This window comes from Mesoplodon bidens, assembly GCF_964165515.1.
Source record: "Mesoplodon bidens genome assembly, chromosome: 4".
Classification (NCBI taxonomy): Eukaryota; Metazoa; Chordata; class Mammalia; order Artiodactyla; family Ziphiidae; genus Mesoplodon; species Mesoplodon bidens.
Window position 1 is genome coordinate 145,420,112 of NC_138160.1, and position 72,089 is coordinate 145,492,200.

The following is a 72,089-nucleotide window of genomic DNA, read 5'->3' on the forward strand; positions in this document are numbered from 1 at the left end:
AGCCATGGCCGCTGAGCCTACGCATCCGGAACCTGTATTCCGCAACGGGAGAGGCCACAGCAGTGAGAGGCTCACGTACCACCAAAAAAAAAAAAAAAAAAGAGAAACAGAACAAGCCATTTTGGATAAAGATGTGGTACATATGTACAACAGCATATTACTCAGCTGTAAAAAAGAATGAAATAATGTCATTTGCAGTTACATGGATGAACCCAGAGATTATCATATTAAGTGAAGTAAGTCAGACAGAGAAAGACAAATATCATATGATAACACTCATATGTAGAATCTGATTTAAAAAAACAATACAAATGAACTCAGTTACAAAACAGAAACAGACTTAAAGATATCAAAAACAAACTTATGTTTACCAAAGGGGAAATGTGGGAGGGTGGGATAAATAAGGAGCTTGGGATTAACATACACACATTACTATATATAAGATAGATAACAACGAACTAATGTATAGCACAGGGAACTCTACTAAGTACTCTGTAATAACCTATATGAGAAAAGAATCTGAAAAAAATATATATATATATAAAACTGAATCAGTTTGCTATACACCTGAAACTAACATAACATTGTAAATCAACTGTACTTCAATAAAATTATATTAAAAAAAGAAAGAACAAGCCATTTTGTGAGCTCATAAGAAACTGTGAGTAAATGTGAAGTACGTAAGTATGACAACTTGAATATATCCTGAAACATCAGAGACCAGTGGCCTCAGCCTTCTGTGAGAAAGCACATCTTTACAAGTTTCCTCATTATTATTCCAAAGACACTGAAATTTTCATTGATCAGGAATCACTCACCTTGGGGGACTCCTCTTCTTTCCACTGTCCTCAAATCATCTTCTTGTTCTGACCAAGAGATCAGAGTGGGTTTCAATGATTGATACCCTGTTTATGAGGAAAGATTAATGAAAGAAGCTCCAGAAAAACAGAAGAAACTGTCCAGTGAATCAGCTCCTATACGTCTAAAACTGTGGTAAAACTATTTCAGAAGAGATAAAACAGGAAATTCACCTCCTTCTGTTCTCCACAAAGACTGTTTCTCTCTGGCCCCTGAAGCCCACATTCAGATTGATATAAACAATTACAAAGCTTAAGACTTTTTTTGATACGGGAAACAAAGTAAGTGCAAAAAAAGATGTTCATTCACATGGAGAAACCAATATACCAATGAGTGTCAAACTTTGGTGTCCATGAGAACCAAGCCCAGGGTCTGTCACAACACAGATGACTGGGTCCCAATGCCGCAGTTTCATTCAGTAGGTGAAAGATGGAGTCTGAGAATGCACATTTCTAACAGCAATGGTGATAATGCTAGTCCTAGAAGCACATTTTCAGATGACAACCGAATTAAAACTTATTCATGTGAAGACCAGTGTCTGTTAGTTTCCATTATATTCATATGTAACATCACCCATGCTGCAACACAGTAAGTGCATCACATATATCTGTTCCCTAAGACACTACAGGAATGCTGGCAGCCTTACCTGCTGTGGTCAGGTTCTTGTAGTTCTCCAGCATCACATCTCTGTATAGCTTTCTCTGAATGGGGTCCAGTAAAGTCCATTCTTCCTGGGTGAAGTCCACAGCTACATCAGCGAAGGTCACTGAGTCCTAAACCATCACACACATACTAGCTTCAGCAAAGTAAGCCCTCCACCAATGGTAGGGACTGGAGACGGGTGACCTATGATTCAAGGTCTCTCATCATCTCTCCCAGGACACAATGGTCCTAGGTTCTCTTCTATCTACACTCACTCATGATTGATATCCTTCAGCTACAGCTCTAATGGAACATGTAATACATGAACTTATCTCAATAGAATGAGCCTTAAAGTGTTTTGTTTCTCTCCTGTGGCATAGTCCTAAGCCAACTGGAAGCACTTGTAAACGCTGATGAATGAATACATTCTTTGAGAAATGCACAGTCATCTTCCTTACTGTGTAAGAGCACCAAGCAAAACAAAAAATATGCAGTCACCATCACGAGAGGCAAGATTAGGAGGTCATTACTGAAATACTGAGATTATTCAGGGTAATGTGTCACCAGTATGAGCTTCCACTTAGGGAGGGAATTCATCAGGGACTGAGTCCTGCAGTGGCTTTATTTCTTTAAGAAGCTCTGGACACAGGTCTACCAAAACAGAATGTGTCCATCTGGTGGATACAGTAGCTCATTTTTTAGAAGGATAGACTTGCTTCTTACCTCAGAACAACTTCTCAAACACTCAGCCATTATCCTTTCTGCCTCTATCTTTTCCTCAGGAAGGCAAAAGGGTCCTTAGAACACCTAGGAGAAAAGAAAGAAGGCATGAGTACCCAGAGATGATCATAATTCCCACAGTCACCTACTGGAAGTCATTCAACTCTAGCTCAAAATTCCCAATTATCCTTGCACACTCAAGAAATCTCACATATATACACACCACTGCTGTGAAATGCCAGAGTAGTCCTATCTCACCTGGAGCCAGAAAAGGGGATGGTGAGCCATGTTGCCCATCAGGAAAAGAGTAATGGGTTCATTTTACAGGGAAGGAACCTTAGGACCTGAGTAATGTGACTCTTCATTTGTCAAGGCAATAAAATACATGAATAAGGTTTGCAGCAACTCTACCTAAATGCGTACACCAGAAAGCCGAGTTAGAGAACAGCATTATCTGGCTCCCTTCAGCAATTCCTAGATGAACCAGATGCATGACTGCTCAGGCCTAGACCAAAAGACTGGCAGATCCTAAAGTAGAGTCTCTGAAAAAGGACATTAACAAGGACTTCTTATGGGACATATAGCTGTCATGTTGCAATGATGGTGAAATTTGCCTTAAAATTCCTTTCTCTGATGTCAAGATCATGTCAGATAGCTTATGAATACAAGTGGACAGGGACATCTCCATGCCCCTGGAGATCGGGTTATCTGGAGTCCTGCTTCATATCAATCATTAATCAACAAATATTAGTTATCTCACACACATCATAAATTAGCTGTTTCTATGTAGATAACATAGTTACTAAAAGAGTATGCTCTACAACAAGAATATCAGTAACATCAATTATTATTCATTGAGGACATTATGTACCAGATATCTCATTAGGAGCTTACAGCTTACCTATATGTTTGGAACAACTTGAATACTGAAATCTACTCTTTCAACTGTAAATTATGTATGCTCTAAGCAGAAATTAAGTATATATGATAAAAATTTAGTGTCCAGTAAATTTAAAACCCTTCAAATGAAAAAAATGTAAAATATCTCAAATTTTAAATTGACTAAGTGTTTAAGTAATATTTTAATATATATGGGATAAAATAAAATATATTCATATAAATAATCTTCATTTTTGTTTATTGTGGGTACTGAAAACATTTTCATTATATACGTGATCTATACATTATATTTATATTGGAAAAGCACTGGTGTAGGCTGCTGCTGGGCTTATGAAGGGAAAAAATAAAACATTCTATTCGGTCAACATCCTTGAGCTTCTCTTCATGGATGTTGGAGAAGTTTGAAGCCCTAGGCCTCCTTTAGTTCTTATCACTGGATTATTCCTTTCTTTCAATGACCTTGTGCTAGGCAATCAGTTGAGAGCAGTAACATATACAGAAAATATTCTAGGCATTAAATATCCACCATTCTTATTAGGGAAGATAGACAATAAACTAATAATTGATATATCAATTCATTAGTAACATGGGAAAACAATCAAGCAGGTAAAAAATATAAAGGATATCCTACACACGCACGCACCCCCCCCCCCACATATATTGTTAGTTCCTGGGCCAGATAAAGAAAGAAAGGGGAAATCATTAGGTCTTCCACACTTGGTCCAAAAAGATTAGAAAAAAATTTATCAAACTTTTTACAAAAGAATTCAGAATACATGAAAGTACTGGGAAGCTTCCATGGGTCTCCATTTGGAAACACTCAAATCAAACAGGTCTGTACTCTCTCCTTGCCTTGGACAAGGAGCAAGGCCCTGTCACACTTAGCCCAACATTTGTCTATTTTGTGAATCTTTTCAGATAATCACCTTTTCATATTATTTTTCAGTTCCTTTTTTATGGAACTGAAAAATCTGCTTTTATGTTTATTTACTTCTTCCACAGACTTTCTTCATGCTTCTTGTCTTTTAACGTTCTGTATTTAAAAGTTAACTTCTTTTTGTTAAATATCAATAACCTTTAATATATCAAACACAGACCACCAGGCCAAATGCTGGTCTACAAAATGGTATATGAATGATGACAATGAAAGTTCCACAGTTCATTACCTATGAACCATATTCATCCTCACTGTCCCCACATTCCTTACTCTTCAGTAGAGAAGACTAAAACCCATACATACATGAGGTCAAAAAAAATCATGTGTCTAAACTCCCTTATAACTGTACTTACTACTAGGGGTCTCAAACCAGGAGTCCTGAGGCTGAGTAAGTTTAGTGAGGCGGTACCTGCTAAAATGTTTTATTTTTCTGTTATTTTGTAGTTGGATATAATTAATGTCTAATGAAATACACAGATCTTAAGTATTTAGTGGATGAATTTTGATAATTGCATGTACTTGTATAATCACCAGCCTAAACAAGAAACAGAACACATTTATTTCCCTGGAAAACCTTCTTGTCCCTTTCCATCCATTCCTTACTTCTTGCGCTCAGACAAGCACTTTCTGATTTCACTGTTACTAGATACATTATGCTATATATGTATATTAGGCAATTAATACAGCATTTTCAAATGTGGGTCCTGATTTTTCGTGTACTGTTTAGTGAAACTATGGGCAAAATACATTAAAATCTCCCACTAGAATTTTGCAATTGTTTATTTCTTCTTCCACTTCTTTCAAGTAATGCTTTATATATTTGCAACAATATTATTGAGTGGATACACATTTGATTTTTTATATTTTTGGAGAAACAGATTTGTTTATCATGACCTCTGTATCTGTAGTAATGCTTCTTGACAACGTTGTCTGACATAAGGATCAGCTTTTTTGGGGAGAGTTTCTTTTTTTGGCATATCATTAGTAGCACTGTATCTGTTTTGGATGCCAGTGTCTGCCAGTGCAAAGAGTGGCACGGTGTCTGGCACACCAGAGGCAGCCCCTGACTGGTGACTGACAGAGTGGAGCTCCTTCACATCACTCTTCAAGTACACCTAGATTATACCTAAATAACTGTTCATAATACAACATATATCTGTTTTCATAAATGTATTTGATTACTCTAAGAATGTAAGGGTGGGAGGAACACCATCTTCTTTCAAGCACTCACACCAGCGTCGGCTTATCTGCACACCCGTCACTTGTTTCCCACAGCCTCCTTATATGGACACTTAGTGCTCTAGGTCCTGCACTGGCAGTGGCACCCCAATTCCTTCTCCACATCTACATACCGGTCATGGCTTGCCTGCATACCAGAGGGGAGCTTCACCCTTGCCCAGTGACTGTTAACTAGTTCTGGCCCTGGCAACCTAGCAAATTTCCTCACATTCAATGGTACCTTCTCTATCAAGGTCTGAAATCAATCTTGGGGAGAGGGCCCCACTGTAAGTTTGGCCTTCCTTAGGTACTCTCCATGAACTCTAGGATATATGACAGAATTCTCTTTACAATTTTATACTATACTTCTCCTGTTGAAATCAAAGTATGATTTCTGTCTCTTCATTTCATGCAGACTTATACATGATAGTGAAGATAGGTGATCCCTGGAGACAAAGTAGTAAAGATGACATTTTGGGATATGTTTGGTCAAACCTTTGGACTCAAGCATAGAGCTAAAAGCCTTGCCAATGGGAAAGACATTCACAGAATTACAACTGTCAAGCAATCACCTATGATGATTATGGTACAGCTCTTGCCTTGGGAGACCAGGTGAATGCTACACTTAACGGTACAACAATAATAGTGATTATAATGGTTATGGTGAGAGATGGGATTCTTTTGAGTGTAGTTGCCCAGACACTGACAAGCTCAGATCTACTATCTCAAGTCAAAGTCTGAAACCAGAGAGATTCCATGACAGGTTAAAAACTCATTTCATGTGGTCACATGGGGAAGATATTGCTAAAAATCAAATGCAGAGTTCAAGTATTCAACCATACTTAAAGTCAGTCTCACATGCTTTTTCATGTGAAAATGAGGCACTGATCAGGGAAGAATGAGACAGGAAACTTGAAATGGGGACATCTACGGGGACCCTGATGACACTCACAATACTGAACCCCCCAAGACACTCTGAGCCTCCCTTATCAGGGAAGTAGCTTGCTCTTAGGTTTCTGAAGATACTAGCCTTCCTCTGCTTGACAAATGTGTGATAATCTCACTTAGAGCAGATGCCTTGGAAGGCATGCTCATTCTCGAGACCCACCACAATTACCTGCCCTTGCCTCTGGACACACAACTAGTGCAAAATCCAAGGGGACAGGACAGTATGCAACATAAAGTAGGAGAAAACAGCTTACATACAAAATAAGCCCAACTCTGCAAATGTGTATCTAAAGAGTTTGGTGAACATGTAAACTCCTAGGAGCTCCTAAGGAATTAAGCTCAGGCAGTTCCAGTGAGTGCAAGTAAATTGTATGATAGGCTGCCAAGGCTCTTTCAACACCTAAGTACAGTTGCACTACCTCCTCTTCCTCAGTCCATGTCTATGGCTTCCTGTGGTATTCCTTACACCCAGCTGGCTGAGACAAAACCTGGTTTATAGATGGGTCTGCATAGTAAGCTAGTTACACCTGGAAGTTTAGAGCTGAAGCTCTATATCCTTACTGAAGGGATGACCCTGAAAGGCAGCAGTAATTAAAAATCTTCCCAGTGGCAGAAATTCAAGCAGTATATTTGGCTGTCGCTAGGTCTGGAGTGAAAAACAGCCATATGTATGGATACACATCGCTTCACAAACAGTTGTCAATCATTTGACTGGAGAGTCAAAGATGTGAATGGAACAAGATTGGAAGGTTGATGACAAGAAAAGTAGTCTGGGAAAAGGTATGTGAAAGGATGTCTCTGAATGCACATAAACTGTAAAGTTATTTGTGCCCTATATGAATGTCCACCAAGAGCAATCCACTACAAATAAGACTATTAATAATCAGGTGGACAAAATGATGCAGTCCATAGATGTCAATTACTTTTCCCAGACAAAACAGTGTTTCCTCAATGGGCCCATGAACCAAATGGCCATGCTAAAGGGGATAAAGCCTATCTGTGGGCTCAACAATATGGACTTCCCTTCTCCATGGATGACCCAGCTAACACTACTGTTGTGTGCCTGGGAATGAACATTTGGGTCACTCCACCAGGTACATAAGCCAGACCAGGTGAGGATCTCATTGAGGGCAAGGGAAATGTGAAACTGATTGTTGAAGAAGTAACCCATGGATGTCAACCACAACCTCAAGACCAATTAGAGAAACAAGAATGGTAGTAGTTTTGCACGTTTTCTCTTTGCTTATTATATGTATGCATTTATATAATGCATATGTTTATTTATATAAACTAACGATTCATTTCTATCTCCTCCCCATTTTAATTTTATACATAACGTGTTAAAGGTTAACATTACCATTTAGTCTTTAGGAAACTATATCTGCAAGTCTGTGAACAAATGTGAGGAATTCAGTTTTCTTCACTATGTCTTAATCATTCAAGCACTGACTATAATATATCCTCTAGTAAATCAACAGATGAAGGAATAACTTCATCAAGTAATTAAAATTCTCAATTTTACCTTCTATAAAACTCTCAAATCATTTATTTCCTTTTCCATAATAATAATCCAATTGTAATTTACCACCATCGTGTTTTAAAGCTTATTTATCATAAGCTTCTAGGTTGACTCCATGCATTCACTCTCACACTTTCTGAAGACCATTCTCAAACTAGGAGTTGTAAGTAGATTCAAATTACTCCTTTTTTTTTTTTTTTCTTTTTGCGGTATGCGGGCCTCTCACTGTTGTGGCCTCTCCCATTGCGGAGCACAGGCTCCGGATGCGCAGGCCCAGCGGCCATGGCTCACGGGCCCAGCCGCTCCGCGGCATATGGGATCCTCCCAGACCGGGGCACGAACCCGCATCCCCTGCATCGGCAGGCGGACTCTCAATCACTGCGCCACCAGGGAGGCCCTTCAAATTACTCCTTTGATTAAAATATTTCCTAAGTTTCCCATGGCCTTAGAATATAATTCAGAGTAAGTAATTCCCTTGGCCCTATCCCCCACTCTCCAATATACCTCCCAACACTCTCTGGTTCTGCTCTGCTTCAGACAACCCTCTTTCCTCACCTTAGGAAATACACTGAATTCGCAACTTCTCTGGAATTTTGTTCATCAAGTTCCCTTCATCTGAAATGTTCTCATTCATTCTACACCTCCTCACCTTAGCTCAACAACCTGATTAGCTAAGTCATATCCATGCTTTCATTCTCAACTTAAATATTAACACCTCCCAATATATCTTCTCCCCTCATATTAAGCCATTATTATGTCCAGATAACAAACTTGCCAACAATCACTTAAAACGTCTTCCTAAATAAACTGTAAACCCCATAGAAGCAATACTATCCTTATTTCGATCTCGACTGTTTCCCTATTTCTCGAAGACAGCCTAGCTCATTAGGGGGACTGTCAGAATTGCCAATCCCCACACAAATGTTACAGCATAGATATGCACAAATTGAAGTAAAACAAACAAAAAATTACAACACAAAATGAAATAGGAATCATATAAAATGCATGTGCACAATACGAATCAAAACACTGTACTTCTGAAAACGTATTTGAGTACTCTTAGGAAGAAAGTGAACTGGATATCGACTTTTTTTTCCCCTCATCTCGCAGCTTGTGGGATCTTGGTTTCCTTGACCAGGGATTGAACCCAGGCCCCCAGCAGTGGAAGCACGGAGTCCTAACCGTTGGACCACCAGGGAATTCCCTGGATATCATTTTTGAAAACAAGTGCCTTGAAGTCAAAACTAAAATGTGTTCCTTATGTTTCTCCAGAATAATTTTAATCCTATTTTAATGTTGATTTGGAAACTACCAAATGGCACAAGATTTATGGAAGGGATTTATATACCCAGAAAAATTAACCGTGTTTTGGCCCTTTGACCTAGAAACCCAACTTTAAAATCTAGTCCTGAAGACGCACCTCTACAAACGTGAAACAACATACACAGAGGATCAGTTAGTAGTGCTAAATCAGATGCCAGAATAATTGATAAAGGTTGTTAGAAAACAAGATATTCTGAGTGTCAAAATATTACCCCACATATTACTTTCTTATTTAAGAAGAAAAGTAGTTTACCTTTAAAATACAGGTCTCTGGTGATCATTACCTTAAGTAATCAAATGTAGCATCACTAACAGAAGAATGATATAAATCTAGGTTTTCCTGATGAAATACAACAAGATATACAACATCATCTATGATATATTTTGTAAATGATCTTTTGAAGCCTGCAGACCAAAAAGTAAGTGACAAACTATGACTCACAGGCCTTTTTTTGTGAATAAAGTTTTATGGAGAAACAGCCATATACACTTGTTTACTGAGATCTATGGCTACTTCCCCATGACAAAAGTAGAATGGAGTAATTCGAGACCTTGTGGCCTGGAAAGCATGAAGTACTTCCTATCTGTCCCTTTTCTTTTCTTTTTTTGTTTTTTGGCCACGCCCTGCAGCATGTGGGATCTTAGTTCCCCTACCAGGGATCGAACCTGCGCCCCCTGCATTGGAAGTGCAGAGTCTTAACCACTGGACCACCGGGAAGGTCCCCTGTCCCTTTTCAGACAGTGTGTGCTAGCTGTTGTTCTGGATCCAATTACCAGTTGATAGAAATACAAGAAACAGAATAAACATTTAAACACACCATGAAAATAAAATCAGAAATATCAATATGCTCAAATAAACAAGCTAACTTTACACGTCAAGAAACTAGAAAAGGAAGGACAAACAAAGCCCAAAGGTAGTAGAAGGAATGAAATAATAAAGATCAGAATGGAACTCAAAGAAATAGAGAATAAAAATAAAATAGAAAACATCAATAAAACTGAGAAGTTTGAAAAGATAAACAAAATAAGACAAACCTTTAGCTAACTCACCAAGAAAAAAAAAGAGGGCTCAAAATTAAATATGAAAAAGATACTACAACTGATACCACAGAAATACAAAGGATCATAAGAGACTGCTGTGAACAACTGTACACCAAAAAACTGGACAACCTAAGAAATGGATAAATTCCTAGAAACATACAACCTACCAAGAGTGAATCATGAAGAGACAGAAAATCTGAACAGACTGATTACATGTAAGGAGATCAATCCGTAGTAAAAAACCTCCCAACAAACCGAAGTCCAGGATCATAAGGCTTCACTGGTGAATTGCACCAAACATTTAAAGAGAATGAATATCAATCCTTCTCAAAATCTTCCCAAAAAACAGGAAGGAGGGAGTACTTCCAAACTCACTTTATAAGACCAGTGTTATCCTTATACTATAACCAGACAAGAACATTACAAGAAAAGAAAATTACAGGCCACTATCCCTGAAGAACACAGATTCAAAAATCCTCAAAATATTAGCAAACCCAAATCAATAATACATTAAGAGGATCATACACCACGATGAAGTGGGATATATCCAGAGATGCAGGATGGTTCCATATCTGCAAATCAATCAATATGATACACATTAACAGAATGAAGGACAAAAATTGGGGACTTCCCTGGTGGCACAGTGGTTAAGAATCCACCTTCCAATGCAGGGGACATGGGTTCGATCCCTGGTCGGGGAACTAGATCCCACATGCATGCCACAACTAAGGAGCCCGCCGGCCGCAACTAAGGAGCACACATGCCACAACTAAGGAGCCAGTGAGCCGCAACTAAGAAGCACACGTGCAGCAACTAAGGAGTACATGTGCTGCAACTAAGGAGCCTGCCTGCCACAACAAAGACCCAGTACAACCAAAAAAAAAAAAATTAAAAAGTTTAAAAAAAGGTTAAAAAAGGGACAAAAATCATATCATAATCTCAACAGAGGCAGAAAAAAGCATTTGACAAAATTTAATATCCATTCATGATTAAAAACTCAACAAAGCAGGTATGGAGGGAATGCTCCTCCATAATAAGGACATATATCACAAGTCCACAGCTAACATCATATTCAACAGTGTAAAGCTGAAAGCTTCTCTAAAGTCAGGAAAAAGACAGGGATACCCATTCTCACCACTTTTATTCAACATAGCATTGGAAGTCCAGCCAGAGCAATTAGGCAAGAAAAAGAAAGAAAAGGCATCTAAATTAGAAAGGAAGAAGTAAAAGTGTCACTCTTTGCAGACGACATGATATTATATATAGAAAACCCAAAAGGCTCCACCAAAAAACTGTTAAAACTAAAAGTGAATTCAGTAAAGTTGTAGTATGCAAAATCAATATACAGAAATCAACTGCGTGGCAGGGGGATAAATTAGGAGTTTGGGATTAACATATACACAGTACTACATATAAAGTAGATAATCAACAAGGACCTACTGTAGAGCACAGGGAACTCTACTCAATATGTAATAACCTATATGAGAAAAGAATCTAAAAGAAGAGGGGATATATGTATAACTGATTCACTTTGCTGTACACCTGAAACTAACAGAACACTGTAAGTCAACTAGACTCCAATATAAAATAAAAACTAAATTAAATTGAAAAAACAAGAAATTATGCTAATAAAGGAAGCAAGAATTTATAAAAATATCAATTGGGTTTCTATACACTAATAACAAACTACTAGAAAGAGAAATTAAGAAAACAATCCCATTTACAATTGCATCAGAAAGTAAAACACCTAGGAATAAATTTAACCAAGGACGTGAAAGACCTGTACACTGAAAGGTATGAGATGTAGATGAAAGAAATGGAGAAGACAGAAATAAAAGGAAAGATATTCTGTGGCTCATGGATTGGAAGAATTATTGTTAAAATGTCCCCTGTACCAAAGCAATATAAAGATTCAATGCAATTCTTACCAAAATTCCAATGGCGTTTTTCACAGAAATAGAACACACAATCCTAAAATGTGTATGGAACCACAAAAGGCTCTGAATAGCCAAAGTGATCTTGAGAAAAAAGAACAAAGCTAAGGCATCATGCTGCCCAATTTAAACTGTATTATAATGCTATAGTAATCAAAATAGTATGGTACTGGAACAGAAACAGACACAGAGATTAATGGAACAGAATACAGAGTCCAGAAATTCAAAACCACACAAATACAATTAATTTATGACAAAAAAGCCAAGAATATATGATGGAAAAGGGACGGTCTCTTCAACATGTAATGTTGGGAAAACTGGACAGCCACATGCAAAGGAATGAAACTGGACTACTCTCTTACACCATACACAAAAATTAACTCAAAATGGATTAAAAACTTGAATGTAAGACCTAAAACCATAAAACTCCTAGAACAGAACATAAGCAGTAAGCCCCTTGGCATTGGTCTTGGAGATGATTTTTTGTATTTGACAACAAAGGCAAAAATAGCAAAAGCAAAAACAAAGGCACCAAAAGCAAAAATAAACAAGTGGAACTATGTGAAAGTAAAAAACTTCCTGCACGGCAAAGGAAACCATCAACAAAATGAAAAGAATCTACAGAATGGGAGAAAATTTTGCAAATCATGTATCTACTAAGGGGTTAATATCCAAAATATATGAACTCATACAACTCAACAGGAAAAGACAAATAATGCAATTTAAAAATGGGCAGAGGATCTGAATAGATGTTTTTTTCAAAGAAGAGATATAGATGGCCAAAAGGTATGTGAAAAGGTGCTCAACATTACTATTAAGGGAAATGCAAATCAATGCAACGAGACAGCACATCTCTCAGAATGGTTATTATCAAAAAGACAACAAATAACAAGTGTTCGTGAGGATGTGGAGAAAAGGGAACCCTTGTGCACTGCTGGTGGGAATGTAAATTGGGGCTGCCACTAGGGAAAACAGTATGGAGGTTCCTCAAAAAATTAAAAATAGAACTATGATATGACACAGCAATATCACTTCTGGGTATTTATGTGAAGAAAACAAAGACACTAACTCAAAAGATATATGTATCTCCATGTTCACTGCAATGTTATTTACAATAGCCAAGACATGGAAGCAACCTAAGTGTCAATCTATGAATAAAGAAAGAAAACATAGTGTGTTTGCATGCACACACACATATACATACCCAACACACACACACAATGGGATAAAAAAAGAAGGAAATCTTGCTGTTTGCAACAACATGGATGGACCTTGAGGTCGCTATGCTAAATGAAGTCAGACAGAGAAAGACAAATACCATATAATCATATGACCTCACTTATATGTAGAACCTTAAAAAAACAAACTAGAATGCATGGATAGACAGATCTATGGTTGCCAGAGGAGGGGAGAGTGGGATGGGATAAATGGGTAAAGGTGGTCAAAAGGTACTAACTTCTAGTTATAAAATAAATAAGCCCTGAGTACATGCAATATACAATATGGTGACTATGGGTAATGATATTGTATTGTATATTTGAAAGTTGCTTAGAGAGCAGATCTTCAAAGTTCTCATCACACAGACACACAAATCTGTAACTATGGGTGGCGATGGATGTTAACTAGACTTAATTCGGAATAGATATAGAAACATTGAATCATTATGTTGTACACTTGCAACTAATATATGTCAATTATATCTCAACTTTAAAAAACTTCAAAGCGTGTGACTTTTTAAAACGTGTTACTTTTCAAAAAATCAATATAATGGAGAAATAACAGCCAACGCTCTAGGTTAAAGGAGACTAAAAGACACAAAAAAATTGCCGTATATAAACCCTGACTGCATCTCAGATCCAAAGACACTCAGAAGTGTATTTCAGAACAATGTGGAGGATTTTAGTTTTCACAGAGTAGATAGAAGGTGACATTATTACTTTAAATTTTCTTGGGGTAAATAATAGTACTGTGGTTTAATTAGCACAATGTCCTTATCTTTAGGAGATGCATTACCAAGTATTTAAAGGTCAAGTATTAATACATGGCTGTAATTTATTTTCAGCTTACTCCCTCGAATAGCTCACCAAAAAACGTATTCATCTACAGAAAGAGAGCAAACATGCAAAATGCCCAAAATGGGTGACTCTACTTCAACGGACATTAATTGTACCGAAGCTTCACATTTTATTTAGGTTTACGACTTTTCAAACGAAAAATGTGGGTAAACAGTACTTAGACCAAACATCCTGTTAATCAGGAGTTCAACTATCCTAGATATAGGGCAAAAGAGGCTCCATCCGTTTTTCTTGGAATCCCATGTTTTGAAGTTTTGTGGGGAGGTACAGGTTTAGGAAGTTCAGATGAAGAGATAAGGGAGCATCCTTGTTTCTCTTTTGTAGAAAGAGTTGTGGCCTATATAAACTTATATTTCTATACAAAAAAACGCACCCCATAGACATCCATGAAAGTACATTTCTACCTGAATGTAATGCGCCAAAAATAAAGAACGCGCAAAGATAACACCAAATTCTCAAACGAAACTTCTTTTTTTGCATAGAAAAGTAAAGGGAGACCCTTTCCCCCACTGCTCACCGACATGTGCCGGGTGCGTGAGGACTCGAGGACACGGGGTTGGAGTCAACGGACCCTAAAGGCGGAAATTCTTTACCTCTCGAAGAAAAATCACGAAGGCTGCTCTGGAGGCTTTTGAAGAGGGGTGCACAGGATGAAACCTAAACGACCCCGCGGAAGCGCCCTTAGGATATTTCGCCGGGGCGGCCTCTGGACCTGGCCGTTCCGGGAGGCCCCGAGGCCGCGGCGGAAGTGAGCGGCGTAGGCCTCTCTAAGCAGACCCCAGGGCGGCCCGGGACAAACTCGTTCTAATTCCGCCTTCCACTTGCTTCCCTCTCCTACGCGCCGGCCTACCGGACTCCGGATTGAGCCGAACCACAACCAACCGGAAACGGCTCAAGAAACACCCGGCCCGCAGCGGAAGAGACTGCGACGAATGAAGTTCAACACTTCCGCTTCCGGCTCGAGCGGGGTCGGAAGAGGCGGGGTTTCCGCGATGGCGTCGAAGGCCACGTTCCATCCCTTCAGGTGGAGAAATTCTAGTTTTCTCTGGCGTGGGTACAGATGGGTTCCGGGTGGGCTAGGTGCGGGGGCTGGGGACAGAATGAGCCCCAAAGACAAGGCTGAGGCTGGAACCAGTCCTTAGGTGGGGCTGCTGGTGGGGGGCGCGGTCTGTTTCTGAGGAGGGGTTGGAGGTGGGATACGTCTTGTGCGTATTTAGATCGCTGAATACTGGCGCCAGAAGGGCGTGGCTGCGGGCAGGGACCCACCCCAAGCAAGCACATCAAAAGGTCTTCTACGTGCCTCTCCCCTCGTTCCTAGAGCCCTAACAGTGATTTTCCCATATCGATAATCCTGCCGATCCATGAAGTAGTCTACCTCCTCCGGTCAATCCCACAAGGCAGGACACAGTGCTAAACTCTAATGCTGTCCCCTGCATCTGGGGGTTTTTCATTGTTGTTGTTAAATCAGTAAGCAATCGAAGACAGCATTACGTTTGCTAGACCTCAAAACTACTTGGCACGTAAGATTTAAAGTTTCCCCTTTCTTTTGGTAGGGGGTGGGGGGATTGCTTGTAGCTTCGTAAAGCCCCAACCTTTATACTTAATTTTTTTCTTTTGGTCTCTCGTGTTTCCCTGTTTTTTCTTTATTTCTTTATTTTTCTTTAGATATTTACCTGCTAAGCTCCTGGTGGTCCCGAGTGACCCCTGCTGTGAGCAGTGGCCTCCCTTTCTAGACTGTCCCTATCAACCTCAGAGGGACTAGAGTCTGTATCCAAGGTGGGGGAATCCTTATTTTGTAACAATTTGGTTTTCAGGAGGATGCTCTTACATGTTGATAGGCAGAGGCACTCAAGAGAGCCCAAGCACACTGACCAGGAGATTTACAAACTGATTTGAGTTGAGAAACCTTCTGAGGTTTCTTGGGAGCAAGAACAAAATGTTCCTTCCCCTTTTCCTTTTTCATTAAACATTGAGCCACCAGCCTCTATGGATGAGATCCCTCATATCCCACTAGGTTGGGGAATAAATCACTACAGAAGCAAAGCAAGGAGCAACAGAGAGATAGGTGAGGGCTGCTGGTATCTTTGGTGGGGAACTCCTGATCTCTTTGTCTCCCACAAGGGATGTCATGGAGGAGATCTCTCTTGGTGTTGCAAGGAACATCATAATTAACATGGTTATGAAGAAAGGTAAGTTGTTTCTGGTTGTTCTTAAAAATCGGTAGGCATTAAATGTTATCCACTAGGTCAATAGCTCACATTTATATCAAGTGAATTAATGAACATTCATTATTAGGGGGAAAAGGATAAACACTATATAAGAATGAAAGGACAATTTACCAGAAACATATAAAATGACTACATTTTTATGCATCCAGTTATACTGCCTCAAAATAAAAGATAGAATTTAAAAAACAATCTGACCACCCACAGTCATACTGGGGCATTTTAACATACCTCTCTCAATAAAGGGGAGATCATGAGATAAGGTTTGTAATGATACAGATTTTAAAAACACAATAAGATTTATCCATCAGATATACTGAAAATCTGTTATACCCAATAAATTATAGAATACACATTGTTTTCAACTATACTTGAAGGATTCTTAAAACTTGACCATATGAGATGTATCAGTTGAGACTGAAATCCGCTGAAACAGACTTCCCACAAGAGTGTTAAACCAGTTAGTTTATTTTTTTCATGTTACAAGGAGTCCAGAAATAAGCAACCCATAGTTGCTTATACATAGCTAAATAATATGTCCTTATTATATAATCAGTAGTGTATGACTGTCATCCTATTGGTCTATTCTCTAGGAAAAAAGAAGAGATAAAACAAAGGGCAAATGGTAAAGTGAAAACGCCAGATGCGATGCTTCCATTCCCATGGAATTCTTTAGAACCCATAAGCAGTGACCTCTCTGCCTCCTTTCTCATTGGCCAGGGCTGTGGGCTCATAGGAAGTCACAGCTGCAAGGAAAGCTGGGAGATGAATCTTTAAGAACTATCCACGCTGCTAATTTGAATACAGTTGTAGTTTTGTTACTTGAAAGAAGGAGGGGAGGAATGGATATTGGGACAGCAACTTCTTGTGTCTCACACATTAGGCCATGTAGCAAGTCTCTAATAATTTTCTGTTTGAATCTATGTCTTATAGAATCTGTATCACGAAGACCATGCATTCTGTGCATAATGCAATTAATTTAGAAATCTATAACTAAAAGATAACTAAAATACGCACAGAGTCTGCACATTAAAATATATATTTCTAAATAACCTATAGTTTGGTCCAAGACATCTTGATGAGAAATGGACAATATTTAGTACTTAATTACAATAAAGACATTATATGTCAAAACTTTTGTGATGTAGATAAAGGGGAATTTAGAGTGCTGTATAATCTTTAATACTCATCAATTAATGAATTGTCACACTTTAAAGATTAAACACTCACTGATAAATACAATCACAGACCCATAACGTTTATAAGGTTGGTCCCAGTATAACGTGACTTAAGAGTTGTGCCTGAAGGCTTTCTAAATTGGTCACAACAGGGTTTCTCTCCAGAGTGAGTTCTAAAATGAGTGAGATGTGAAGGACCCCTTAAGGCTAGCCTGTAGTCATTTCATTCATATAGTTTCTGCCCAGTATGTATTCGTTTGTGCATTATAAGGTTAGTGCTGGTGCTGAATGCTTTTCCACACTGAATACATTTATAGGGCTTCTCTCCTGTGTGAGTTCTCATATGTACCCTTAGGCAAGAGGAATTCCTAAAGGCCTTCCCACATTCTTTACACTCATAGGTTTTCTCTCCAGTGTGAGTTCTCCTGTGCACAATAAGATAAGAGCCTGTGCTGAAGGATTTTCCACATTGATTACACTCATAAGGTTTCTCTCCAGTGTGAGATCGTGTATGTTTCTTAAGGGATGACTGATCAATAAAGGATTTCCCACAGTCACTGCATTCATAGGGTTTCTCTCCAGTGTGGGTTCTCATATGTTTCTGAAGGGATGAAGGAACAGTGAAAGCCTTGCCACATTCCTTACAGTCGTAGGGTTTCTCTCCAGTGTGAGTTCTTTTGTGCACATTAAGATGAGAGCTCTGGCTGAAGGATTTTCCGCAATGATTACACTCATAAGGTTTCTCTCCAGTGTGTGATCTCACATGTTTCTTAAGGGAAGACTGAAAAACAAAGGCTTTCCCACAATTGCTACATTCATAACGTTTCTCTCCAGTGTGAGGTCTCACACATATCTGAAGGGACAAGGGGCCAGTGAAAACTTTCCCATGTTCATTACATTTTGAGCTTTCCTCCACAGTACACATTTTTTTGTGCAAACTAAGGGAAGATCTTTTTCCATAGTCACTGCATTCACAGAGTTTCTCTCCAGTAGGTATTTGTTCATGTACTGAAAAGGAAGAGTGTAAGTTGAAGGACATAAGATGTTGATTACACTCAGAAGATTTCTCTCCTGTGAGAGTTAAGTGTTTCCTAAGGGATGATTCTTGATTGAAAATTTTTTCACTACCATTAAATTCAGTAATTTTCTCTCCAGTGTGAGTACTCACATGACTCCTAAGAGTTGAGGGATGGCCAGAGTCTTGCCCATATTCTTTATATTTGTAGCATTTCTCTCTCTTGCAATATCTTGAACAAATAAGGTGACAGTTCTTTCTGAAGAATTTTCCACAATGATTAAATTCCATTGGTTTCTCACCAGGGTGAGTTGCTGCCTACAGAATAAGGAATAAGTGGTGACTAAAGGCTTTCTCACTTTCATCACAGAGGAACTCACTCCCATGTGGATTCTGCCATATATATGAAGCATATTATTATGACTAACATTTTTACCATTTTCAGGGTGTGTGTATACCTTTTGCGCTATTCTTTCAAGTTGAAATAGCTGAATACTCTTCCCAAGACCCCATGGTATTCATTCCCATCAAAGGGCATCCTAAATATAGTTTTTCTAGTCATGTGTGAAGAATGAATGAATTATTTATTAAATACTTAATAACTGAATCACATTTAAGTAAATGTTTACTTTTTGATATTCTCTGCAAGGCAGCAAGTGTTGAGGTAGGTTTGGAGATTTCTCCAATTTTATGGGATTCATAAAGGCTTTCCTGAAGCAGCTTTCTGATGAGTGAATTCCACTTGCCTCAAGTGTCTCCCCTTGTTTGGGTGCTGCTGCTGTTTTAATTCCTTGAAATTCACAGAGTTCTCCCATTCTAAAAAACCAGGAATCATTTCTAGTGAATCTCACCATTTTTATGCCACTGGAAGTTTTTTCCCCAGGAACATTGTATGTAAGAATTGCGTCTTTTGATTTAAGTTGAGTATCCCGGTCTGAAAGTGAATGGGGAAATTTTTTATAATTATTGGGAGAAAAAGTAGGGATGAAAGAAAAAGGAGGCAGGCACCCTATGGATTTGTTTGCAAATAATAACACTAAATATAGGAGGAAAATGTGAAAGAGAAGATGAAACCAGTGACCAGAGAAATTATTTAGGAACTTGGCTCTGGAAAAAGATGCCAATGATAGGGACAAGCAATGGAAATGAGAGGTATTTTACTAAGGATTCTGGAGGCTTGAGACAATAAGAGAAGGTATTATCTGGAAAGCAAGTGGGGAGAACTGAACAAAAAGTATTCAAGGAAATGTGAAATTGAAAGAGTAATTAAAATAGTTTTTTCTTTGAGACCAAATGGAAGTATGAATGAATGGAGAGATGGTGAAAGAAGGAAAGCTCATGTAATGGCCTCTGCTTTCTTTCCCACAATGACTGACATTTCCAACTGTATCACCCCTCGCAGGCTGTGGCTATTCCATACAATGACCCCTTTCTGCCTGGGGCTCACCTCTATAAGCACCCTGGAGAATTCCTCTCTGCTCTGGCCTGAGCTCTTCCTGCTCCACCTCAGTGATCAGACTGTGTTTGCAGAGATGATACCCTGCTCATGGGGAAAGACACATGTGGGGAGACTGTGAAGGAAACAAGAAATCTTTCCACAAAATTGATTCCAATACGTTGGTTTTAAAGGATTCTGAAGATAGGCAAGTGTAGCTTTAGGAGCAGCAAAACAATCAGATTATATAACTATTTCACAGGGCCCCAAAACAGACATGCACATTCCTTGTTCCACATGACCTGACCCTTGAATTCCAAGCCCAAGATCTGCAAATTACCTAAATTTTTTAAGGATCGAGAAAATACAATCAGTGCATTTTCATGGGAAGCCACAAGACTGCCCCACAAGGGCAGGAACCATCCATTCTGTGTTTACCATGTACTGCCATTCTTTTCACAGTTTCTGGAACAGATATGTGATAAAGAACTATTACGTGTATGAACAAATGAATACGAAGGAATGAGGTCAACTTTACCCACTGAGGCCAGGTTCCTAAAGTTCTCCAGCATCACGTCTCTGTACAGGATTTTCTGAGCAGGGTCCAGCAGTGCCCACTCCTCCTGTGAAAAGTCCACTGCCACTTCCTCGAAGGTCACCAAGTCCTAAAACATCACACGTACACAGGTTCAGCCAAGGACCATCTCTAACTCTGAACCAGAAAGATGGTGAGTAAGGCTGACAGGACTTGGGAAGGAGACCCAATGTGTAGGAAGCTCAGACATGCTTCAGAGGTCTTTCATTATTTGACCCAAGGCTCAATTCTTGGAACTTTCCACTTTTGTCCTCACTCCCTGGACCATATCATCCAGCAACTTAGCAGCTTTTCTAACACAGTGGAACTGATATTTCCACAACTAGGTTGTGAGGAATCGGCCAGTCTTATTGAAGATCAAGACTGAGCATACTGCAGAATGAGAAAAATACTTAGAAAATGAATGAATGTCTTTCCTAGTGAAAAAAGTCTTTATTTTCCTTCATGGCACCCAGCAGAATATGGAACTAATACTCACCCTGGAGGATTATCTGAAAAAAAAAATTAACAAATGTTGAGGCCTTTCCTAAGACATCCTCTATCTCCCATTCTGAGAAGCCCAGAGAACTGGGGAAGCCTGAGGCCAGCCTGCTTGGGCTGTGAAGCTGTGGGTCATGGGCAAGAGATGTATCCTTTAGGAACAGCAATGCTTTTTTGGAAACAGTAACTTCCCACATACCTGTGACCAGGTTGTCAGCAATCCTGCAGCCATTCTTCCTCTTGTGTCTCCCTCCTGGCCAGGCTCCTGTCCTGGAGCATGCAGACCTAGAGAAGAAGAAAGAAGCCATGAGAGTCTAGGCCTGAGAGATACTCAACACTTACAGGCCTGGAAGCTTCCTCACACTAGCTTTAACCACGCACACACAAATGCACATATATGCACATATACACACAAACAATACAGTACAGATTTTATCTCCCTATCCAAGAACAGTTAGGAATGGGAATATTGTATATACTTATTATTATTATTTTTTTGTGGTACGTGGGCCTCTCACTGTTGTGGCCTCTCCTGTTGCGGAGCACAGGCTCCGGATGCGCAGGCTCAGCGGCCATGGCTCACGGGCCCAGCCACTCCACGGCATGTGGGATCTTCCCGGACTGGGGCACGAACCCGTGTCCCCTGCATCGGCAGGCAGACTCTCAACCACTGTGCCACCAGGGAAGCCCTGTATGTACTTATTTTTTAAACTTTTCCCTAGACTGAACCACCAAAAATGCCTAGAGTCACTCACAACTCAGGAGCAGTGAGCGCTCTAGTGTTAAAATTCCTCAAAATGCTATCTGTCTGTATAAGAAACCACGACTCCTTTGGCAAATAGCTGAGTCCAGTGTGGAACAAGAAATGTGCAAGATGAGCCTGGAACAGCTTATACCAGAAAGCAAGGAGCCTACCACACAGGAGAAAACTTAAAAAGGTTCCCACTGGCTTAAGATGGAACAATTTAATAAAGAATGACTACAATCAGTTGAGATATACCAAATATAAAACAAAGCCATGAGTCTATAGTGTTACTAAAAAAAACCCTCAGTGGTCACTATCGGAGGTGGCCAGGATATAGTTTTGTTATTCTGAAAATTCGTGAAAAGAATCAAGCGTGTAGGGCTTCCCTCGTGACTCAGTGGTTAAGAATCCACCTGCCAATGCAGGGGACGTGGGTTCGAGTCCTGGTCCGGGAAGATCCCACATGCCATGGAGCAATTAAGCCCATGTGCCACAACTACTGAGCCTGCACTCTAGAGCCCGTGAGCCACAACTACTGAGCCCACGTACCACAACTGCTGAAGCCTGTGTGCCTAGAGCCCATGCTCCACAACGAGAAGCCACCGCAATGAGAAGCCCGCGCACCACAAAGTAGAATAGTCCCTGCTTGCCACAACTAGAGAAAGCCCGCACACAGCAACGAAGACCCAACACAGCCAAAAATAAATAAATTTATTTAAAGAAATGTAATTTAAAAAAAGAATCAAGCGTGTATCACCCCGCTCCCTCCTTTATGAACAATATTTTATGATTACCAAATGGTTGCGATAAGGGAAAGCTCCTTATAGAATAATCATAGAAACTTTATTAGGAGCTTCATTTATTATGAAGAAGATGCTAGAATCAGAAAGTCACCAACCACTAGTAAATTAATGGGCCTAGGCAATGACAATAAATGGCTATTAAAATACTAGGTGAAAAGTGAATGGGGATGTTTATTTTCAACTTATAATTTTGAAAAAATTTCCAACTCAAAAGTTGTGAGAATAGTGTAAATATGATGAACTTCCCTATACTCTTTATCAGTTAAAGTTTTATCACATTTGCTTTCTTTCTCTTCTCTCTGTAGGGGTGTGTGTGGGTGTGGGTGTGAGCGTGGGTGTTTCATCAAGAATGATATTGAGAGGAATCTACTTGAGAGGAAATTGCAGATGTCGTGACCCTTTTCTCCTACATTCTTCAGAGTATCATAGGAACTTAGAACACTCTCTAACACAAACACAATGATTGAAAGCAGGATTTAATATTACTATCTAACATACAATCCATATGCAGAATTTTACCAACTGGCTCAATAATGTCCTTTATAGCAGTCACCTTTTAAACTTCCCATCCAGGATCACGCCCTCAAAGTATGTTTCTTTAATCTTCTTTAATCTGGACCAGTCCCTCAGCCTTTCTTCATCTTCCCAGGTTTGAAAAGTCCAGGCCAGATGTTTTACAGACAGCCTCAGTTTTGGTTTGTCTGTTGTCTTCTCATGATTAGATTCACAAAGTTCATTTTTGGATGATGTATTATGTGATTGATGCTTGTCCTTCTCTGCATCAGTTCAGGAGGCTTATGATGCCAGTCTTGTCTCATTATTGATATTAACTTTGATCACTTGGTTAAGGTGGTATGCAGCATGTTTCCCCATTAAGTTACCCTTTTTTTCTTTTGTAATTAACAAGAAATCTGAAGGAGATAATTTAAGACTAAGTACATGTGCTGGGGAACTTTATAAAGTAAGATCAAGCTGACACTGGGACCAACTGATAAATCTTAACATCTCAAAAGAGACATCTGGACATCATTAGTTCTGATATGATGTAACAAAAACCACCACCAATTATAAAATATTTTTGCCAAAAAAATCCTAACAAATCCTTTTATTAGCAGTTTATAGAAGAAGGGTAAGAGGAGGAGACAGAGGACAGGTTAAATGATATTATATACAGGACATAATCAGACAAATCCAGTTTGGAGGAAAAAGGAAGGGAGAACTCTTCCTGATTAAGAGACTTAAGACTTAACAATCCATTGTAAAGTGTGGCCCTTAGATCTTGATTCGAACGACTATAAAAACACATTTGAGACACTTGGGGTTAACAGAACACAGACAGGTTATTAGACAATATTGGTAAACAGAAAAGCATTCTGGGTTTCGGAACCAAAAAAAAAAAAGAGAAAGAGAAAGCAGGCCCTGATATGCAGGAGCTGACCTGGCACTCTCAGCTAGGCCTTGCTGTTGTGAAGAGCTGGCCTGAAACTCACAGCAACGTCTGGGTGTTCTGTTCAACACCCAAGACAGCAACAAGACAAGGTCACTCTGTGACCATGATATATTGAGACAAAAGCAAGAACACTCTGTAATTGTGTCTGAACATGGACAAAATATAAACATTATTTACACCTCAAAAATGACCAAACATCCCCCTTTTCTGGCTAATATGAGTGACTGCTGCTTGTTTATCAATTATAATTTTAGCCTCAGTATAGTTTTCCCCCTTTGTAGGTAACATTTACTAAGATGCCCAACACAGAATATCCTTGCACCCTACAACATCCAATCCAGAACTCATCCCAAAAGCACCTAATACAAGCCCCAATTCTTTTTTTTATAGGTTAGAAAAATGTGTGGGTTTTTTTTGTTTGTTTTTTTATATTAAGGCTTTGTAGTTGCATTTTCTAAGTTCCTGGTTTCAGCTGGCATCTTAAAAATATATCCCTTTAAGTTATATGATTTTAGGTTCTCAATTGACAAAGGTCAACTAGACAATGACAAAGTCTAAAAAATGCCCAACATTGACAAAGAAATTAGTTTGAAAACTAGAGAATCTGCCTTCAAAAATAGCTATTTCTACCAAAGTCGAAAAAAGGTATTGTTGTTTGATTAAACTACAATTTTATTTTAAATATCACCATCCCTCGGGAAATACCACTATAGCTTGAAAAATCACATTCACTTACAACTCACACTCTTGATCCTTGAAATGACATTTTATAATTCCAATATGCAGTATGCTTCTGAGTCAGTAGTTTTATCCTGGATGCCCTTTAAAGCAACATTTTGAACGTTAAAATGATGTATGACTTTTATTAAACTTACTAGCCAATTTGCTAGTATGTATATCAAGAGCAATGTTCCCCCCCCTTTTTTTTCTTCAATATTTATTTATTTATTTGGCTGCACCGGGTCTTAGTTGTGGTACATGGGATCTTCAATCTTCGTTGCAGCATGTGAGATCTAGTTCCCTGACTAGGGATCAAACCCAGGCCCCCTGCACTGGGAGTTTTAGCCACTGGACCAACAGGGAAGTCCCTCCCCTTTCTTTTTAAGAAGTAATTTTTAAATTTATTTTAATTGAGGTAACAATGATTTATAAAATATAAGTTTCACGTGTTCAAAACCAAATTCCTTAATAAGTCTTATCTAACACTCTCTTACTGAGATATCCCACAGTTCATCATGGTGTGCATTCTGCCTTGCTGCAGTAAATAATAAATCCAACTTGTTTAACTCTGTGTGCCCCTGGTGGTCTTTAGCTAAAGACCACTGATAACATCAAGAAATACTGTTAATTTGGGGGTGTGTGATAATGGTGTTGTGATAATACTAAAAACTTCTGTTAAAAGTTTATTTAAAAAAAATTTTAATTGAAGTATAGTTGATTTACAATGTTGTGTTAGTTTCAGGTGTACAGCAAAGTCATTCAGCTATATATGTGTGTGTATATAAATATATATGTACAGACACACATATATATATTCTTTTTCAGATTCTTTTCCATAATAGGTTATTACAAGATATTGAATATAGTTCCCTGTGCTATACAGTAGGTCCTTAATTTTTATCTATTTTATATATAGTTGTGGGCATCTGTTAATCCCAAACTCCTAATTTATTTAAATTAGGAATTAAATTAAAAGTTTATTTTTATTAAAGTATTGTCTTGTCAACCCTCAGAATGGGAGAAAACATTTGCAAATGCAGCAACTGACAAAGGATTAATCTCCAAAATTTACAAGCAGCTCATGTAGCTCAATATCAAAAAAACAAACAACCTAATCCAAAAATGGGCAGAAGACCTAAATAGATATTTCTCCAAAGAAGATATACAGGTTGCCAACAAACACATGAAAAGAATGCTCAACATCACTAACCACTAGAGAAATGCAAATCAAAACTACAATGAGGTGTCACCTCACACCAGTCAGAATGGCCATCATCAAAAAAATCTACAAACAATAAATGCTGGAGAGGGTGTGGAGAAAAGGGAACCCTCTTGCACTGTTGGTGGGAATGTAAATTGATACAGCCACTATGGAGAACAGTATGGAGGTTCCTTAAAAAACTAAAAATAGAACTACCATATGACCAAGCAATCCCACTACTGGGCATATGCCCTGAGAAAACCATAATTCAAAAAGAGTCGTGTACCACAATGTTCACTGCAGCTCTATTTACAATAGTCAGGACACGAAAGCAACCTAAGTGTCCATCGACAGATGAATGGATAAAGAAGATGTGGCACATATATACAATGGAATATTACTCAGCCATAAACAGAAACGAAATTGAGTTATTTGTAGTGAGGTGCATGGACCTAGAGACTGTCATACAGAGTGAAGTAAGTCAGAAAGAGAAAAACAAGTACCGTATGCTAACACATATATATGGAGTATAAAAAAAATGGTTCTGAAGAACCTAGGGGCAGGACAGGAATAAAGACACAGACCTACTAGAGAATGGACTTGAGGATACGGGGAGGGGGAAGGGTAAGCTGTGACAAAGCGAAAGAGAGGCATGGACATATATACACTACCAAACGTAAAATAGATAGCTAGTGGGAAGCAGCCACATAGCACAGGGAGATCAGCTCGGTGCTTTGTGACCACCTAGAGGGGTGGGATATGGAGGGTGGGAGGGAGATACAAGAGGGAGGGGATATGGGGATATATGTATATGTATAGCTGATTCACTCTGTTATAAAGCAGAAACTAACACACCATTTTAAAGCAATTATACTCCAATAAAGATGTTTAAAAAAAAAAAAGAACTGTCTCGTGAGTCTCTTGCTCTGTAACAGTTCTCCTTCCTCTTTTGCCCCCAGACTGGGTTAGGCTGGTTGTATCCTTATGATGTCCTTTTCTTTTAGAGATACAACTCAAATTCTGGGTGAAGTGACATGATGTTTGATATTTGTTTTAACATGCTCCAGGAAAATAAAACTCAGTTATTATAGTAAGCAAGGGGAAGAATTAAGAATGCAAAATCGTGGTAATCATTGAAGCTGGATAATGGGTACAGGGAGGTTTCATCATAGTACTCTCCACTCCTGAGTATGTTTGAAAATCCATAATTAAAAGTTCTAAAGAAAAGAAAGATAAGTTTCCATACAGAAGGGGACAGAGAGAAAATGTACTGGTCTGTATCTTGGCATCAGATATAGTAGAAAAAGAAAATCTTATGTTTTAGTCCAAATTCACATTACTTGTGTAATCCAAAATTATTCCCTCAAGAGAATAATTTTATTTAAAGAAGGTTCTAGGTTTCATTAAAGAGGGTCCCCCAGGCAATTAGTGTGAGCAAATGGACCTATCTCTGGAAAACCCAACTTCAAGCCAGGCCTCAAAGAATTCCCACAGATAAAATTCTAAGTAAACTGAGGAAGTCACAGTTAAAAAAATTATGAAACACAAATATATAAAATATATAACATACCATGAGTGAGAAGCAGTTAAAACACAGGCAGCAGGAAAAAGAAAGCACAATACTGCAGGTATTAGACTTTTTAGACATTATGTTAAAAAAAACCTATATTTAACAGGCTTCAAGAAATTAAGAGAAATCTGGATGAATATGGAATAAGATACGCTAGAAATGATGAAACAGTTTTAAGAAACAAACGTAATTTTTAGAAATGAAACAGACTCGTTGAAGTTAGAAATTCAATGCAAGGATTAACCACCAGATTAGAACTTTGTTACACCATTTGATGAGAAACTAGCTAGGAATTTCCTAGAATTAGTGAAAGACACTAACCTTTGGATCCAGGAAGCACAATAAATCCCAGGCTGAGAGAATAAAAAGAAATCCACACTTACATTTATTTTCTTCTTTGGTGTTTGATTTCTTTTCCCCCCACAATCTTAAAAGTAGCCAGGGGAAAAACCCAGGTCACCTAAAAAGGACAGACAAACTGATGTCTCACGTCTCAAGAGCAACAAGGTATGTCAGAAGAAAGGACGACACCCTCAGTGTGCTGAGAGAAAAATAACTTATCAACTTAGAATTCTAAATCCAGTTAAAATATCTTCATTAGGTTCAAGGGTGAATTTATGAAATCAAACCCTGAATCTAATCAAGCTTCTGGACTAACTACTTTTAATAGGAAATACAGAGATAAACAAGTTAAATAACACAAAGCAGCAGCAATCAGCTAAATCCATAATGTAGGACAAACGCCTTGATATCTCCAATAAGTCAGTGGATTAAAAAAAAAAAAGGAAAAAGGAGGAGGAGGGGATAAAACAAACTTAAGAGATACATATTCATAAAAACAAGGTGGGTACCCTGTTAAGATCCTGATTTGAACAAACTGTAAAAAGATATTCTGGAGACAACTGGGGAACTTTGGAGTTTGCCAGGTGGGAAAACGCGGTGATGGTTATGTACCAGCCAGAGACGCATACTTAAGTACCAATGGAAGGACATGATGTCCAGAATCTGCTGTAAAAACACTCCAGAAAAAAGGAAAAGCAGGTGACTAGGCTACCAGCACTGTCCAACTCTTATGTACACTATCTAATACAACAGCCACCATTTACATATGGCTATTGAGCACCTGAAATGAGGCTAGTGTTAAGTAATTTAAATTTTAACTTAAATTTGAATAGCCACATATGGCTAGTGTATTAGACAGCTCAGGCCTACGGGATCCAAGAATAGTAAAATATCGATAATTGTGAAAATTGAGTGTTGAAGATACGATTCGCTATATTATTTTCTCTACTTTTGTGTGTGCTTGAAAATTTCCATATGAAAAGCTTAAAGTTTTAAAAGGGGAGTAAAATAAAGACATTTTTAAGTAAAGACCCAAGAGAGCTTACCCATCTAAAGATCATCACTAAATTCTCAGTATTCCAGGAAATAGGAATTTGTATGTCTGAAATGTTAAGTGAACTTTGATTCTATAAAATAATAATAGCAATATCTAATTTGTGAGATGGAAAAGCAAGCTGGAATGCTACTGAATAATGAAAATATATAAATTGGGAGGGATGTGACTATAGTCTTACGCTCCTGGTATTCTTCCGTTAGAGAATAAAGGTATTGATTAGCTTTAGACTTTAAGTGTGCATGATAAAATAGCTAGGGCAACTACTGAAGAACACAGTGGGTTTAACTCACAGGCTAGAAGAAACAATGGAATGAGGAAAAAACTTCAATTATTACAAAGGCAAGAAAAATAAGCAGGGGAAAAAAACAACAAAAGTAAAATAAACAGCATGTTGTAAGATGGCACAAAATGTCTTTATCAATAATCACAATAAATGTACAAATAAATAGACTGAATTCTATAGTTTAAAAATAAAGACTGCCATGTTAGATTAAGATAAATTTCAGCTCTATGCTGTTTCACGAGATGCACTAAAAACAAAACAACACAGAAAGACTAAATCTCAAATATGAAAATGAAATACCAGGCAAATATTAACCAAAATAAAGTTTGTTTGGCTAACTTAATTTCACACATTTTTAAGACAAAAGGCACAACAGGTAACTACATTAGGATATAAGATTAAATTAACAAGAAAGTATAAAGATTCTGAAGTTGTATACACAAGTAACATAGTCTCATAAAAATTATAAACAGAAGCTAACAGAATTAAAGTAGAAATTGACAAACCTCCATCAGTGTAAGAGACTTTAACACACTATTCTGAGTAATAGATAGATCAGAGGAAAAAAAGAGGATTTGAAGGTCTGAATAGTAAAATGAACATCCTTCATCTAAAACACTTATAAACACTACTCTCAATAAATAGAGAATACATATCTTTCTCAAGCATAAGTGGAATGTTTACAAAACTGACCCCACTGTTACACTATAAAGCTAGTCTTAAGCCTTTCAAAGATGTATACAGATATATTCTCTGACCAAAATGAAATTAAGTTATATATTAATTACAAAAGAAAATTATGTTGAACCATATGAAACTGCCATTTTTATAGGTTAAAATAAAGGTTGAATGTTGGCAGTTTCACCATAGTTCAATCGAATAGAAAAAAGCCATTGACATCTGGAGTTTAGAGAACATTATTACACTTAAGAAGAACTCATGGGTAAAAGATATAATTAATGAATTAAATTAGAAATTAAAAAGTACATTAATACTATGGTTATTGATCATTGCTAAGTACCAAAACTTGTAGGTTGCAGCTAAAGTGGGCCTTAGGGAAAAAAAAAAAAGTAGGCTTTATGTACTTATATTAGAAACAAAAGTTAAAAATTAGTCTAAGTTTCCAATTTAAGAATTTAGGGAATTCCCTGGCAGTCCAGTGGTTAGGACTCAGCACTCTCACTACGAAGGGCCTGGGTTCGATCCCTGGTCAGGGAACTAAGATCCTGCATGCCATGCGGCATGGCCAAAAAAAAAAAAAGATTTAGAGGAAAAAAAATCTCAAAATAGATTTTAAAAAATTGAAGGAAAGAATAATATGATGAACTAGAAAACAAAAATCCAGAAGAGATAAAAAAAATTGATTCTTTGAAAATTAATAGGAAAAATCATGCAAGATTATTCAAGAAAAAAAAGAGGGAGAAGGTGCAAAGAAAATTGAAAAGCAAAAAAGAACACAGAGTCTTTTGCAAGGAGCCCGCGAGGGGGGTTGGCGCGCGCTAAACGGGAGAAGCACTGGTTTGAGAAAAGCATGGGTCGCAAGTACACATTGGGACCCTGCCATTAATGGAGGGGAAAAGCGGGGAGACGCCAGCAGATTCCATCCTGTAAGCTGGTAGGAAGCCTGAAGGCTTGATGGGATTCCAGTGTGATAGGAGGCAAGGACATGCTTCAGGACCCCGGAGGAAGATGGCGGAAGAGTAAGACGCGGAGATCACCTTCCTCCCCACAGATACATCAGAAATTCATCTACACGTGGAACAACTCCTACAGAACACCTACTGAACGCTGACAGAAGACCTCAGACCCCCCAAAAGGCAAGAAGCTCCCCACATACCTGGGTAGGGCAAAAGAAAAAAAGAATAAACAGAGACAATAGGATAGGGACGGGACCTGCACCAGTGGGAGGGAGCCGTGAAGGGGGGAAGGTTTCTACACACTACAAGCCCCTTCGCGGGCGGAGACTGCAGGTGGCGGAGGGGGAAAGCTTCGGAGTAGCGGAGGAGAGCACAGCAACAGGGGTGCGGAGGGCAAAGCGGAGAGATTCTGGCACAGAGGAGCGGTGCCCTCAGGCACACACCAGCCCGAGAGGCTTGTCTGCTCGGCCGCCGTGGCGGGCGGGGCTGGGAGCTGAGGCTCGGGTATCGGCTTTCAGTCGGAGCGCAGGGAGAGGACTGGGGCTGGCGGCAGGAAGAGAGCCTGAAGGAGTTAGTGCACCACGGCTAGCCCGGAGGGAGTCCGGGGAAAGGGTCTGGAGCTGCTGAAGAGGCAAGAGACTTTTTTCCCTTTTGTTTCCTGGTGCGCGAGGAGAGGGCATTAAGAGGGCTGCTTGGGGAAGCGCCGGTGACAGGCACGAGCCGCGGGTAAGGCACGGACCTCGGAGACGGGCGTGGGCCGCCGCCGCCGCCGCCGCCGCGGGGCCTGTGTGCGAGCGCGGGTCACTGTCCGCCCCGCCTTCCGGGGGGCCTGTGCACCCCGCCACTGCTGGGGTCCCCGAGACCCGGGGACGGCTTTCCCGGGAAAGCGCACGGAGCGCCACGGGCTGCTGCAACGTCACGCCGGCCTCTGCCGCCGCAGGCCCGCCCCACACTGCGCGCCCCTCCCTCCCCTCTGCCTGAGTGAGCCAGAGCCCCCGAATCAGCGGCTCCTTTAAACCCGTCCTGTCTGAGCGAAGAACGGACGCCCTCCGGCGACCTACGCGCAGAGGCGGGGCCAGGTCCAAGGCTGAGACCCGGGAGCTGTGAGAGCAGAGGCAGGGAAATCTCTCTGTGCAGCCTCAGAGGCAGCGGATTAAAGCTCCACGGTCCATTTGATGTGCCCTGCGTCTGTGGAGTGCATGAATGGACAGCGAATCATCCCAAATTGAGGAAGTGGACTTTGAGGACAAGATTTAAGACTTTCCCCCCTTTTCCTCTTTTTACAACGAATTATTCCAAATTAAGGAGGTGGACTTAGAGAGCAAGATTTCAGACTTCTCGCCCTTTTCCTCTTTTTACAACGAATTATCCCAAATTGAGGAGGTGGACTTGGAGAGCAAGATTTTTGATTTTTCCCCCTGCTCTCTTTTTGTGAATGTGTATGTGTAATCTTCTGTGTAAGATTCTCTCTGTATAGCTTTGCTTCCACCATATGTCTCAGGGTTCTATCGGTCCGGTTTTTTTTTTTTTTTTCAATAATTACTTTCTAATTTTAATAACGCTACTATATTTCATACTTTATTCTATTTTACTTTACCTGCTCTTTCTTTTTTTCCTACTCTCCCTTCCTCCCTCCCTCCCTCCGCTCCTCCTTTCCTTCTTTCTTTTTCTTTCCTCCCTCCCACCCTTCTTCTTTCCACTTTCTTTTTCTTTCCTTCCTCCCTCCCTCCTGTCTTTCTTCCTTTCCTTTCTCCCTCCCTCCCTCCTTTCTTTCCATCCTTCCTCCCTCCCTCCCTCCCTCCTTTCTTTCTTCCTTCCTTCCTTCCTTCCTTTCTTCCCTTCTTCCTTTCTTTCCCTCTCTCTTTCTTTCTTCTACTAATTCTTTCTTTCTACTTTTTCTCCCTGTTACTCTGAGCCGGGTGGATGAAAGGCTCTTGGTGCTGCAGCCAGGAGCCAGTGCTGTGCCTCTGAAGTGGGAGAGCCAACTTCAGGACACGGGTCCACAACAGACCTCCCAGCTCCACATAATATCAAGCAGCGAAAATCTCCCAGAGATCTCCATCCCAACACCAGCACCCAGCTTCAGTCAACGACCAGCAAGCTACAGTGCAGGTCACCCTATGCCAAGCAACTAGCAAGGCAGGAACACAACCCCACCCATTAGCAGAGAGGCTACCTAAAAACATAATAAGGCCATAGGCACCCCAAAACACACCACCAGACGTGGACCTGTCCACCAGAAAGACAAGATCGAGCCTCAACCACCAGAGCACAGGAATTAGTCCCCCCCACCAGGAAGCCTACCCAACCTACTGAAACAACCTTAGCCACTGGGGTCAGACACCAAAAACAACGGGAACTACGAATCTGCAGCCGGCAAAAAGGAGACCCCAAACACAGTAACATAAGCAAAATGAGAAGGCAGAAAAACACACAGCAGGTGAAGGAGCAAGATAAACACCTACCAGACCTAACAAATGAAGAGGTAATAGGCAGTCTACCTGAAAAAGAATTCAGAATAATGATAGTAAAGCTGATCCAAGATTCTATTTCCATGATCCATAATCTTGGAAATAGAATAGACAACATGCAAGAAACAGTTAACAAGGACCTAGAAGAACTAAAGATGAATCAAGCATCGATTAAAAACACAATAAATGAAATGAAAAATACTCTAGATGGGATCAATAGCAGAATAACTGAGGCAGAAGAACGGATAAGTGAGGTGGAAGATAAAATAGTGGAAATAACTGATGCAGAGCAAAATAAAGAAAAAAGAATGAAAAGAACAGAGGAGAGTCTCAGAGATCTCTGGGACAACATTAAACGCACCAACATTCGAATTATAGGGGTTCCAGAAGAAGAAGAGAAAAAGAAAGGGACTGAGAAAATATTTGAAGAGATTATAGTTGAAAACTTCCCTAATTTGGGAAAGGAAATAGTTAATCAAGTCCAGGAGGCACAGAGAGTCCCATACAGAATAAATCCAAGGAGAAATACACCAAGACACATATTAATCAAACTGTCAAAAATTAAACACAAAGAAATCATATTAAAAGCAGCAAGGCAAAAACAACAAATAACACACAAGGGAATCCCCATAAGGTTAACAGCTGATCTCTCAGCAGAAACCCTACAAGCCAGAAGGGAGTGGCAGGACATAATTAAAGTGATGAAGGAGAGAAACCTGCAACCTAGATTACTCTACCCAGCAAGGATCTCATTCAGATTTGATGGAGAAATTAAAACCTTTACAGACAAGCAAAAGCTGAGAGAGTTCAGCACCACCAAACCAGCTTTACAACAAATGCTAAAGGAACTTCTCTAGGCAAGAAACACAACAGAAGGAATATACCTACAATAACGAACCCAAAGCAATTAAGGAAATGGGAATAGGAACATACATATCAATAATTACCTTAAATGTAAATGGACTAAATGCTCCCACCAAAAGACACAGAGTGGCTGAATGGATACAAAAACAAGACCCATATATATGCTGTCTACAAGAGACCCACTTCAGACCTAGAGACACATACAGATTGAAAGTAAAGGGATGGAAAAAGATATTCCATGCAAATGGAAATCAAAAGAAAGCTGGAGTAGCAATTCTTATATCAGACAAAATAGACTTTAAAATAAAGACTATTAGAAGAGACAAGGAAGGACACTACATAACGATAAAGGGATCGATCCAAGAAGAAGATATAACAATTGTAAATATTTATGCACCCAACATAGGAGCACCTCAATACATAAGGCAAATACTAACAGCCATAAAAGGGGAAATCGACAGTAACACACTCATAGTAGGGGACTTTAACACCCCACTTTCACCAATGGACAGATCATCCAAAATGAAAATAAATAAGGAAACACAAGCTTTAAATGATACATTAAACGAGATGGACTTAGTTGATATTTATAGGACATTCCATCCAAAAACAACAGAATACACATTTTTCTCAAGTGCTCATGGAACATTCTCCAGGATAGATCATATCTTGGGTCACAAATCAAGCCTCGGTAATTTTAAGAAAATTGAAATTGTATCAAGTATCTTCTCCGACCACAATGCTATGAGACTAGACATCAATTACAGGAAAAGATGTGTAAAAAATACAAACACATGGAGGCTAAACAATACACTACTCAATAACGAAGTGATCACTGAAGAAATCAAAGAGGAAATTAAAAAATACCTAGAAACAAATGACAATGGAGACACGACGACCCAAAACCTATGGGACGCAGCAAAAGCAGTTCTAAGGGGGAGGTTTATAGCAATACAATCCCACCTTAAGAAACAGGAAGCATTTCGAGTAAACAACCTGACCCTGCACCTAAAGCAATTAGAGAAAGAAGAACAAAAATACCCCAAAGCTAGCAGAAGGAAAGAAATCATAAAGATCAGATCAGAAATAAATGAAAAAGAAATGAAGGAAACGATAGCAAAGATCAACCAAACTAAAAGCTGGTTCTTTGAGAAGATAAACAAAATTGACAAACCATTAGCCAGACTCATCAAGAAAAAAAGGGAGAAGACTCAAATCAATAGAATTAGAAATGAAAAAGGAGAAGTAACAACTGACACTGCAGAAATACAAAAGATTATGAGAGATTACTATAAGCAACTCTATTCCAATAAAATGGACAACCTGGAAGAAATGGACACATTCTTAGAAATGCACAACCTGCCAAGACTGACTCAGGAAGAAATAGAAAATATGAATAGACCAATCACAAGCACTGAAATTGAAACTGTGATTAAAAATCTTCCATCAAACAAAAGCCCAGGACCAGATGGCTTCACAGGTGAATTCTATCAAACATTTAGAGAAGAGCTAACACCTATCCTTCTCAAACTCTTCCAAAATATAGCAGAGGGAGGAACACTCCCAAACTCATTCTACGAGGCCGACATCACCTTGATACCAAAACCAGGCAAGGATGTCACAAAGAAAGAAAACTACAGGCCAATATCACTGATGAACATAGATGCAAAAATCCTCAACAAAATACTAGCAAACAGAATCCAAGAGCACATTAAAAGGATCATACACCATGATCAAGTGGGGTTTATCCCAGGAATGCAAGGATTCTTCAATATACGCAAATCAATCAATGTAATACACCATATTAACAAGTTGAAGGAGAAAAACCATATGATCATCTCAATAGATGCAGAGAAAGCTTTCGACAAAATTCAACACCCATTTATGATAAAAACCCTGCAGAAAGTAGGTATAGAGGGATCTTTCCTCAACATAATAAAGGCCATATATGACAAACCCACAGCCAACATTGTCCTCAATGGTGAAAAACTGAAACCATTTCCACTAAGATCAGGAACAAGACAAGGCTGCCCACTCTCACCACTCTTATTCAACATAGTTTTGGAAGTTTTAGCCACAGCAATCAGAGAAGAAAAGGAAATAAAAGGAATCCAAATTGGAAAAGAAGAAGTAAAGCTGTCACTGTTTGCAGATGACATGATACTATACATAGAGAATCCTAAAGATGCTACCGAAAAACTACTAGAGCTAATCAATGAATTTGGTAAAGTAGCAGGATATAAAATTAATGTACAGAAATCTCTGGCATTCCTATACACTAATGATGAAAAATCTGAAAATGAAATCAAGAAAACACTCCCATTTACCATCGCAACAAAAAGAATAAAATATCTAGGAATAAACCTACCTAAGGAGACAAAAGACCTGTATGCAGAAAACTATAAGACACTGATGAAAGAAATTAAAGATGATACAAATAGATGGAGAGATATACCATGCTCCTGGATTGGAAGAATCAATATTGTGAAAATGACTCTACTACCGAAAGCAATCTACAGATTCAATGCAATCCCTATCAAACTACCAATGGCATTTTTCACAGAACTAGAACAAAAAATTTCAAAATTTGTTTGGAAAAACAAAAGGCCCCGAATAGCTAAAGCAATCTTGAGAACGAAAAACGGAGCTGGAGGAATCAGGCTCCCTGACTTCAGACTATACTACAAAGCTACAGTAATTAAGACAGTCTGGTACTGGCATAAAAACAGAAAGATAGATCAGTGGATCAGGATAGAAAGCCCAGAGATAAACCCACGCACATATGGCCAACTTATCTTTGATAAAGGAGGCAGGAATGTACAGTGGAGAAAGGACAGCCTCTTCAATAAGTGGTGCTGGGAAAACTGGACAGGGACATGTAAAAGTTTGAGATTAGATCATTCCCTAGCACCATACACAAAAATAAGCTCAAAATGGATTAAAGACTTAAATGTAAGGCCAGAAACTATCAAACTCTTAGAGGAAAACATAGGTAGAACACTCTATGACATAAATCACAGCAAGATCCTTTTGGACCCACCTCCTAGAGAAATGGAAATAAAAACAAAGATAAACAAATGGGACCTAATGAAACTTCAAAGCTTTTGCACAGCAAAGGAAACCATAAAGAAGACCAAAAGACAACCCTCAGAATGGGAGAAAATATTTGCAAATGAAGCAACTGACAAAGGATTAATCTCCAAAATTTATAAACAGCTCATGCAGCTCAATAGCAAAAAAACAGACAACCCAATCCAAAAATGGGCAGAAGACTTAAATAGGCATTTCTCCAAAGAAGATATACAGACTGCCAACAAACACATGAAAGAATGCTCAACATCATTAATCATTAGAGAAATGCAAATCAAAACTACAATGAGATATCATCTCACACCAGTCAGAATGGCCATCATCAAGGAATCTAGAAACAATAAATGCTGGAGAGGGTGTGGAGAAAAGGGAACACTCTTGCACTGCTGGTGGGAATGTGAATTGGTACAGCCACTATGGAGAACGGTATGGAGGTTCCTTAAAAAACTACAAATAGAACTACCATATGACCCAGCAATCCCACTACTGGGCATATACCCTGAGAAAACCATAATTCCAAAAGAGACATGTACCAAAATGTTCATTGCAGCTCTATTCACAATAGCCCGGAGCTGGAAACAACCTAAGTGTCCATCATCGGATGAATGGATAAAGAAGATGTGGCACATATATACAATGGAATATTACTCAGCCATAAAAAGAAACGAAACTGAGCTATTTGTAATGAGGTGGATAGACCTAGAGTCTGTCATACAGAGTGAAGTTAGTCAGAAAGAGAAAGACAAATACCGTATGCTAACACATATATACGGAATTTAAAAAAAAAATGTCATGAAGAACCTAGGGGCAAAACGAGAATAAAGACACAGACCTACTTGAGAATGGACTTGAGGATATGGGGAGGGGGAAGGGTAAGCTGTGACAAAGCGAAAGAGAGGCATGGACATATATACACTACCAAACGTAAGGTAGATAGATAGTGGGAAGCAGCCGCAGAGCACAGGGAGATCAGCTCGGTGCTTTGTGACCGCCTGGAGGGGTGGGATGGGAAGGGTGGGAGGGAGGGAGATGCATGAGGGAAGGGATGTGGGAACAGATGTATATGTATGACTGATTCACTTTGTTATAAAGCAGAAACTAATTAAAAAAAAAAAAAAAGAGAAATCTAGAAACAATAAATGCTGGAGAGGGTGTGGAGAAAAGGGAACACTCTTGCACTGCTGGTGGGAATGTGAATTGGTACAGCCACTATGGAGAACGGTATGGAGGTTCCTTAAAAAACTACAAATAGAACTACCATATGACCCAGCAATCCCACTACTGGGCATATACCCTGAGAAAACCATAATTCAAAAAGAGACATGTACCAAAATGTTCATTGCAGCTCTATTCACAATAGCCCGGAGCTGGAAACAACCTAAGTGTCCATCATCGGATGAATGGATAAAGAAGATGTGGCACATATATACAATGGAATATTACTCAGCCATAAAAAGAAACGAAACTGAGCTATTTGTAATGAGGTGGATAGACCTAGAGTCTGTCATACAGAGTGAAGTTAGTCAGAAAGAGAAAGACAAATACCGTATGCTAACACATATATACGGAATTTAAAAAAAAAATGTCATGAAGAACCTAGGGGCAAAACGGGAATGAAGACGCAGACCTACTTGAGAATGGACTTGAGGATATGGGGAGGGGGAAGGCTAAGCTGTGACAAAGCGAAAGAGAGGCATGGACATATATACACTACCAAACGTAAGGTAGATAGCTAGTGGGAAGCAGCCGCAGAGCACAGGGAGATCAGCTCGGTGCTTTGTGACCGCCTGGAGGGGTGGGATGGGGAGGGTGGGAGGGAGGGAGATGCATGAGGGAAGGGATGTGGGAACAGATGTATATGTATGACTGATTCACTTTGTTATAAAGCAGAAACTAATTAAAAAAATGAATAAATAAACTTAAAAAAAAATGGATAACCAGTGGACCTACTGTATAGCACAGGGGACTCTGCTCAATGTTATGTGGCAGCCTGGATGGGAGGGGAGTTTGGGGGAGAATGGGTACATGCATATGTATAGCCGAGTCCCTTTGCTGTGCATCAGAAACTATCACAACATTGTTAATCGGCTATACTCCAATATAAAATAAAAAGTAAAAAAAAAAACTTTCCCCTATCAGCTATTGGTTTACCTTGAAATTCAGTCTGTATAGGAGAGGGAGGATAAATCCTCAATTCTTTCCCTTTACCAGTTTTCAGAGTAATTACTATTGGGTGGCTCTTTGCTTCTAGGTCTTTCCAGTGGAGAGAGTTAAGATGTATATATTTTAAGGGGAAAATAGTCATGAGTTTATACTGTTATTTCCAATTCAAAATCACTACCACTAAGCTTCTTTTACTTTCATTTTATATTTGTGTCTCTTTTGTTTTACATTGAAAATCTTGGTTCCTAATGACATCAACACAATTATATATTCATTTTATCGGGGCGGGTGTGTGTGTGGTCTCCAATAACAATGACACTGATAACTGAAAACAACTTAAGCCTTTTTTGAGCAGTTCTTTTTTTCTGGCTTTATTACTGTGTTGTTCAGGCCATTCCCTGTGGGGTTAGGTCAACAACTTCATATATGGTTAAATTCATTTGTTGCAAAAAAAAAAAAAAAAAAAAAAAAAAAAAAAAGAACACAATTACAGATGCTGCAGAGATTAAACATGTAAGATATTGTGAATAACTGTATGCTAATCAAGCTCAGAAGTCACAGGAAATAGCTCAATTCCTAGAGAAATAAGACTAGAAATAACAAACTGAATAGTCCTAAAATAATTATCAAAAATGACCTGGACAGTGATAGTTGCACAACCCTGTGATTGTGATTAATGCCACTGAATTGTATGCTTAAAAATGTTTATAATGGCAAATTTTATATTGTATATATTTTATCACAATTTAAAAAAATGTATAAAAGTGGAATAATCTGGGTTGTTGCTGACCCCCTCAGAGAGACTCCAGATCTCTCCAGCCGAAATAATTCACTGCCTAGATAGATTCTTTAAAAAACAAAACAACAATCAAAAGAGCAAAAACAAAATAAAGAACTAGGCATATAAACTTCTCCCATGAAGAAAACACCAGGCTCAGAGGTTTTATTCAAAGAAGAGAGAATTCTAATCTGACTCAAATCTTTCCAGGATTAGACACACTTATGCAAAATTCCAGAAATGTGCACGATCCAAAACGTCATGTGTGCATTTTGATTAATCTATGACAGTACCTTACATAATTACCATGGGGGGAAAGAAGGGGAGGGGATGGACACGCCACTTTTAAGATGATGTCACAAAACAGTTTGCCTTATCAAAGGGATTACCTTGATTAAGTAAAGGAAGAGGAATGTTCCTTGAGATTGGTATAATACTGATATCAAACATGACAGCCATTGTAAGAAAACAAAATGATACGCAGGTCTCATTAATAAACACAGATACAAAGAGTCTATAGAAAATAAGTCCAAATCAAATACATCAAAAAATGAGAAAGATAATACATCAGAACCAAGCTGAGTTTATCCCAGGAATGCAAGAGAGGCTTACTAGAAAATCAATTAATATCATTTGTTTCATGAATAGATCAAAGTAGAAAACAGTATGATCATCTCAATAATACAGTAAAAGTGTTTGATAATACCCAACACTGCACGATTTAAAACTAATTTTAGCCAACTCTATTAAAAAAACCTCAATTTTTAAAATGGGCAAAATATCTATTTTTCTGGGCTTCCCTGGTGGCGCAGAGGTTGAGAGTCCGCCTGCCGATGCAGGGGACACGGGTTCGTGCTCCGGTCTGGGAGGATCCCACATGCTGCGGAGTGGCTAGGCCTGTGGGCCATGGCCGCTGAGCCTGCGCGTCCGGAGCCTGTGCTCCGCAACGGGAGAGGCCACAACGGTGAGAGGCCCGCGTACCGCAAAAAAAAAAAAAAAAAAAAATTCTATTTTTCTAAAGAAAATACAATGGCCATTAAGCATATGAAAATATGCTTATTATTAGCCACCAGGGACATGCAAATGAAACCACAAGATACCACTTGACACTCATTTTGATAGTTATAATCAGAAAGACAAATAACAATTGGTGAGTATGTGGAGAAATCAGAACTCTTATTTGCTGGTGGTAAAGAATAATGGTGCAGCCACTTTAGAAAACAGTTTGGTAGTCCATCAAAATGTTAAATATACGATTATCACATGAATCAGCATTCCACTCCTAGGTATAAACCCAAGAGAAATGAAAACGTAAGTCCACGCAAAAACTTTAACAAGAATGTTCATAACAGCGTTATTTACAATAGCCCAAATGTGGAAATAACCCAAACGCCCATCAAATTATGAGTGGATAAATAAAATGTGATGTATCTATACAAAAGAATATTTTTGGCCATTAATAGGAATCAGTACTGACACTTGCTACAATGTGGATGAAACTTGAAAACATTATAGTGGAAGAAGCCATTCACCAAAGACAAAATATTGTATGATTCCATTTATATGAAATGTCCAGAATGGACAAGTCTGTAAAGACAAGAAATAGATTAGTGAGTGGTAGCCTGGTCCTGGGGGGTAGGGAAGAATGGGGAGTGAGTGCTAATGAGTATGGGATTTCTTTCTGGGATGATGAAAATTTTCTAAAATTAGATTGTGGTGATGGTTGCACAACTCTGGGAATCTACTAAAATTCACTGAATTGTACACTTTAGTTACATGTTAATTATAGTAAACGAGGAAAAGAGGAATAGAAGGAAATGTCTTTAAACCTGAAAATGTCTCGAAAACATAGAACAAACATTTCAATTTACTAATACAAGCTGAAGGCCTTTGAGACACAGAAAAAGAAGTGGCTCCTTCTACTAATCATGATACAGACAGTGCAGTAAGTTGGGGAGAGCGGAAAAGGATGGGGAGACATGATAGGTTGCAGGACTGTAAAGGAAGAATAAACCTGTCATTCATGGATGATATGGAAACATCCCAAAGCATCTATAGGTTAAGATTATTTGAAAACTAAGAGAGGTGTGCAGCTTGCTGGATGCAAAATACACGTCTGAGTGCTCAAAATAGAACGGGGGCAGTTGGCAATATCTAGGAATATTACACATGACTCGACAACTTTAGTTCTAAAGTCTAAATCGACCTTAAAGTCCTAAGTACAGAAATATGAAGAAACATGCACAAGCCCATTCAGATGGGAACAACTCAATCGTCCACCAATAGGGGACTAGGCTGCTTCCACACACTAGAGAACTGTAAGCCAGATCAAAGAAAAAAAAAAAGGGCAGATGTCCGTGAACTGATGAGTACTTAAAAAAATGTCATAACGGAAGAATATGAGGTACAAGAAAGGGCATCTTCTTAAGGAAAAGTAGTCTGCCTTGGGGGAGGCCTTTTAAAGAGGGAAGGACAGGCGATGGAGAAAAGACCCTGCGGACGCGCCCTGCCCTTATTTCCAGACCCGCCTCCTCCCGGGGACAGACCGCCCGAGCAGTGGGAGACGGGAAGAAGCCGCGGCCCCAGCAGGCGCGAATGGAGCGGGTCGGGGCTTCGAGGACAAGCGGGGCGTCCTGAGGCCCCGGGCGGGAAGTCGCGCGTAAAGCCCGGCAGGAGACGCCGCGGCCCGGGAGCAGCTGGCGCCGTAAACCCTACCCTTGACCCCTCCCCACTATCGAACGGCCCTTCCAGACTCGTGGTCGGAACCTGGACTTGGGCCCAAGTCCCAGCCGGATCGGACGCCAACGGATATGGAAACGGGTAAGATGCGCGAAGCAGCTACTGAGGACCAAGCCGCCAGCGGACGCGCACCTCCGCTTCGGGTCCCGGGCCCGAGGCTCCCGCCTCTAGTAGTTCAGTACCCCCCGGAACTCCGAGGCGGGGAGCGGGGCTGGGAGGCGGGCCCGGAGAGACTGGCTGAGGCCTGGCCAGGGAGCCTAGGCACAGAGTTGAGGCGAAGTGCAGGTAAGTTTATTTTAAGCGAAGGAGGCTTATCAAGTAGAGTAACTTACTCTTGATTGCACATTTAAGTAAAATGGTGCGCAGGCACTTGAGCCCGGGTCTTTGACTCCATATGGTCTCCTCGATGGAAAAAGTAGAGGTCCCCAAGGTTTTGAAAAGGAGACTGAGCAGTCAGAAGGGAAAAGGAGTCCAAACTTCACTACTCAGCCATTATGGATTCTCTTGCGGGGTCACTGCCCCTCCCCTCTTCCTAACCAAAGCAAGCCCCACAGAAGTCAGAGAACTTTTTTTGTCCAGACTCCAATTTAAACAGTGATTATCCTGGTATTAAAAACAAAAAACAGTCTCGATCAGCACTTTAAGCTACCCGCCGAGAAATGGATTTTATCAGGGCCAAAAGAGGGTTGATTCTTAAATATGCATAACCGGAACCCATGATTTAAAACGGAAATCTGGTAGTAGAGAAAAGACGGATTTTAAGGTGCTTTGGGGTTGTTGTCACTACAGTTAGACGGCCCGAAATAAGGATTTTAAAAATTTCAATAGCTTCCTCTCTGTGCCTTTTCTAGACACCCCCATGAATAAAACATCTGCCTAGACATAAAAAAACTTAATCATTAGGAGGATCCTTATTATTTAATGGAATCACCCATATCTGGAGATCTGTATTTAAAAGCTCAACCCCTCGCAGCTGACCATGCCTCTCAGGCAGATCGGTGCCATAAAATATCTGCCCATGTACAGAAGAGCCCAGAAATCTTAGGCACTTAATTACTAATATTAAAGACTAGGAGCATGTGTTTAAACCACAAAAATATTAATCTACATTCCATTCCAAAAATATTTTAAGGAGGCTAGGTTCTTTCACCACATAATGAGCACAGCCTGACCAGGCAGTATCATGTGGACTCCAGGCTTTGCTCAAGGAACAAAAGCAGGATGTTTTGAGGCAGAAGTGCCCACTAGCCTTTCTCAGCTCCACTGTAAACACATGGGGGTTAGCGTCCCCAACCCTCTTCAAAGTCGAAAACACCAGTACAACTTAACAGTTGGCCCTCTGGGTTCTGTACCTGCAAGTACAACCACCTATGAATGGTGTAATGCTGTAGTACATATTCATTGAAAAAAATCTACATATGAATGGACCCATGCAGTTCAAAATCTTGTTGTCCAAGGGTCAACTGTAATGACATATATCCATTAGAGTATCATACAGGGTATTTTTCACTGCCCTAAAAATCCTCTGTGCTTTGTTTATACATTCCACCCATCACTCTCACCAATCCCTGGCAACCAATGATCTCCACAGTTTTGCCTTTTCCAGAATGTCATATAGTTGGAATCATACAGTATGTAATCTTTCCAGATTGGCTTCTTTCACTTAATAATATGCATTACTTAGTATATGCATTAGGTTCTTCCATGTCTTTTCATGGCCTGATAGTTCATTCATTTTAAGCACTAGATAATACTGTGTTGTTTGGATGTGCCAGTTTATCCATTCACCTTCTGAAGGACATCTTGACTGCTTCCAAGTTTTGGCAATTATGAATAAAACTACTATAAACATTCATGTGCAAAGAAACAAAACCCCCCCAAAGCATGCATGTACTGGTTTTTGTGTGGACACAAGTTTTCAACTTACTTGGGTAAATGTCAAGGAGTGTGAATACTGTATCACTTGGTAGGACTATGTTTAGTTTTGTAAGAAACCACCAAATTGTATCCCAAAGTGGCTGTACAATTTTGTATTCCCACCAGCAATGAAATGAAATTTCCTGTTGCTCTATATCTTCACCAACATTTATAATTATCAGTGTTCCAGATTTTGGCCATTCTCATAGATTCATAGATTTGTAGTGGTCTCTTTTTTTCTGATGATATATGATGCGGACCATATTTTCAAATGCTTATTTGCTATCTGCATATCTTCCTTGGTGAGGTGTCTATTAAGGTCTTAGTCCATTTTTAATCAGCTGTTTATTTTCTTATTGCTGAGTCTTAAGAGTCCTTTATCAGTTGTGTCTTTTGCAAATATTTTCTCTCAATTTGTGCTTGTCTTCTCATTCTCTTGACAATGCCTTTTTTAGAGCAGAAGTTTTTAATTTTAATAAAGTCCAGTTTATCAATTATTTCTTTTATGGATCATGTCTTCCATGTCATATTTTAAAAAGTATTGCCACATCCAAGGTCTTCTAGGTTTTCTTCTATGTTATCTTCAAGGAGTTTTATAGTTGTGTGTTTAACACTTAGGGCTGCAATGCATTTTGAGTTAATTTTTGTGACGACTGCAAGGTCTGTGTCTAGATTTATTCTTTTGCATGTGGGTGTCTGGTTGTTCCAGCACCATCTGTTGAAAAGAATTATATTTACTACATTCCATTTCCTTTGCTCCTCAGTCAAAGATCAGTTGACCATATTTATGCTCAACATCATTAGTCTTTAAAAGTATGGGTCTACCTTGAAAAAAAATGCACAAAGAAAGGCAACTCATTTAAATAAAAATATACTTGGTTTTCTTTTCCAGTATCAATTTTCTTCTATGCAGTAAGTGAAAACATGTACTCCAAAACTTTCCCAAGGTCTTATTTAAAAACCTCTTTGTAACAAAGGTTTTTCATTAAAAAAAAAAAAAAACTTTTTAGGATTTTTATTTATAAAAATATATAAAAGATATTCATTGAAAGCATTCTAATTGTTTTTACATTCATACATTACCTCTCCAGTGTGACTTTTACAATAAATTAACATAGCCTTTTCCACACTCCCTATATTTATAATTTATGGTTCTTCTCCAGTGTGAATCATGTTTCCTAATGATAAAGAACAATCAAAGGCTTTCCTATATCCCTTTCATTCAGGGGATTTCTCATTATGTGTGCTTTCATACTTTCCCAAAGCAGAGAATAAAAACTAAAAGAAATCCTATACTTTTTACATTCGTAATATTTTCACACCTGTGAACTCACAGCTGAATATTAAAGTATAAGGCAGAGCAAAAGGCTCCCCTCATTCCTTACAATAAGGTTATCTCCACTATGAATTAGTACATGTTCAGTTAGTGTGAAAGTATCAAAGGCTTTCCCACACTCTTTACAAGCATAAGTTCTCTCTCAAGTGTGAATGTGTATACATTCAGAAAGGCATCAAGTATTACTGTAGGTTTTCCCATATTCCTCATATATATGGCTTCTCCCCACTGTGAGTTCTTAAATGTTGAATAAGACATGTGGATCGAGTAAAGGATTTCCCACATTCCTTACATTCAAAAGGTTGTTCACCAGTGTGAGTTCTCATGTGTACTGTAAGGCCTGATGAAATAGTGAAGGCTTTCCCACATTTTTTACATTTATACGCTTCTCTCCAGTATGTGTTTCTTTTATGTTGACTAAAGTACAAGGATTATCTAAATGCTTTACCACATTCCTTACATTCAAAAGGTCTTTCTGTGCACTCTTTTTAAAATTTTTTTAAAATTTAATTATTTATTTTTGGCTATGCCAGCATATGTGGGATCTTAGTTCCCCAACCTGGAATAGAACCCGTGCCCCCTGCATTGGAAGCGTAGTGTTAACCACTTGACCACCAGGGAAGTCCCTACACGGTGCATTCTTAAATGTCGAATAAGAAATGAGAATCAAATAAAGGCTTTCCCACAGTGCTTATAATTATAACATTTTACCCCAGGGTGAGGTTCCAGGTGACTTTTAAAGCAAGATGAAATACTAAACATTTTCCCACATTCCTTACAATGATAAGGCATCTCACCAGTGTGAATTCTTCATATGTACAGTAAGGTATGAGGAACTAACAAAGGCTTTTCCACATTCCTTACATTTATAAGATTTTTCTCCAGTTTGAATTCGCATGTGAATACTGTTTTGAGAAAAGTAAACTCTGGGCTGCACTCCTTACAAACACAGTGTTTCTAGTATAAAATCTTATATGCTTAGCAAGATCTGGGGAATAAGAAAAGGCTTTTTCAAGTTTCTTACATTTCACAGGCATCAGTCCACTGTGAATTCTTAAATGCTGAATAACATGAAGATTGAGTGAAAGTCTTCCCACATCCTTTACACTCATAGGGTATTTCTCTAGTGAGTCCGCCTATGTACAAAAAGGTTTGTAGAATGAGAAAGAGCTTTCCTACATTCTTTAAAAGCATACGTCCTCTCTCCACCATGAATTCTTATACATTCCCTAAGGTATGAGGAAGAAGGTAAGCCTTTCTTACAATCAGCGCATTTATAGGGTTCTCTTGAGTGTAAGTTTTCTTGTGAACCAGCTGTAAATTTTGGTTGAAGGCTGTTTCACACCGATTATACTCAGGAGCATTCTCTCCAGAATGGGTTTTCTTGTGTAGATCAAGGGCACAGTTCTTTATGAAAGCATTTTCACACTGATAACACAAGTTTTCTTTCTAATGTAAGTTTTCCTTTGAGCCTTAAGGCATGAATGTTCACTCAAGGCTTCTTCACAATGGTTAAAATTGATTTCTCTCCAATGTAGTTTCTCTCCTGTTGATGAAGAGATTAATGATGACTTAAAAAGTTTTCCAACCTTGTTATATTCAGAGATTTTCCTCTCTGCCTTGAATTGTTTTTCTATACAAGAAACAAATTAGTATGGTTGAAGTTTTTTATTTGTTTTTGTTTTTCTTCCATTTTCACTGCAATGCATGGTTCCAGACCCTCAGTGCTTTCAAGCAGAATGAAGTGATCATTCTGCTAGAAAGTTTTGTTGTATTCTTTACTTTCACAGGGATTTTTATAGAGTTTAACTGATAATTGATCAAGATGAAATTATTTATCAAAAACTTCATCTGGGGCTTCCCTGGTGGTGCAGTGGTTGAGAGTCCACCTGCAGATGCAGGGGACACGGGTTCGTGCCCTGGTCCAGGAAGATCCCACATGCCACAGAGCGGCTAGGCCCATGAGCCACGGCTGCTGGGCCTGCGCGTCTGGAGCCTGTGCTCCGCAACGGGAGAGGCCACAACAGTGAAAGGCCCGCATACCACAAACAAAACAAAAAAAACTTCATCTGAATGACATATATGGGAATATTCAGCTGAGTGAACTCTGTGTGAAGAAATATATCATGAGGGGCGTTTAAAGTTTTTGCCAAATTCACGATGCCCAGAGACTATGAAAAATAGGTGAATGACACTAGTCTCAAATATCTGTCATGTTTATCATGCTGCTTTCCTATCTTATGGAACTGCTAATCTTCCACTAGTGTGGAAGGCAAGGAATTATATCTTCTGAATCTTACCATTTCCACCACACTGGATTTTTTCCCATCCAAAATATTCCACTGAGGTGCTGACCATCTGGCATTAAGACAAATCTCCCAATCTGAAATAAGATTAAAAAAAATTATGTTCTTGGAGAAATAAATGGAAGGAAGATGTTAAAAATGAAGGCCAATGTGTATCTACTTTCAAACACTGACTTAAGATACATTTTAAAACAAAGAGAAAGGGGCTTCCCTGGTGGCGCAGTGGTTAAGAATCCACCTGCCAATGCAGGAGACACAGGTTTGAGCCCTGGTCTGGGAAGATCCCACATGCCGCAAAGCAACTAAGCCCGTGTGCCACAACCACTGAGCCTGCGCTCTAGAGCCTTCGAGCCACAGCTACTGACTAAAGCCTGCGCACCTAGAGCCCGTGCTCCGCAACAAGAGAAGCCATCACAATGAGAAGCCCATGCACCACAACGAATAGCAGCCCCCGCTCGCCGCGACTAGAGGAAGCCCACGCACAGCAACGAAGACCCAACGGAGCCAAAAATAAATAAATAAATTTATAAAAAAAAAAAAGAAGAGATTAAGAAGTTTGGCTGGACTAAGAGTTTGGCATGATAAGGTGCTGTGGTCAAACTGGTAGGTGATTTACTAAGAAATGATTCTATAAATGTTGAGACTGACAATGAACAGAAAGCAGCATAACCAGGAAAACAACGTTGAAAGGAAATGGATAAAGAGCTTAATGCAAATGCAAAATTTAAAGAAAAAAAAATGGGACAGATCCTACTGTCAAGCCAAAAGGAAGTTTAAGAAGGCGAATGAAAAGTTGAAGAGAAAGGGAAGTTTGAGGTACCCAAGGAACCTCAGAACCCAAATGACCTCAGCATCCTTAGGAAAAAAATTCTTCAAAAGCCTCCTGTTTAACATTTCCAAATGGACTGCAGCTCTCATGGATTACAGCTGTTTCTCATAAAGAATCACATCTGCCTTTTCCCTCACTTGGAAAACTCTTCCATTTTCTTCAGCTTTCCTCTTTGTTCCACCTGAAAGATCAGACCAGGTCTGCATAGCTGGTGCCCTGCTCTCAGAGAAAGATGCATGATGTAAGAAGAACATGCGGGCCTCCCTGGTGGCGCAGTGGTTGAGAGTCCGCCTGCCGATGCAGGGGACACGGGTTCGTGCCCTGGTCTGGGAGGATCCCATATGCCGCGGAGCGGCTGGGCCCGTGAGCCGTGGCCGCTGAGCCTGCGCATCCGGAGCCTGTGCTCCGCAACGGGAGAGGCCACAACAGTGAGAGGCCCGCATACCGCAAAAAAAAAAAAAAAAAAAAAAAGAAGAACATGCAAGGGATGACAAATACTTCCATAAATAAGGGGCCAAGACTCTGCTCTTCAGGGATATCAAATACTTTCAGGTATAACTTGAGAAGCAACAAAATTGTTCATGTCAACATTATCAAACCAGTAAATTTTCAAATAAAACTAAAATGCAAACACACACACACACTCTCTCTCTCTCTCTCTCTCTCTCTCTCTCTCTCTCTCTCTCTCACACTGTGCAACAAAAGGGTTGCCAGTCTTTTGCCTAAAACCCAAGCTCAAGCTTATGTACATAATTTTGAAGTCCTAAGCTTTTTATCCTAGAAAAATTAAAGCCAATACAATGAACAGATCTTCATTTTCAAGAGGAACATCCTGGCATCAGGCAACTGCCATCTCCATCAATGTTCCCTGGAGAAGGAGGGAGACTCAAAGCCTAGACAGGTTTTATGTTCTTCCATAATCAACCCCAGGGCTTGATGGTCCTCAAGCCCCTTCTCCTCTCTACCTGGACGTATTCATGGTGACCTCATCCAATTACGTAGCTTTAAGAGCACCTCTCTCACCTAACTGAACGTATCTCACCACAACTAGATTGTGACCTCTTCTGGTCTTATTTTTGTCTGTTGACAGGTTAGCCATAGTCCTGAGCACATTACAGACACAGTAAATGCTGGTAAATGAAATTATTCCTCCAGTGACAGTACAAATTCTCAGAAGCACATGTCGGCTCCCTGTCTATCATAGCAAAATGAGAGCACACAATCAGCATGGACGAATTGGACTGAATTAGTAAATACTGGAATGAATTAGTAAATACTGGAGTGATAGTATCATTCTCCTGTGTAAATGAAAGGCCCTAAGACCTGAGGAAATTTAACTGGGGACTCAGTCCCTAAGCAGGCCCTATTTGAAACAGCAGCTCTGTTTCACTAGTAGGAAACATATCCACCTCGTAGGAAGAAGCATGTGCTTTTATAGAAGAATAAATTTCCTACTGACCTGAAAATAATTTGTCAGACACCCAGTCACAATCCTTTCCCCTTCTGACTTCTCCTCATGAAAAGAGAAAAAGTCTTGAGAAAGACAACCTTGAGGAGAAGAAACAAAACCTGAGAATCCAGGCTGCCCAGTTTCCATACTCACAAGCCTGGCAGCCACTCCACACTAATTCTAAGTGAACACACACACACACACACACACACACACACACACACACTGCTGCCATAAAATGCCCTATAGCCCGCCTCATCTGAAGTCAGAAATGGGATTTGGGGCTTTGATAAACAAGAAGAGTTTAATAATCTAATCTCATTTTACATATAAAGAAATTAAAGTCCAGAGAAGTAAAACTGTTGGGGTTTTTTTGGCTAGCAATAATAACTCAACATGTGATTAAGCAAAACCTCTCCCACAAAAATAGGCATACTTACCCCTCTTTCCCAAGCCCCAGGATTTCCACAACAGGATATTGTTATATACTTAAGCCCACTCCTAGACAGCCCAGAAGCAGGACTGCATAGACCCAGACCACAAGACAGGCTGCTCACAGGCCAGTTAAAGCACGGTCTCTGAAAGGAGCATCAACAAGGACTCACCACAAGGGAAAAGGTCAATGGCTGGCGTCCTGTGAATCTGTTAATGAAATCTGCCTTAACATGTCTTATTCCCAAAGTCTCTTCAAGACAGTTTCTGAATTTAATGGATAAGTTAATCTCAATTCCTCTTGATTAAGTAGGAGTCTTCCATCATACCATCAATCTTTATGCAGGAGGCATTTCTCATCTGTCATCAAGCATCATTCATTAGCCATCTCTCTGTAGAAGATGGAAGTTATATTATGTGAAAGTCATTAGAAACTGTAGACCACATGAATATAAATAATAATTGCCGTTTACTGAGTACTCATTATGTGCCAGAAACAGTGGAAGCTCTTATGATTATCAACAGTTATTATTACTGTCATTCAATAGTTGAGGCAACTTATGTTCAAACAGGAGTAGTAATTGGCCCAAGATCACCAATTAAGAAGTGGTGAGCCAGAGTATGAATGCAGGTTACTCCGTCTCAAAAGCCTGAACTCCTGAGGTTACTGTTATTCTCCAATATGAGAATTTACCTTCAATTAAAAAAAAATGCAATTATCTGTTAAGCACAATAAAGGAAAGCACAATAAAACAAGGTATGCCTGTACATTATAAACAGTAATTGCTGTCAACATACTTTCTTGGAAACAGACATTCTCACAGACCTTGAGCCTGCGACCCTCCATAACCACTTGTCCATTATACTTTGGGTCATGGAAACAATACCCCATAAATTCAGCATGACTGCTGAGGCCTCCTTACGAGAGGAGGGAACCAAATCTGGGCCCTTTCATATATTCCACCTTCAGGAGGGGTGGCCTCCCCTGTCTCTTGCCAGATGCCATGGTGCTGGAGGATGTCACCCCTCCCCCAGACCCTTGACTACCTAGGAAGCTCCCTGGGATTAACTGAGTAAATAGCAATGAGAATTGGAGGACTATACAAATGGCACTGTTAACCATCATATGTGATGGAGCCTGATGGAATGTTGCTGCTTTCCATCCCTTAGCCATGATGTCCCTAAATAAAGGATGGGACCCAAGAAACAACAAACTTGGTCAAACTTCAGGCAGTCATCTCAGCACTGGATGCCCTAGCCAACAAATGGTCCCATCATCACATTTATTATATACTGTTGGGCTATTATCTAAAAATGGTCCTATATCATGGTACAGAACTCTGGCAATCTCTTGCCTCACAGGCACCAAAAATATAAATCAAAATCACATGTCTTTACATATAACTAAGACTACAATACAAGGCCTTGCCAGGATGCTTATTCCCTTTGGAGTTATAGGCATTACTGCTAGTACCAAAGACATGCATTTCACTGCTTAGAATACACAATGTTGGGCTCTCAGAAAAGGTATTCATAGAACTTTCATGACCCCAATAACTGGTTTAACTGAGATGCTTAATAGTCTCCTGAACAATCCCTATTCATTAAATTCCAGTCCAACAAATAAACCTGAAAAGGTCTCCATTTTGCCCCAAACCTTAACCTATATTTATAATTTTTTTTTATTTTGCCCTATCCCATAAGGGTTGGAGGCCAGATTGAGGGGGTGTACTCCACTGGGATCTATTAACCATAGATTGTCCCAAAGACCAGGCAGCTGTTCTACTGATATGGGAGCCTAAACCTTGAGCCTAAACTTCATTCAAAAAATAAAAACCCTGTCGAGTTTAGCTACACACCACAGTTTAGGTAACTGTGGACTTATTATTGGCCTGGGTACTTTCATTGGTTTACAATCCAGAGGCCCAAACCCTCCAAATAAGACAGTGTTTCAACCAAACATGGCAAATGCTGAGATCCACATCAACTGGAGTAGGTACCCACTTGAAAAGGATACTCCAGTCTCACACTCAGCAACATCACCCTGGCCCAGGAGCTCACCACCAGAGATGACATCACCCCAGGAGACATCACCCCAGTCTGAGATCTCGCCGTTGGAGATGACTTTGCCCCCTGGGCTAACTTGACCCTGACACTAAACCCCAGGGACTGTTTCTTCTAAGGCACAGACTGGACATAGGACACTTTGTGCTTTTCTTCCTTGGATATTAGGAATTCTATTATGATTCTGAGTTCCTTGTCTGCTTAGCCCACGATCCAGGTATACTTCTTGCTCTCTGCCAAAACATACACCCCTACACTCCATGCCTACAGGGAAATCTGGTAGAGGTTACTAGTATTGATATCATTCCAAAAATTAATGGACTGTGTGATTCCAACTATATGACATTTTAGAAAAAGCAAAAGTATGGAGTAGTAAGAAGACCAGAGGTTGCCAACGGTTGTGGGGGTCAGGGAGAATAGGCAGGACATAGGGTTTTTAGGGCAGTGAAAATACTCTGTACAATACTGTAACGAGGGAAACATGTCATTATGTGTTTGTCCAAGGCCACAGAACCTGCAACACCAAGAGTGAATTGTAATATGATCTGCGGACTTCGGGTGATTATGAGGTGTCCACGTTGGTTCATCAACTGTAACAAATGTACCGCTCTGGTGGGGGATGCTGATAATGGGGGAGGCTGGGGGGAGAGCAGGGGACAGATGGGAACTCTCTGTACCTTCCCCTCCATTTTGCTGTGAACCTGAAACTGCTCTAAAAACAAAGTTTTAATTTTAAAAAGGAAAAGGAATTAGTAGAGATTACTGCTTTCCCCAGGAGGCACGTGCCTCATACTGGCCAACCCCTGGACCCTCTGGGAAAAGGGCCACCCACTCCCTGATGCTTTCTTCCACTAACCGCCTCCAACTTTCCACCAAGACCTTCTGCGTTGCAGCCACCAGCACTCCTTCCCCTTGGTTCCACACACCACCAACCTTTACATGTACTTTACTAACTTATCACCTCATCCCCTCCAACAACACCACTGCCAGATGTGTCACCCTGATATGAGAGTATTTCTAATCTACTCTACAACTCCACTAAGATATTGTTAGGGACTGCAAAAAACTTCAGATTTATTTTCTTGACTAATGCAATATAAATGGGAAACTTAAATTATGGGCTGGCCTACAAGGACTCCTCGTACTTTACCTGTGTTTCTCCTTTCCATTATCACAGTAAAATGTTTTCTGTGTTGGTTAGGGGAACTTACGCCACACTGTCTAAAAGTCTCTACTATCATTGCCCCGGTTTCCTTACTCTCATCAAAACATGAGTACCGACTGTATTGGACACTCACGCGCATGCGCACACGCACACACACACACTTTTTCTGTATATTATATGACTTTTGACATCTGAAAAAATCCTTTCTGGCTGGGGAGAGACTGCTTCTTGGGGCTAGCCAACCCTGAGAAATAACAAAGGACTCAACCCGGAGCATGACTTTGATACGCAAACTAACCAATCGAGAACCATACTTACCTCCAGCAGACCCATCCACTGTAGGAGGCAATATTTCTCTGCCTTAAACATCCCAGGGCCAGGTAGCAGGCAACTAGAGACCACTCGTATACCCAAAGCCTGCCAAAATTATTCAAAGCAGTCAATCCTGGCTGTTTCCTCTGCCCTGCCTTGCCTTTCCCATGGAACCCCAATAAAGGCAGTGTCCTAAACCTTCCCCTCTCTCCTGTGCCTTCTGCCTCTTGACCATCCTGGTGTTTTCCCACATCACCCTGCATGGTTACATCTTGCCTCGCCTCTAGGACCTAAGAGTATAATAAACTTTGTTTTTTCCCGGGCCTCCAGTCTCCCCTTGTGGCAGCACTTCACTGACCATCTCATGAAAGAATATGTAACAGAGTTACTATTGCTTTATTATTCACTGAGAAACTTTGTTCTGTAAAATCAGAGACTATCAGAGATTCACTGTTTGAAATTATATCAGTAAGACTGAAACATCCCAACTTTGCCTGGAGGATATACATCATTATTTTGATATTTGACATCAAGAAGGAGCCTTAATTTAAAAACCTGGAATTGAGCTTCAAATAAAGGGTTTCTGGACACAATATTCCACATCTATCTTAACTTTATTGTTTCCAAGGAAACAAAAGCCTGGGTTGTTTGTAGTACAGACCTGATGTTAACCCCTTAACACAGTCCTGCTTTGCTTTGAGCCTATCAAATTACTGCTTCCTTTAAATTTCACCTAAATGTCACAATTCTCAGAATCTAGTAAGTATACATTTTGCTTTGTTTGGTTGAGACGTCCACAGTTCCTCTGCTATGCAGTCTCCCACACTGCAATGAGTCAAAAAACCTGTTTTTTTTTTTTTTTTTTTGCACTACAGGTTTGCTCCTACTGTTATTAGGCTGCTTTGGTTAGGATAATTGGAAGCAACACAAATTCTATCCATAGGACGCTAGTTGACTAAACTACCATACATGCACTAATAAAGGGCTCAGCACCCACAAAAAAGGATAAGGAAAATCACTATGAACTGATATAGATTGATTTCCAGTATTTAGTTTAATTGGGGAAAGAAGTACATTCATGTGAAGGTAAAAAGGAAGGAAGGAAGGAAGGAATATATATATATACATATATATACATACATATATATACATACATATGAATTTTGAGAAAGTTTACATCAGAAACTAATAAAATGGAAATGGTTAGCTACTGGTGGTAATGTGATGTGAGACTTCTGAATATACCTTTTTATACAGTTTTACCTTTGAACCATGAAAAAGTTTTATAAAGTAAAAAAATAAGTTAATTCAGAAAGGAAGCAAACCTTAAAACTAAATGTAAACAGAAATGTACATAATAGTGTATCAAACTGATAACAAAACCATGAGAGAAAAGACTTAGAGTTCATACAAATATTTGAGCACAGTATTATGAACTGCATATACTTAATATAAACCATTAAGGACAAAAAAATGCAAAGAAACTTAATACTTTATTGAGCAAGTCTACCGTTGGTAGTAATATTGGTATTATAATTTTTGAAACTACTGTACCCATACTGTTGGATAAAACAATATATTAATGGTATTACAAACCAAGGTTTTTATTAAAAGAGAAAAGAGATACAAGTATAAAATAAAGAAAAAAGCACATATTAAATTTTTACTAGGAATATGAGTATGAACTTACAATGTAAGAAAATATATTTTTTAATTGGGTTTTTGAAGAATAACAATATGAGAGTATGTTCATGATAATTTATATAAAAGGAGGATATAAAATTATAAATACAATGATTTCAATTTTGTCTCAAAAAAAAATATATATATATATATATTTTAGATAACCACTGAAAAGCCTAGATACAGTTATACCCCAGTAGCACTGAGCCCATCAGAGAGACGTTGGTGTCTATAAGGAAAGAGGCTTCTTGGAGAAATCATTGATTACAGGTCTGTAACTGGAAAGTACAAAGTGAACTGGGGATTTACACTCAAAGACTAATAGGTATGTGTTGAAGGGACACATGAATCAAATTAAAAGGACTCCTCCTGGCCAAGTCTGGGACAGCTTGAGCATCAAATGACAGCAACTGTTTATAATACGATGAATGAAAGAAAAATCCAGGGATATGTTGTGACACTCCGAAAGGGAAAAAAATATAGAGGGCAGGGGAAGTGGGGAGGGAAAGCTTTGTTTATAGAAGACTGACAGCTAAAGAATGGAGAAGGAATGACAGAATTAGAAAAAAAAAAAAAAACATGTCATAAGCCCCCAACGTAAAAACAGGTTGAAGCGAAGATCAACAAGTGATGTTAAAACCACCGAATGAAAGGGTTGGGGAAGAGATTATTCCCCCATTACCAAGTATCACCCACAGATTACCAAAAAGAAAAATGTGACTACACAAGAGAGAGATGGGTACCTTGACTAAATGCTTTGCATTCCTAATACACAGTGGGACAACTTGCATTTATGTGCCTCCTGATGGGATACAATATGAAGTACACAACATCACCTAGGAAATTTTCACATCTCTAAACCTGCAGTCTAACTTAGTAGCCATTGGCTCGCTCTATGTGGCTACTGTGAACATGAAATGTGGCTAGTGTGACTGAGGAACTGAATTCTTAATTTTACTTACTTTTAATTAAGTTTAGAAATAAAATTGCTCAGTTACTAAAAAATTTTTCAGCATGTTTGGTGCAATCTGGGTTTCCAAATCTACTTTTTCAACAGTAAATTTTATGAAAGCTAAATACAGATCAAGAATTTCCAACAAAAATTTAGCATCCACACTGAGATGTGCTTAAGTGTAAAATACATACCAGATTCTAAGTTAGTACAAAAGAAATGTAAAATTTTTCATTTATAATTTTATATTAGCTACATTAGTCATTAATTTCACCAATAATTATATACTAATAACTGGATAAATTGGGTTAGATAAGATATATTATTAAAAATAACTTCATGTTTTCCTAACTTGGGTACTAAAATTTTTTTAATTAAATCTGTACTTCACATTATATTTGTATTAGACACTACTGCTCTAGACACAATGTCCACTGTATGAGATAGACAAGTTAATTAAATGAAATCATAGGAAAATATCATATCAGAATGCCAACATTTTACAATACAAAAATCCTGGAATAGCCAGGAACCAAAACTACAGGCAAATGTTTTAGATAAAAGAAATCTAAAACCAAAATGCAACGTGCAAATCTAATTTGGATCCTAGCTCTCCAAAAAACCGGACAACCATAAAACATACTCTTGGAAAACTGGAAGAATTTTGATTTTCTTGGTGGACAATGCAGTTTTGTTCTTAGTAGGAGACTGTCCTCATTCTTAAGAGATGAACGCTGAAGATTAAAGGGGGAAGTGAATGTCTGCAATTTCCCATTAAATGGTTCATCATAATATATATAACGACAGCCAAAATCTTAATTAGTGAATCTAGATGAAGGGTTCATGGATGTTCGTTTTACTGACGCCACAGATTTTCTTTAGATAAGAATTTCAAGATGAGGGACTTCCCTGGTGGTCTAGTGGTTAGGACTCCACGTTCTCACTGCAGAGGCCCAGGGTTCAATTCCTGGTTAGGGAACTAAGATCCCCTAAGCTGCGCAGCGCGGACAAATAATAATAATAATAATAATTTCAAGATGAATACCTGGAAGAAAAAATCCACCCGTCAAAACTCATCTTATTTACGGTAAATTCAATTCCAACTTCTGCTACTAACAGAAACCAGCCTACGTCGTCTTCCTTCCCAGAGACTCCTATATTTTTGAAGCTTTGGGGCTTTACAAGGCTCTGATGTGGTAAATTTAGTATTTATATGAATTCCTTCACTCCTGCATTTATTTAGATCACACACACGTGCTGCCTAATAACCTGCAAAGGTTTCTCTTTCCAATGGAATATAACTTACCAAACTTCAATAGCCGACACCCACGGCCGGAACAAAGCCACCGAGTGCTCACCGGGACCCGGGGACAGGGGGCCATTGGGCCCGGAGTCACCGTGACGAGAACGACGGAGATGCTATTCCTTTTCCTTGTGGAGAAAGGACCCAAAGATTGCTCTGGAGCCTTTTGAAATCGGGAGTATCGCGGATGGAGACAAGGCCTGGCCGACCCCCCAGAGCTGCCGCCCGGACCTCCGCTGGCCGAGCGGGCCCGCGCTCTCGCGGGAAGGGCCGCCGCCCGGGAACGCCGGCCGGAGGCCGGGGCGGCCAGGCCAGCGCGCGAGGCCAGCGTCCTCTGACCTCAAGCCTCTTCTTTGGTGTCTTCCCCTCCTGCTTGACCGCACAGAGGCGGGACACACACCAAGAGGCGAAAATCTTACCTCAGACCCGCGCCGAACCACACAGCAAACACAGCCGCCGCCTTGCGCACGCGCAGAGCCGCATGCGCACGCGCACTTCCAGGCTCCTCGCACAGCGTAAGGGACGGGTCCTCGGAGGTTGGGCAGACGCCGGAGGTTGCTTTTCTTTCATCTCGGAGCAGAGGAGAGCTATCCTTTTCCTCCCGCGGATTGGTGCTGGGGTGCTGGGTCAGGCCCCCGGAAGGCGGGGCTGTGGTCCAGGACCTGAGTAGTGGTTTGTTTTCCTCCATAGCCCATGCATCTTACATGTCTTACATAAATAACAATTGCTTTCAAATTTTGGTGCATAGTTGAATGCATCATACCTGTCATTGCACAACTCTTGCTGCACTTTCCCCACGGAGATATGTATACAGTTACCGCCTAGATGTACTTGACCTTTTCACATGGCAACATAAATTCACTGTGCACCATTCATTTTTTCATTATAGTTTAGCTTCCTCTCTGTGATTCCCCCTACCTGGGAAGGGAGCTGCAAACCGCAATTAGGGAGAGAGGGAGCAAACGCTTCTGCATCTCAGTCTGGGGCCTCTGACACTGGAGGTGAAGAGGTGACCCTAAGTTTAAATCTAAGATGACTTCTGCTAACTATGTGGCTGAGGCTGCTGTCCTGAAGCAATGGGGAGATTCTTTAGCCACTGAGTGGCGAGAGTGACTGTGATACCCAGTTGGACTCTGGTTTCCATTATGTTTTTGAGCTTGACGATCCATTTTGGCTACCGACAGATAAAGAAAACAGCTTATTGTAATTTGGGAGACCAAGAAATGTGGAGTTCTCAGTATTAGCCTGGAGTCAGTCAAAGGCTAACGGTACAGTGACCTCCCACGGCAGAGATTCACGGGTGTTAATAATCATGTCATAGAAGGAGGCAAATAGTTAAGGTGGCAATGCACAGTGTACAATAAGTTTTAGGAATCTTATAAGTCGTCTTTCAGTAAAAGGAAAGGGAATTTTTAATGGATCTTATTCACTCTGGTGTGAGGGACTTGTTTCCCAGCGTTATGGTCATGAACTATATGATGAACCTACTAAATCTGATTGAATTGTAATTTATCCTCAGAAAGTTTACATCTTTATTATTTATTTATTTATTTTTGGCCGCTGCAGCTTGGGAATCTTAGTTCCCCCACCAGGGACAGAACCCTGGCCCTGGCAGTGAAAGCGTGGAACCCTAACCATTGGACCGCCAGGGAATTCCCAGAAACTTTATGGCTTTAGATAGCAACGCTTTCCAGAGATGAAGAGATTCCTCTTGAAAGGAGGTTAGATCAGGTGAGTACACCTAGAATCAAAGTAGAAGGATAGGGAGGTCGAAAGTCTTGGAGATTATGGCTGAGAAACTGGAAGAAGTATTAGGGGCTTTTAGTGAAGACTTGTGGCATCACAGTCTAGTTGTATTGTATTGTCTCATGAAACTGAAACCGTATTAGGAGTCAGGATGTAAAGGAATACTGGAGAAAGCTGAAGAGAGACCTGCTACTGTGAAGTATGTTGATTTCAGAGGTAAAGAAGCCAGAATGGCATTTGGTTTGGGGGCCACAGGAAATGTGGGCACACAATAAAATTTATAGCCCTTAAGATTTTTGCAAAACAATGTCAACTCTCATTATTAATTTTTTTATGGGGATAGGATATTATTATTATTATACTAGTATGAGGAATGAGTAAGCTCTTGACTATGAAATCTGCAACAATAGGTCATACTGCCTCTAGTGCTTTGAGATTTGAGACTGGCACAATTTGCAGAGGCATTGTTATATTGATTCATAAGGGTTCTATAATGTTTCTTTTTCCCACATCTGTAGATGAGGTTGCCTCTGTAGATGAGACATCAGGTACTGAGGAAAGTAAATCAGAAAACTGAAGTAATTATAAGGGGGAAGTGAGTTGGAGACACAAGAGTGGAAAGTCCTCAAGGAAAGCCACCATAACTTAGTATATTAGGACATCAGAGCCTGAGATATTAAACAACAACAAAAACAACAACAACATCTTTCAGGTGTGCACCTAATATTGGCTCTTCATTGAGCCAAAAGTTCCCATCTAAAGGTTAGTGGGGGGTGAAGAACTGAGAAAGACATGTTGAGAATTAAGGGTTCCAAAGAGACAGGCAAGGTTGGGAGAAAGAGAGGGAGAAGGAGAGAATGTGAATATGTTTGGTTAGTAAGTCCCACCATCGAGACCTTTTTATTGCTCCAAGGAAGGTTCATGGAAGACTGAGAGAAATTAAGGGAGAGTATGTCTCCAGTGTCTTAAAAAACTGACATTTGATGGCCATTATTTACAAACAGAGTTATTTCACCTTGCTGACCCAAGGGTCATTTTTAAAAAATTTTATTGGAGTATAGTTGATTTACAGTGTTGTGTTATTTTCAGGTGTACAGCGAAGTGAATCATTTACATATGCATATATCAACGCTTTTTTAGATTCTTTCCCATATCGGTCATTACAGAGTATTGAGTAGAGTTCCCTGTGCTATAAGTAGGTCCTTAATTGTTATCTATTTTACATATTAAGGGTCATTTGTAATGTAAGTTCTGAACATTTTCATACCCTCTTGGTGTGTGTGTGTGTGTGTGTGTGTGGCATAATCAGTCTTGATATCCAAACAAAATTTGGGGTGGGGGATCTGTTCCGTATTGGCAGAGTGACCATGACACTAGGACAACTGGTTCTGTGGCTATGAGCCTCCTTCTGCAGCTGTTCTTGTCTCCTCAGTGGGCTCCTGAACAAAGTAGCCATGATGGCAGGGATGGAAGTTATGCGTGGGCTTAGCAATATGGACTACCGTAAGTGAGCAGGACCCTATGGGACCTTCCCAGAATAGGAACTGCTCCCCACAATGTCCTCTGCCTGCCTTTTGTCTGTAGAAAACCTTTAGTCAATAAATTTAATGAGAGAAGTGAGAAAATGCAGAAAGAAAGGAAAACAGTCTAAGCAAGACAAAATAATAATAGTTTAGCCATTAAACAGATTCAAGGACATTTAGTTCCTCCTCAAGGGCTCTAGATAATATTCTGAGCCACGTCCTTTGGGCTGTTTTGCAGATACTGAAGCTCCCACCAAGTGGAAGGAGTTAACTGTATGCTGCCCACAAGCACGTAGACCGCAGACCGGTTGGAACCAGAAGGTTGATGATGTTGACTCCCGATTACCTCACCACCAGCCAATCAGAAGAATGTACACCAGCTGATCACACACCCAACAATCCCCCCTCCCTAACCCTGTCTTTAAAATCCTTTCCTTGAAAGCCTTCAGGAGTTTAGGTCTTTTAAGCACTAGCTGCCCTGGACTCCTTGCTTTGCACGCTGCAATAAATGCACTTTCCTTCACCATAATCCGGTGTCAGATTGGCTTTACTACACAAGGGCAAGTGGACCCAAGTTTGGTTCACTAACACTACTACTCACCAAGGCTGATCTGCTAAAGCCCAGGCTGGGTGCCCAGTATGCCAACAGCAAGACCAATACTGAGCCACTGATATGGCACCATTCCTTGGAAGAATCAGCCATTTACCAGGTGGCAGGTTGATTGGACCACATCTGTAATGTAAAGGGAAGTGATTGTTTCTTAGTGGAGTAGACACTTAACTCTGCATATGAATTTGCCTTCCGTGTCTTCAGTGTTTCTGCCAAAACCCACCAACTGAGGAATACCTATGCACCCTCATGTTACTCCACATAGTGTCACTTCTAACCAAGAAACTCATTTCATAGCATGCTCATGCTCAAATTTTAACACATTTAGAGAATCATTTTACTGTTCTAGAATGGCCTTTTGAAGATTCAGTTGTGGCAGCTAGATAGCAAAGGCTTGCAGGGCTGGGGCAATGACCTGCAGGATGTGGTGTATAATTTAAATCAGCTTCCAATATATGGTGCTGTGTTTCCCATAGCCAGGATTCATGGGTCTAGGAATCAAGGGCTGGAAATGGGAATGGTTTCACTTACTATTACCCCTAATGATCCACTAGCAAAATTTTGCTTCCATACCCATGATAGGTTGTGCTGATCTAGAGGTCTTGGCTCCAAAGGGAAGAATTCTTCCACCAGGAGGCATAACAATAATTCTATTGAACTGGAAGTTAAGACTGCTACCTGGCAACTTTGGGATCGTCAAAGAATCAACAAAGATGGGAGGGGTGGTTACTGCACCAGTTGAGGTGTCTGATCCTGATTACCAAGGGGAAGTTGGGTAGCTACTACACAGTGGGAATAGGAGGGGATATGTCTGGGATGTAGGAGGTCTCCAAGGGCATCTCTTAGCATTCCCTTGTCTTATGAATAAAGTCAATGGAAATCTCCACAGTCCAATGCAGGTGGGACTACTAATGGCTCAGACCCTTGAGGAATGAAGGTTTCAGTCACCTTCTTAAGCAAAGAACATGATCAACTGAGGTCAAAGGAAATATGGAATTGGTAGTGGAAGAAGGTAGAAGGCAGTGAGGACTACAGAACCCTTGGCACATAACAATTCCACACAAACTCCTGCAATAAGCAACTTGACCAAGGTCTAGCATGGCTTCTAGCGGCATAAGGTTGTGTCTCTAGAATGGCCCCAGCACTCTCCACCCCTATTAAAATGCCTGCCTGAAAAAGGTCAACACTGCCAGGAAAAGTTACTGTTTTAGCCAATGCCTGATGATAGGCTGCTGACCTCTTGTTCCTAGAGCATTTCCTGAAAACGTTTACCATTGTGAATACGTATCTCTTATAACTCTGAAGTGTTTCTAAGGATTTGAGAGCCTTTCCTTTGAAATGTAATCATCAGGAAGGATAGGGCCTCTGTTTCCCAATATCTGGGGCTTCCCTGCACAATGGGCCAGGGTAAGTCCTTTGTCCACTTTCTCCAGCTTCTTCCCTTGCTCCTCCTGGGAGATCAGAAAGAGTGTGTATAGCTGACATGCTGCTCAGGGACAAAAGCAAACAATGAGGTAAGACAGCAAAGGACAACAAACATTTTAAAAAATTGCGGTAAAATATACATAACATAAAATTTAATCATTTTAACAATTTTTAAGTGTATGACTCAGTGGCATTAAGTACATTCGCAATATTGTGCAGCTGCCCCCACTATCCATCTCCAAAACTTTTCCATCATCCCGAACAGAAGCTCTGTAGGGCAACAAACACTTTTATGAGATTGGTTCAATATTTTGGTCTCCAGGGTCTCTGGAGATGAGAAAGTATCAGTTTAATTGCAGTAAAATGAGGATGTTGAATTTGTAATCAACACAGTAAAACTCTAACAAGGTCTCAGTCCACAAACTTTCTCTCTATGCCCCACAGTGACCTCTGAAGTGGATGCCCACATGTAGACACTTCAAAGAGCCTCCCGGAGGGAGCAGCCTCCCTTGAGATTGAACTTGAAATGACAGGACAAAATTCACTTTCTGGACACTATTATTCCCTTTAGCCTTATCCTATTATTTTTGGTGCCTATTTTGTATATTTTCCACAGATGATGACATTGTTCTAAACACTCTGGTATATGGGACTTTCCTGGTGGTCCAGTGGTTAAGACTCTGAGCTTCCACTGCAGGGGGTGTGGGTTCGATCCCTGGTCAGGGAACTAGGATCCCGCATGCCCTGTGGGTGGTAATGAACAATCATATTACCCTGGACTTCTTGCTGGCCAGTCAAAGAAGGGTGTGTTTGGCTGCCAGCATCTCTTGCTGTACCTGGCCTAATATTTAACTGGCTTGGCTCTGGATGGGGAGGCTGGCTGTGGTATATCCTCCATTTACCTCAAATCACTCTACTGGGAGTCATGGTCCCAGTCACTCTTGTCAGATGTTCCCTAAAAGGAACAGAACCATTTTGGTCCAAGCTCTATCAGTACAGTTTGTTAGGGTATCTGTGTTAGTTCCCTATTGCTGCTATGATAGGTGTCGACAAAAGTAATCAATAAGCAATCTACAATAGGAAGAGAAAAGAGTTATTTGAGCCAAACTGAGGACTATAGCTTGGAAGCCAGCTTCCCAGATTACTTTGAGAAACTGCTCTAGAGAAGCCTGGGTTTTCAGTACAGCTTTATGTCTTGTGAGAACAAAGAACATCAAGAAAGTCAGGGATACATTCCTTAAGGTTTAAAAAAAACAGATCAGCATGTGCACAGCTAGTCAGTGTGGCCTTGGCACCTGGAAAGGGAGTCTTAGTATGGAAGGAGTACCAGCATTGGCGTCCCAGGAAGGGAGGCATTTCATCTTTATTTTTAGCATGGACATTCTTTACTTCTGGTTAATGCACACTTTTCTTTAATAATTAAAGCAGATGTACAATGTATGTTTGATAGGCTACAAACAAGCTATTTTAGTTAGCATAAAATGCAAGTTAACTCATGTATAGGCCAGAATGACTTCCCCATACCTCAATATGTGAACATTTCTTTTTATCACAGGTTATCAGAAACTTAGTATCTTAAAACAACACAAGTATTTTATCTTACAGCTGTAGAGGTCAGGTATCTGAATTGGGTCTTACTGGGCTAAAATCAGGGGGTCCACAGGGCTGTATTTCTTCCAGAGGCTGGAGGGAAGAATTCATTTCCTTGTCTTTTCAGCTTCTAGAGATTGCCTCCATTCCTTGGGTCATGGCTCCACATCACTCTGACCTCTGTTTCCATCCTCACATCTCCTTCTCTGACTCCTGCCTCCCTCTTTCACTTACAAGGATCCCTGTGGCTACATTGGGTCCACCTGGGTAACCCATGGTAATCTCCCCATCTCAAAAGCCTTAATTTAGTCATACCTGCAAAGTCCCTTTTGCCATATAAAGTAACATTCATAGGTTCTGCGGATTAAGACATGGGTAATTTTGGCAAGGGGCACCATTCTGCCTACCACAAAAAGTACCTAAAAAGAATTCTTAGCTAGATACATGAAAGACTGGGGGCTAGAGGTGTGGAGAAATGGTGCCCTTGAGACTTTGCCTCTATCCACATAGACTATGCAGGCAAAGACTTGACCTGTGGTAAATCTGGGAGTTGGCCCTGTGATCCTCCCAGAACATGAGAGGATGGGAGGCCTGTCATGAGAGTTTCTCATTGCCTCCTGGGTTCTGATGCTGTAAGAGGCTTTCTGCTGTGCCACCTTCAGAATATAAAACTGCTTAGCTGTGTCTAGGTTTGGCTACTCGACTACAGGGAAGAGGCCCAGTCACAGATTAGGGGTTAAAGTTGGTGGTCATTTGGAGCCAGCAGTAGAGGATCTGATTGTCCCCAGAGTATCGCTCAAATGGTGTGGTCTAATACAAGGTTTTTTCGGGGGGGAAGGGTGGAGGGAAGGGATAATTAGGGAGTTTGGGATTGACATGTACACATTGCTATTTAAAAAGGATAACCAACAAGGACCTACTGTACAGCACAGGGAACTCTGTTCAATGTTATGTGGCAGCCTGGATGGGAGGGGAGTCTGGGGGAGAATGGATACATGTATATGTATGGTTCAGTCGCTTTGCTGTGGACCTGAAACTACCACAATATTGTTATTGGCTATACTCCAATATAAAATAAAAAGTTAAAAAAGATCAGTTTATATAAAAAGTAAATAAATAAATACAGATATTGAACAGCAAAAAAATACAAGGTTTTGGTTTTTTTGTTTGTTTGTTTTGGTTGTGCCACACGGCCTGTGAGATTTTAGTTCCCGGACCAGGGATTGAATCCTGGCCCTCAGCAGTGAGAGCGTGGAGTCCTAACCACTGGACCGCCAGGAAATTCCCAAGTCCAAGGTTCTTAGTTCCACTCCCTGGGTCTCCAGAGCAGGTTCGAGTTTGTTCCACTTTGCCTTTAGTGGAGCAAAGGATAAAGTACATGGGCAGTAGGTGAGGCTGTCTCTCTCTCCTGTGAAACTTTTACTGAATAGAATGCATTTAGCTAAATCTGTAACTTTAAACCATTTACCCATGTTATTTTGAATGTCATCCATTAAGGTGATGATATTTGTTAGGGATGTTATAATGAAGGGAGTAGTCTTGTTTAACCCTCTATAGCCTGTAGGCAGCCTCCATATATTCATACTGGCTCAGGCCACACCAGGGGACTGAAAGGTGACATGGTAGGAATCAGTACCCCTTCTTTCAGTAAGTCAGCTATGACAGGCCGTAATCCTTCAGTGCCTGTCCTTAGCCAGTACTGTGGCATATTGGTCACCCACATGGGTAGGATAAAGTTAACTGGTTCCCACCAGGTGACACCCACCATAGCAAAAGCTTTAGGCTTGTTTCATGAGGCTGACCGAGGAGGTCCACTCCAATAATGGGAAAAGGGAGAGTCTGGGAGGAACAACCAGGACAGAAGCATCTCTTAGCAAAAGTGGGCCAATTTTAATAGTTAAGCAGGTAATTGCCCTTTTAACTCATCCTCCTCCCAATTCATTCACTTCCTGGGGTGAAGGGGGAGTGCTTCTTGGGGGAAGGTCCTTAAGGAGAGAGATGATGTGTATTTCCTCCTTCAAGAGAGAATCAGCCCCTCTTTTTTTGGCCTTCTCCTTTTGCCCTTTTTGTCTTTTGTTACTTTTTGGATGGTCACTGGCAAAGCAGAGGATAAAGTATCTCAGTTTCTACACAGTATTCCTATTGTGGGACACCGTGCTGCATTTTTTTTCTCCAGTAAAGGGCACCAGACCTTTTTTTCCAGGATCCTCCACTCCATCACTTCGCATCTCCCCAAGAGTTTGGGCTCCTACCTCCTCTCTAGGTGTCCTCCTGGTGAGAAGCTCCCTTAAGCAGGGCCCAACGCCCATCTCGTGGTTTGGAGCATTCTTTTAGTAGGGTAAGCCACCTCCTTTGGGCTCCTAGGGAGGCAGGGATATAAACTTCCTTGACTTTAGTTACTTTAAGCAGTGTTTCAGTTGGGCCAGCCCAAGGGTTGGGGGGGGGGGGGCTCTCAATATCCCTCTGGGGAGCAGCGAGAATGATGCTGTCCTTCACAGCAGATCTGACTGGGTCACAGCAGAGGCGTGCTGGCTGTGGACAAAGATGCCTCCCCTAACTGTGCTTCGGAGACCGGCCTTGGCTTGCCATTTCTGCCTTATTGGCTAGTTAACCTGCTACAGTGGTCCCCAGGGATGAGGACATCGTCTTGTCTCAAAGCGCCCCAAATCACCAGCCTGACTGTGGGACCTCCTCTTGCTACAGTCCCACCCCTCGACCTGATCCCACCCTAAACTCAGCTCTTTAGAATATTCAACTAAGCCACGCCCCTAAGCCTGGTCGCGCCCCATCTCCGCCCCACAGGCCTAGTCAACCAAGCCCCGCCCATAGCCTGGTCCCGCTCCAGGCCCTCTCCAACCCCAAGACCTAGGTTGACCCGACCCCAAGACCCAGTCGCGTCTCTCCGTGGAAGGAAACTAGCACTTCTCCTCCACTTGCGGCTGGAAGCTGCCACCGCCCCTCCCGACCCAAATTTCCCAGCTCCCGAGGCCCAGCCCCCGACGCTGTGCGTGTCGCAGAAACCGGAAGCAGCCGTGCACTTTTGCGCGTGCGCAAGCCGGCGGCCATGTCCGCTTGCAGCCCCGTCTAAATCTCGTGTAAATTTTTGCCTCGGTCCGCGTCCTACCTGGTTCAGCCCAGCCCGCCCCAAGTCCGGTGCGCGGGAGGTGGAGAGGTTGGCCTTGGGGTCAGAGGCCAAAAGGCGGCCGCTTGGGCTGTGCCCACCGCTCCACGCTGGGACACCCGCGCCCGGGGCCTCCAGCAGCTGCGGCTGGTACCAAACTCACTGAATCAGGAACTCTGTGAGGGTCCAGCAGTCGGGGTGAGTCTGCTGCAGGCGAGAGTTGGAGAGCCATCCTCGTATTTAATCGGCCTCCAAAATCATCCTCTGCTCTCTTTCCAGAAAGGAAAAGCATCCCTGCCATTCGGGTCACGGGGACGAGAGTCTCAACCTCGTCTCTGCGCAGGTCTGTGGATTTCAGCTTGTTCTGTGAGAATGGGGTGACATTTGCGTAACTCCGTCCCCACCTCTCCCTTCCTGGTGCGAGAGATATTATTTTTAACCTGTGATTTTTTTTTCTCTTCCTGTGGGCATCAGTTTGCTACATTATATTCAGCTGCATAAAAGTGAACTGATTACTTAGTATCTTTTTAACTCCCCTTGCCAGTTGCAGCTCTAAATGTTAGTCATTTATCTGTAGATTTTTTTTTGAATTTCACACCGAAAGTGTGATCATATGTCAGTTTCAGCGTTTTCTTTCTTATTCTTTGTACCTTGTATTCTTTTTATTTATTTAGTGCGTTTGCCAGGACTTTCAGTTCAATGTAGAATAGCATTTAAGTTGCATCCTTGTCTTGTTCCTGATCCCAGAGGGAATTATTCTGCCATTTCACCATTAAATAGGATGTTTGCTGTAGGTGTTTGTAAATAATAAATATTTTTTCTAATTAAAGCCTATTTCCCTCTACTCCTAGTGGGTTAAACTATTATCATCAATGCATATTGATAGAAATCAGTTACTATTTTGTATCGAAGGGGATGAGTCATATGATCTTTTTCTATTAATGTGAATTTTATTAATCATTTTAATTATGTTAATCATTTTAACCACACCTCATTCCTAGGAGGAAATGAACTTAGTTTGTGATTATTATCTTCATTATTCATTTCTGGACTGTACTAATATTTTAATATTTTGCCCTTGTGTATATGAATGAGATCTTTCACATATTTATGTGTGTGTGTGTGTGTGTGTGTGTGTGTGTGTGTATACACATATATTTGAGTTTTGAGTACTCTTCTGGTCTTGGAAGTACACAGGAAAACAGCACCCCCCCACCCCCCCAAAAATGGAATTATGAATTCTTTACTTACTTGGTGAACCTGTCTGTAAAACAGTCTGCAACTTCTGTTTCCTTTGTAGGTACGTTCTAAACTGCTAATTTTTTTCTTTAATGACTGGATGTAAACAGGTTTTGTGTTTATATTCATTTATTTATTTTATTTTATTTTATTTTTTGGGCCTGCAGTATGCGGGATCTTAGCTCCCTGACCAGGGATCGAACCCGTGCCCCCTGCGTTGGAAGCGCAGAGTCTTAACCACTGGACCTCCAGGGAAGTCCCTATATTTTTTAATTTTTAAACATTTTTTTCACTTTATTATTTTTTAATTGAAGTATAGTTGATTTACAATGTCGTGTTAATTTCTGCTGTACAGCAAAGTGACTCAGTTATACACATATATACATTCTTTTAAAATATTCTTTTCCATTATGGTTTATCCCAGGATATTGAATATAGTTCCCTGTGCTATACAATAGGATCTTGTTGTTTATCCATTCTATATGTAATAGTTTGCATCTGCTAACCCCAAACGCCTAGTCTGTCCCTCTCCCACCCTTTCTCCCCCTTGGTAAACACAAATCTGTTCTCTATATCTGTGAGTCTGTTTCTGTTTTGTAGATAGTTTCATTTGTGCCATATTTTGTGCCACATATAAGTGATATCATATGGTATTTGTCTTTCTCTTTCTGACTTACTTTACTTAGTATGATAATTTCTAGTTGCATCCATGTTGCTGCAGATAGCATTATTCCCTTCTCTTTTTTATGGCTCAGTAGTATTCCATTGTATATATGTACCACATCTTCTTTATCCATTCATCTGTTCATGGACATTTAGATTGCTTCCATGTCTTGGCTATTGTGAATAGTGCTGCTTTGAACATACGGGTGCATGTATCTTTTTGAGTTATAGTTTTCTCTGGGTATATGCCCAGGAGTGGGATTGCTGGGTCTTATGTTAATTCTATTTTTAGTTTTTTGAGGAACCTCCATACTGTTTTCCATAGTGGCTGCACCAACTTATATTCCCACTAACAGTGTAGGAGGGTTCCCTTTTCTCCACACCCTCTCCAGTGCTTGTTATCTGTAGACTTTTTAGTGATGGCCATTCTGACCAGTGTGAGGTGGGGTACCTCATTATAGTTTTGATTTGCATTTCTCTAACAATTAGCGTTGTTGAGCATCTTTTCATGTGCCTATTTGCCATCTGTATGTCTTTGGAGAAATGTCTATTCAGGTCTTCTGCCGTTTTTTTTTTTTTTTTTTGGCTGTGTGGCATGTGGGATCTTAGTTCTCCGACCAGAGATCAAACCCATGCCTCCTGCATTGGAAGCGTGGAGTCTTAACCACTGGACTGCCAGGGAAGTCCTTCTGCCCATTTTTTAATTGGGTTGTTTGTTTTTTTGTTGTTGAGTTGTATGAGCTGTTTGTGTATTTTTGAAATTAAGCCTTGCTGGTTACATTATTTGTAAATATTTTCTCCCATTCCATAGGTTGTCTTTTCATTTTGTTTATGGTTTCCTTTGCTGTGCAAAAGCTTGTAAGTTTGATTAGGTCCCATTTACTTTTGTTTTTATTTCTGTTGCATTGGGAGACTGACCTAAGAAAACATTGGTACAATTTATGTTGGAAAATGCTTTGCCTATGATCTCTTCTAGGAGTTTTATGGTGTCACATCTTATGTTTAAGTCTTTAAGCCATTTTCAGTTTGTTTTTGTGTATGGTGAGAGGATGTGTTCTTTTTTTAAATTTTTTATGGAGTATAGCTGATTTATAATTTTGTGTTAGTTTCAGGTGTACAGCAAAGTGAGTCAGTTATACATATACATGTATCTACTCTTTTTTAGAGTCTTTTCCCATATAGGTCATTACAGAGTATTGAGTAGAGTTCCTGTGCTATACAGTAGGCCCTTATTAGTTAATCTATTTTATATATAGTAGTGTGTATATGTCAGTCCCAATCTCCCACTTTATCCCTCTCCCTCCTTGCCCCCTTGGTAACCATAAGTTTGTTTTATACATCTGTGACTCTATTTCTGTTTTGTAAATAAGTTCATTTGTACCTTTTTTTAGATTCCACATATAAGCAATATCATATGATATTTGTCTTTCTCTGCCTGACTTACTTCACTCAGTATGACAGTCTCTA

The 72,089-nt window shown here is 40.2% G+C and overlaps 2 protein-coding genes across 18 annotated transcripts in view; one reads left to right on the forward strand and one right to left on the reverse strand.

Moving 5' to 3' along the window:
* Positions 1 to 830: 830 nt before the first annotated feature.
* On the reverse strand, positions 831 to 59,201 carry LOC308616097 (zinc finger protein 177-like). 14 transcript variants are annotated; one of them, XM_081232184.1, is made up of 11 exons: positions 58,709 to 59,118; positions 51,400 to 51,618; positions 48,510 to 48,592; positions 47,234 to 47,842; positions 21,243 to 21,328; positions 20,507 to 20,633; positions 19,981 to 20,073; positions 19,385 to 19,467; positions 18,687 to 18,851; positions 2,224 to 2,307; positions 831 to 905 (listed from the first exon to the last, which is right to left on the reverse strand). In XM_081232184.1, exons 4-10 carry the CDS (start codon positions 47,319 to 47,321, stop codon positions 2,299 to 2,301), a joined length of 651 nt encoding a protein of 216 aa, XP_081088310.1. In that variant the 5' UTR covers positions 47,322 to 47,842; positions 48,510 to 48,592; positions 51,400 to 51,618; positions 58,709 to 59,118; the 3' UTR covers positions 831 to 905; positions 2,224 to 2,298. The 14 variants fall into 14 exon arrangements, with proteins under 14 accessions (XP_081088310.1, XP_081088308.1, XP_081088309.1 ...); XM_081232182.1 differs by lacking the exon at positions 831 to 905 and adding an exon at positions 1,513 to 1,589; XM_081232183.1 differs by lacking the exon at positions 831 to 905 and adding an exon at positions 1,604 to 1,631.
* Positions 59,202 to 68,448: 9,247 nt separating this feature from the next.
* Positions 68,449 to 72,089, forward strand: part of ZNF699 (zinc finger protein 699) — a 15,119-nt gene continuing 11,478 nt past the window's right edge. Inside the window, exons 1-3 of one of the 4 annotated variants that reach the window (XM_081232154.1) lie at positions 68,449 to 68,918; positions 69,000 to 69,063; positions 70,127 to 72,089. The exon at positions 70,127 to 72,089 is cut by the window's right edge and continues 2,803 nt beyond it. The gene's annotated coding sequence lies outside the window, so the exon portion shown is untranslated. The other 3 variants (XM_081232156.1, XM_081232157.1, XM_081232155.1) reach the window with 3 other exon arrangements.

Bases quoted from the DNA above. Each gene is read 5' to 3' on its own strand.
- LOC308616097 (XM_081232189.1), bottom strand. From the start codon at position 47,321: ATGAGTGTAAAGGATGTGGGAAGACTTTCACTCAATCTTCATGTTATT. The intron at 21,329-47,233 runs GTAAGAAACTTG...CTTCTTCTCTAG, and splicing joins TGGACTGATGCCTGTGAAAT to GTCTGCATGCTCCAGGACAG. The intron at 18,852-19,384 runs GTGAGATTCACT...CTTATTCTGTAG, and splicing joins CTTCCAGTGGCATAAAAATG to GCAGCAACTCACCCTGGTGA.